The following is a 72,089-nucleotide window of genomic DNA, read 5'->3' on the forward strand; positions in this document are numbered from 1 at the left end:
TAACATAACGTTGCTGTCATGAGCCTGCGCTATGGTAGCCTACAAGTGATAAAATAAATAAAACGTCCAACTCTCGCGCCGCAAAATATCATCCCGCGGGCCGCAATTGGCCCGCGGGCCGCGAGTTTGAGACCCCTGACGTAGGGTCAATGTTGACTGCAGCTTCTGCAGATGGCCGCTAGATGGCGGCATGACCCTGGGACATTGATTCTCCCAGACCTGAGCTGGTCTGGGGGTGTAACAGTAAGCAGTAGTAAGTAAGTAAAGATCAGCAGTCTCACCTTCGAAAGTACAAGTAAGCTACTGAATTTACTTCCATTCATTTTGAGGACCATGTCTAAATATATTTTTGAACAATACCAACTTTTCCTAAAGAGCGATACAATGATGTTAATTTAGTCAGAAAAAGCTTATTGTGGAATGTTAATCTCAGGAGTGTAATTTTTGCAGCTTCAGGTGTATCATTTGATTAGTTATAATTGTTTTATATAATGTTTTATACCTCTCTGAGCAGAGCAAACTCTAGTATGGTGAGGGGGCGTGGCTCTCTGTTCTTTGAATGGAGATATCAAGTATCATAAATCATAATACATGAAGCTTTCAAACTAATTCACAAGCCCAGTATGACCGGTTACTATGGGAGATTAACATGGGCTAACTGTGCTAGCAGGTGATAAATAAATTGTCACAGTTTCTGTGGATATTTTTGTAACACAAAAACGAAGTAAATTGAAGCAAACGCAAACTAGTTTCATTACTTATCTGATATCCCTTACAGCTACTGACAGACTGACTGATGGGCCAATCAAGGTAATCTGAGTAGATTATGTTTTGGGGAAAGCAGATTGGTTTTCTGTAAGGTTTGATTGTATTGATCAAAGGGTTTTAGTCAGAATTATTACAATAACTGTTGTAACATTTTACGTAATTTTCATACCAAATCAACATAAAATCCATCAAGTTTGAACAAGACGATTTTCATTGTAGTCCCCTCCAAGCTCGTCCTGAGCTTGAACTGAGACCTGAGCTTGAACAGAGACCTGAGCTTGAACTACGACCTCTGCCAGTGGGTCTTGGACTTCCTGACAGGAAGACCCCGAGTGGTGAGAGCAGGTAACTGCACCTCCTCATCAATCACTCTCAACACAGGTGCCTCCCAGGGTTGTGTTCTGAGCACCCTCCTCTACTCGCTTTACATGCATGACTGTGTGGCAAAGCACCACAGCATAATTTTTTAAAGTTAATTACAGTACACCTGTAGTGTTGTTAAAAATGATATATTTAAATAAATATGTAAATGTAATATTCTAGAACGTTGTCATTTGTCGGCCTATTTATGAATCGTTTTCAAATAAACGCTAGATAATCGATAGTATATGTGTACGTGTGCACGCTAGTGCCGCACGCTGAAAATCGATTCTCTCAGTTCCTGATCGCTCTTAGAGTCAAACAGCCATATCACAAAAAAAAGAAAAAGCTTATATCTCAGTGAAAACGGGTCTGATTATCCTAATACTGGTCAAATAGATTCCTTACCTGAGATCAGATGGTATCCAAATGGATTATTCTAATTCCTGATCGCCATTAGAAAAAATCTATCCTTTTATTGATCCCACGAGTATACTGTAAAAACACATAATCCCCGCTGCTCTGAGGGTCCAGCATGAAGCTGATCGACCCCGGTTACATGAGTGAGAAGTCAAATGTGGAGTCCGGGTCTTTTTTTCACATTCATTTTCATTGAGTCCAATCCAAAAGGGTGAATTACCATCTGGGAGACGATAGGGGGCGCTTTTTTCACATCTGAGCGCCTGGGGTGGCTGATTTTCCAACGGTAGACTCGGTTGATGAAATATGAATTCAGATCGCTAATAAATTTTAAAAAACGAGAAAAAACGAATATTCTCGTTATGGGCATTCAACCCGCGGGGGGTAAACCCGAGAAAACTCGGGTTGGGCATCCAAAGGTTTAAAAAAAAGGAATTATAAACAAAAAGTCAAGTGATATCATTTTCAAATTTTCCTAATTGCAATTCAGACAGGTTCAGTCTGGATGTTGTCTCACCTGTAATGGCAGGAAGACACTGTATATCAGGTCTGAGAGACACAGATTAATTGCCAGGATACTGGTGGTGGTGTGATGTTTATAGTCTATACTCAGCAGCGCCCCCATGGATAGCAGGTTACAGGGGGTACTGCAGACAAACACCAGCAGGTAGATGGTCGGCACGACGACCACCATCACTGGGGAGATTAGCATCGCCAAATCGACATTGGTAAGGTTTGTAGCCACGGTTGTGGTAGCCATGGTGGTTGGCAGGGGGGCTAGGGAGAGAGAGAGAGAGAGAGAGAGAGAGAGAGAGAGAGAGAGAGAGAGAGAGAGAGAGAGAGAGAGAGAGGCAGTGAAACAGAGAAAGTAAGGGAGAAGAAAGGAGAACAAGCAAAACACTGAGATATAGACAAACTAGATCTGATGTTGAATTACAGTTGCATCACCATGCAATTTCTCGCTCACTCGCACTAGTGCCACCAAGTCAAATATGAACATGCACCCCCCAAAATTCTTGCATATGCAACCATTTTACTCGCAGTCTAAAGTCATGAATTAAGGTCCTGAATAAGCTACTGCACAGAAAATAAAAAAGCAATCAAATCTTGTGTTAGTGCCACCTACTGAGAAAGTTGGATGCACCGCTAATGGAAAGGTTGGTTCAGAGCTCTGCTCAAAATGCAGTAAATTATAATGTTAATCAACATAAAAGCACATCACATTTAAATACTAATAACTGTATTTAGTGTGTTAAGGAAAAGCCCCAGATTGTTTTCTGTTAGAGGTAGAAACACAAGATTTGCTGTGGGAACTGTCAAGAAATTTTATTTTATTTCAAATATTTATCATCCCTTAATTGGTAGACAAAAGTGTGTGTGAAAAGAATAATTTTAAATATCAGATTTCTTTTTTGAGATACATAATAAATGTTATTCATAAAAAAGTGTATATACAAATAAACTTTGTCTACCAATTAACCAGTCCAATCTTGTTTAAAATATGTAAATAAAGTACTATTTGGAAAGTGACCACAGGAAAGAAGGGAATATATTTACGAATTACCCTAACCCTAACTGTTCTGAAGGATCAGATTAAACCGAATATATATATTTATTTATATATATATATATTTAATTGTATTTGTATATCCCCTGATATCCCTTGTATATTCCTTGTACAATATGCATTGAATATCCCTTCTAGTCTACTGAACATCCCATAATAGTCTCCATTCTACCATTGGACGAGACCTTGGTGCCAGGTCGCCATACCCCTCAGACCAGGTTCAATCGTACCGCTCAACATGTATGGACAAGTCCTAGTTCCGCGTAGGAATATGTCTACCGCACCACTAATGGTACTATTTGTTCATAGTGCGTATATATACTGCGCTATTAAAGTAGAGCTTTTTTTTAGTCCAGTTCCTTACCCTCCAACAGAGTGACAGACGCAAAAGCCTCCCCGCGAACCACGTGTGGGCAGTAAGGCCAATTCGGCCCAGTATCGGCATTGAGACATCGTGTATATTAATATTTGAATAGTCATATTTGGCACTATATCGTCGAGTTGGACGTATTCTATTAAGCTAATAATAGTCTATTCATATGTAGTGCCTCGTGCGGTAAGAGTTCTATAGTAATCAGCACCCCCATCGTTTCGGGCATCAGCTGGACGCTTATCCAGGGTGGTTGACCCCACGTGAAGCTGCACCCGAGGAGCTCCAGGCCAAAGAGCGAGTGGACCTGTATATTGGATTATTCTACCGACGACGGCTAGCCTTCCCCGGCTTGGATTATGCTTTGAGTACTTTGATTATTCTATGGATAAAGGCCAACACTGCGGTGTGTTGGAAATACCCCCCCCCGGAGAGGACGACAGGTGAGAAGACGCTCTACACGACGAGGTCGCCTCACGTCTCTCCATCGTGGACCGGAGGACGCCGGCCACTGAGAGTCCAACTGCTTTCATCTGTGGATCGAGGATCGCTGGGCACCGGGTCGCACGACTGTGGGCTCTCCCAGGATACCCTCGGCCAGACGGGATACAGCCAGACTCTACCCCCCCCCCTCCAGCTGTCCTACAAGCAGTCGGAACCTTCCCCTAGTGTATCCAGCTATATAATCATTCAAGTATCATTGCTATTGTTCCCTAACTATTCCAGGTTGTATATTTGCTTCCTGCGCAATCAGAGATTGGACATTCGATATTGATCTACCTACGAATACTCATTTGCCATAAAAGTGCATACTATTTCAAATCATAAATGTAATTAAGTGATCGTTGTACATACCTTTTGCTATGTATTATTATTAAACGCAGACTTTCGACTTGGTACATTTGTGTTGGATCCGTTTCATCAGGTGGGAGTGTTTATCATAATTATTTATACCTAGTACTGGGTGGCCAGAGTCTAAAGTACAAGAGGTAGTGGTAGTAAGTATCATATCTAACAATACAGTCAGGGAATTGTACCCCTCAGTTACACTAACCTTAAACTAATCATAACTGTTGAACCTTAACCTTAACCTAAACCCTAACCCTAACTTCATGTCTTAACCATAACCATAACTTTTTTTTCCTTTTTCTTTTTTTTTTCCTTTTTTCTTTTCATGTCAACGTTCACACGCACAATATATGCTTACCTAGGATTTGACTTGATTCAACAACAAAGCTGTCGGAGCAATGGCAAGCCGAAAACTGTCGAAATTGTAGTTATTTGAAGTTTGGATTTTTTTTTTGACTGAGGTAGGTAAATTAAATTTCTTGAGACTAAAGTACTGAAAAAAGTTACCGTTGGGTACCGGTATCGATTCACAGGTACCGGTACCGGTATCGGTTCAAATGTGAAAGGTACCCATCCCTACCTGTGACCACAGGTCACATTGTTTGTTCGACTCCTGGTTACAGTGTTTGTTTTGGACTTTTGCCGATACAAATGTAAATATTATTTATACAACACGTAATTACTCATGGCTATAACGTAACATACATTATGTACCTTTTTTCCTGTGGTCGATTACGTTTTCTGATGAGACCTTGGACACATGATAAATATGTGAAATACAATTACATTTTGTCTCGTGTAGCCACATGTCTTGACAGTTTAATCTTGTGTTTATACCTCTAAAATATTATGTGGGGATTTTCCTTCACTTTTTCTTAACATACTAATTATGGTAATTAGTCAATAATGTATGAAACCAATAGAAAACCCATACAAAAAAGGATGTTGGACGTTGACTTTATGTCAACTCAGATCTCAATGTTTTTAGAGATAAATGCTACACCAGATGTATCACGTGTCATCATACTCTGACACATTTAAAACGTACATGGGAGGAGTCATTATCTCACATGTTTCACATAACAGGAAACAGGAAAGTGTTGCACTGTGTAAGATTCAATACCCAATATACCTTAGCACCTTGTCCTCAACTGTACAACAGACGTCTCCAGCTTCAAATGGAATTTGATCTTCTCTCTCCAAAAAAGGTGGAATCTCTGCTACTTAAAGGGTAAGGCCGGTGTCACAGAGCTGTATGAACCAGAACTAGCTCAGAGGAGATCGCAGTCACCCATAAAATGATATAAGAGAACTGTCACCTTGTAGAATAATATAGCAACCCTAATGGGTTATATGTGGGTACTGAGTGGGGGGTTTAATCGTCAATCATTCATGGCTCACTAAGCTATTTATTTTGTATTGGGTGCGGAACAGCACAGGTGACATCGAGCAGCCTGGACTTGTGTCCAGTGAGACATATTCAGTCCTGCCTAAGAGGTAGGACTGGAACCATTGCAGTGCATGATCCGACAGTCCAACAGTGTTGTGACATAAGTCTAAAGTCAGCCTGAATAATCTCAAGCCTGACGTTAATTTCCCACAAGCAACCCTTTACACATTCTTCATTCAAGTGGGCAGTATTCAGAATGCATATTATTGGTTTCTACTGAAGCCTGAGGGGACGAGTACAATAATTGGACCCACAAGACAAAATTATCACAGAAAACACTTTTTTTTGTGTAGAAAATAAATATCACCACTCCACACTGGAAAACACCTTTTCCACATCTAGCGATGAGAGTAACTGAGTGGAGAGTATAATATATCAAGGAGTCTGCATACATTATAAAATGAATGGCTATTCTGAATTAATTAACTGGCAAACGGTTGGCCACTATTCTTTTAAAGAATTTTAAAGTCAACATTTAACAAACTGATTGGTCTCCTTGAACCACAGAGGAAAGCACCTTTATCCTTCTTACGCAATAACGTGATAGGCGCCTGGTTGAGAGTGGGACTGGGGAGCAGTCAACCTGCTTTGAAAGATTTGTTAAAAACACTGCAAAATTGGGGGAACCAAATAATAAGATTTCTTAGCTAGAATTTACAAATTCAATGGTATATCCATCAGGGCCTGGTGACTTCCTAAATTGCATTGCTTTGTTGGCATCTTTTATTTGTGTCATAGGTGGCCCTAGATCAATAGGTTATAGTTATATACTGTTTTATTAATGTTTTATTAATGTCTTTTGAGCAGGGGCGTCGTTCTGGTATGGCAAGGTATGGCACTTGGCAAAAAATTTAAATAATTTTTTTTTAATTTATTATTACAATTTTTTATGTTGCTTTAGAATTCGAATGTCAACATTATGACCAAAGCTTCGAACTATTCGGTACAGCCCTAGCATGTTTTGATATTGTCAATTATCTCACTTTTACTAGGTGACTTTTACTGTGACTAAAGGCCCTCCCATAGTCGAGCAGACTGTACACAGAGCAGACTCCGCGGAGGTCCGTGCGGACTCTTTGAGCTTTTGATCTCAGCGGACGTCCACGCGTCAGAAAATAGGAGCTTCGCACTTTGCACTCTGCTGTGGGTCTGCTTTGACTCCCTTTGAGTCCGCGCGGACCTCCACGGAGTCTGCTCTGTGTACAGTCTGCTCGACTATGGGAGGGCCTTAACGTTAGGTTATGACTATAACCAAGTTCTGTTAATTAGGGGTGACGCTCGGCATCACTCATGCACTGTCCTCGCACGTGCACGCGCACTGAATAAAATTCCACAAATGTACCTTTAATACCAGTATTCGTCTGACCACACCCCTCGTTAGCTTACCTTCATAAGCAGGTGTGTGGTCACCTGCTCTCCTCCTTCCCAAGCTTTCACCACAAGGTGAGGTCAAGGGCTGCAGCGGCGTCGGATGCCGAGCGTCACCCCTAATTAACAGAACTTGGTTATAGTCATAACCTAACGTTCTGTATCATTAGGGGATCCGCTCGGCATCACTCATGCACATAGGGAGGCCGAGCGGAGCCACCGGCCGACAAATACACCCCGCTGAAAGCCCCCCACGACCATCAGAACAGGGAGGGCCGAGCCCCCCCGACCCCCCCTAATGGAGGGCACCCCCCCTATTAGAGGTTTCCCGGAAGGGCGATGGACCCGACCGTGCGAAGAGGCACTCAAGCAACTCAACGCACAGGGTGAGCAGCCGTGGCCTGACCCCACGACTACACACACGCACAACCCGCATGCCACCCGGGAACGAACGGAGGGAACAACCTCGTTACTGCCCCCAGAAACACGGGGTCAAGGGCAAACCCAACCCTGTGGCAAGGCCGTAGCAGCGGAGCGCGAAGGAAGGCCCAGACCCACCAAAGGGACTGGACCCCCTGGAACGGGGGCCCGGAGAAGTCCATGATGCCAGCATCAAGACCCCACCAGGTGGGCACTTAGTGACCCCGCCCCCCACATCGCCAGCGTATTCGGACAAAGGCCCCTCAGCCGAGCGGGCCCTGTCCCCCCAATAGTACACCGCCTGGCACACTGACCCTGCAGAACAGGCAGACAGTATGGCCGTAAGCACACAAAAAAGGTTAACCAACGGAAGCAGGCAGCGCACCGGGGAAAACCAGGCAACAGGCTGTTAACCCGAGCCTGGAGACTGCGGACGAGACAGGCGCCAGAAGGGACAGCTGAACACAGCCGCCCCGGCGGAAGGGGCGCATGCTGGCGTTGTTGCATGACCAAGCCTCCATTTAAAAACCCCCACCCAGAGGGGTTGAGGCAGAGAAGGCTGACACGATTGGCAGACGTCATGAACGTGCAGGGGCACCCTCAACCGGTTAACCCGGGAGTTGACACTGCTCCAACACACCAGAGAACCAACCACCTAGTCGTTACCCTATGCGGTGGTTGGTCCCATAACCCCTCAGGAAAAAAACTCCAAAACATACCTGCGGCACTGCCGCAGTACCCGTGTTCCAGTTTCCAACAGGGTTATCCCGGGCCTACGGGTCAACGAAAACATTACTTCGGACCGGGCCCGGTGATACGGGGAGCACAGGGTCCCCTGAGGAGGTCAAAGACCACTCCAACAGGCCCCTCTTCGCCATGCGTAAGAGAAGAGCGCAAGAATGGAAAACCAGCCCCAACACCCCATACTTGGTATTCCCAGGAGGTCACCCAACCAAGTACTAACCAAGACCAACCTGCGTGGCGGCCGAGATCCGACAAGATCAGGCGTGTACAGGCTGGCACGGCCGTAAGCCATTACGACAGTGTAGAATACAATGCACCCAACAAGGGCTCCATAGCGCTTAACCCTGTGACACCCGGACCGACCTAGCATTTTTCCCCCTGAAAAAAGCCCAAGTCCCTCAGGGTACCAGAACAGCAGATCTGCATCCCCGGCGGACAACGGGTTTAACTGATCCGGACCAGCGTGACCAGAACCAGTCCCGTGCCCTAACTACGCCGACATGCCAACTCCAGGAGAAGGGGCAGATATGCGTGTTGATCTTAAACATGAAAAGAAGGCGCCACCCAGATGTTCGGTGCGAACCGTGCCCGGTGGCCCACCCCCAGGGCGTGAGACCCTTCTACATATGTCCAGATCCATTCCGTTATCATCCCCTGATATGAACGAGAACCCGTCGACAACCACACAGGTCGTCGGAAGAGGAAAACCCCCATCCCAATTGCTTTATAAAAACGCTGTTTTAACCCCAAGCAACCAAGGCGCACCAGTCAGTTGCTTAATGTCCAGCAGAACATCCCGAGCTAGCACTATGTGTGCGTCGGGCATATCCACATCAATAATAGGCTATGTAGACCATCTTATTGAATCCCCAAGGCGCCCAGGGGAACGACAAGAGGGGCGGGATGCAACCAACTCCATGAATGAATGAATGAAAACTTTATTTAACAGATTGCAGAATGGGTACAATACAGTACGGCTCAATACATACAATTGTTAAGGGGATGCAGACCTGAGAAAGACGTTAGTCTTGTTTCCATCAGGGTCCCCCATTTCCAATTCATATAGATTCATCCAACTCTTTATAATAATAAAGAAGAAGCATCAACCGTATGAACCCAACTGCACAGCTGGGAGTAAAAAACTGCCTTCCCACATGAGTCGTAGTTATGAACAAGACATGCCAACTGTGAGTCACGTGACCAACTGACTCAAGTTTACACATAAATCGAGCGTAGCAGACCCGCAAGCCCTACGCTCTAACTCGACACCTTAACACCACAACCTTACGTAAAGGTCTTAACTCACGGAAGCCGTCGCCATAGCAACATTGCTATGACGGGGGGAAACCCTGTACACGGCTCCTGTTTGTAATAGGAGTCACGTCAGGACAAGCCCCCCCCCCCCCCTCCCTGCCAAGACGTTCGAACGACTCGGCCCTGACTGGCTCAGCAGAATGAGAAAAAATCTCCTAAACCAACCAAGTGGAAAGGAGGGGTTTATTCGACACCCCCTCACAAAAAAACCTTTTTCCCTACACACAATAACAACTGTAGCATTTTGAAACCTTTGGTAGAATGCCAATGTATAGCGTAAGCTAATACAATGCCCGCTACCCACAAATGTGAACATGATTTATAACAAAACAAGTCGTATGTGTGTGAATCCTACACCCGCTTTCTATGTCATACATAGCAACGCTGACAGAGAGTAACGGCCAGGCCGTGGAACGTGTGTGTACGAGTATTACTGCAACTAACACAACAGCGTTGTGGGACACATTTACTTTGTTCAAGCAATGGAAATACCACCAGTTTCTACCTGCATGTGGAGCGTCAGGCTAATAGAACCTCCTACGACTGAGTGTATGCTTGCAGACCTTGCCTAATCTCGTAACACAACATGACTCATCCCTCAATGTAATAGTGCAGATTCACATTTACGCAACCCCATCATATGATTTGTTGAAGAAACACACAGTTTGTTTGGCCAATAATACAGTTCCCATTATATCGGGGAACTCTTTATTTCCACGGCACAAAAACATAATCATGAGGGGCCGGGGAGGGTGTAGAGGAGAGGGGACACAGAGGGAAAAGTCACTTTTAGCAGCGTCTGCCACCTCGCGCCGCTCGAGTCTTGCCACCCCGAGGAGCCCCGGAGGGACGGTAGGTAACTGTCTGCTGGTCTCGACGTTCCCTACCGTCTCCTCCGGTCGTGGATGGGCCGGCGGTAGCAGAAGCGCCGTCTCTTCTCCTGGCCTTCTTGGAGGGGCCAGCAGCGGTGGCGGAGGCAGTGGTAGGCTAGGCGGAGGGAGCTCGACGTCGTGGAAGCCTTCTGACTCCACCGGCAAGGACGGGAGGCGGAAAATGGGGTTGGAGAACGGATCTCTCCTCTGCCATCTCTCTGCACGTTGAGGTCATCAGCTGCAGGGCCTTCCCGAACAGTCCAGCATCGGAGAGGCTGGCCGTCAGCAGAGGGGTTCTCTTCTTCTCCGGCACTCGAGCCTGCTCCAGCCAAAGGTGGCGCTGGGTCAGGGTGGCCAGGGTGCGCGTCTTCCCCGAGGCTATGGCCAGCACCTGGGTAAGGTGCAGGACAGCTCCTGCCGCCTGGGTGATCTGATCGCATTTTACCTCGGTCAGATCCATGCCGCCCGTCAATATCCCCGATACAAATCTAGCCAGGTGGGCGATGTTAGAAGCCGCAGCCAGCGATTGTGTACCAGCGATAAATGACTGGTCACCCCAATATGCCAATCGCCTAGCCGATCTTCCATGGAGAACCGGCTTGCATAATGGTTCCCACACCACATCCGGACAGAGGAGAGAGGCCATCGGCCTATCAAGCCGTGGCACGCCCTTTCTCATACCTTTGACCAACCCCGACACCCGCGTAACTGGTACGTAGGCGGGGGCAAGTCCCATGATGTTAGAAACCGCCTGACCCTGATGAACATAGGCCCCCATTGAGGGGAAAAATGGGTAGACAACATCCACCCCTCTCACCGGGCGACGCTGCCAGAGATGACCTATGAGATCGTTGGGGACAGGAGCAGGCAATGGCAGCGGCACGCCGTTTGCAGCGGCAGCTACCGCCATGAGCTCGAGAAACAAAGCCTGCAGTTCCCCCTGCTGACCTTCCTCCACCGAACCCGCATCCCTCACATGCAGCAGGCTTCGACCCATTGAGGAGCCACAGTCTGATGTGGCTGATAGCAGGGCATCCTGCTGATGAGGCCGAGGTGGTTCCTCGACATCTTCGAACAAGGCGTCCCAAGGAGCCATTTCTCCCCCCTCCGGTGTTTCCTGGATAGGAGGGATACTCGCCTCCACAGGACCTTCAAACAAGAATCCGTCCGACTCTTCCATGAAATCCTCAGTTTCCATCGGACATGTAGAGCCCGACGCATCCTCGCTGGTCTCCAGCAATTCCCCAAACCCAGGCCGTTCGCGCCTGCATGCCACCATCTTGCGACGTGAACGGGCAGACGCGAAAAGTTTGCGTCGCAAATCCTCCGGACCCAAAACAACCGACCGTTCAACAACAGACGATTCCCTGGAACCAGAGTCGAGATCATGCCATCGCCGGAGCGACGGCACCGATGTCTTGGCTCCTCGGAGAGGCAAACTACCCATCGGCTGCCTCCTGGGCTGGGTCGGCAACCACGAAAGTGGCAGCAGCCCCGCACCAAAACGCACGACGGAGGCGGGAATGGAGAACCGCTGGTGAAGAGTGGGTCTACTCTCCGAAGAAGACATTATGACTTAGCTTTTTCCTTTGAACAGTTATGAGAGAAGAAAAAACTAAGCACAATGTAAACTCGTCACAACTCTTTTCAACTAACAACACGTCAAGTGGGGTACTACCGAGGCACTTCCTTGTGGTGAAAGCGAGAAGGAGGAGAGCAGGTGACCACACACCTGCTTATGAAGGTAAGCTAACGAGGGGTGTGGTCAGACGAATACTGGTATTAAAGGTACATTTGTGGAATTTTATTCAGTGCGCGTGCACGTGCGAGGACAGTGCATGAGTGATGCCGAGCGGATCCCCTAATGATACAGAACTGAAATATGCCCAAAAAAAAGGAAAATGGACATAGGGACGTTTTTTAATCAAAGGGCAGCAGAGACAAGTGATACAGGGACACAGGTAAGGTCTTACAATGGCTTAGTGATTATAACAGTGCAGTTCAGCATTCAGTAACCCATACTTTTTGTGAATGTGTTTTTGATACTACATTCTGTTAAACACACACCTCAAAACCGTACCTAAGGAAAATTGGCTCAATTGCAAGAAAAGTAATAGACAGTTATGATATTACATTCTGCATAATTCGTATGCAAAATATTGTGGTTCCCTGCTTTAGTCTGTTGACACATTTCTATAAAAAAAAATTTGTGTAGTCCTGTGTCATACCTAAATGTCATATAACTGAATTGTATAGAAACAACTCACCAAAAGTGACTATTGCACAACTGATTTGACAAAAAAAAATCCACCAAAAACTCCCCCCCCCCCTCGCCACAACTTGCCTTTTACTGAAAGGACGCCACTGCTTTTGAGTCTGTGAGTATGTCGCCAGAGGGAAATTTAATTGTTATAATTAATCTATAGGCTGCCACAGAGCATGCTTGTTGTGCCGGCAGCCTACTCACTTTATCGCCCAATTCGAATGCTCTCTGTCTGGATTTAATGGGTTAATTTTAATAAAATAAAAAAGATATCTAACCCTAACTAACCTTACTGTCATGCACTTGTCCTAATAAACTAACCTACACTGTAGCACTCAACACTTGATGAACATTGTTACTCAGCTGATAGAGTTGTGCCCTTCCTGATGACTTGTCGTACAGAACTTGTAAGTCGCTTTGGATAAAAGCGTCAGCTAAATGACTAAATGTAAATGTAAATAAATACTAGCTACGAATGTTAAATGACTTACATTTCGCTAAATGATAAATCCTCGATTAAGAACCTTTACGTTATATTAGGCAAGTCCTCTTCAAATACAAAGCCCAAACTGGCTGGCTGTTGTATAGAGCCAGCTGCTTCCTCTTTGCGGAAGTGTAAAGATAAACAGAGAAAGTTTCAGCCGACTGAGGGCTGTGCCTATCAACACACATTGATTGATTGATTGAAAATGCTATTAACAGATTGCAGAATGGGTACAATACAGTACGGCTCAATACACACAATTGTTAAGGGGATGCATTGCAGACCAGAGAAAGACTTTCATTGGAGGTGGTTGGGTGGGGGGGGGGGGGGGGGGGGTTGGGTAGGGTAGGCGGGTGGGTGGGGGAAACTGTACAACTGTACAAGCAAAACTGTACATTGGAATATCAACGAAACCATACTTGGTTCCAAGAGGAGGGTCTTGTGTATTCTTGGGTTAGGTCATTTACTGTACATTGGAGGGGGTTGGGTTAGGACATTTACAGGGGCCAGTTTCGAATTGCAGTCTTCTTTGAGAGTGGTTTTGAAAGTGGGTAGTGATTCACATTCCTTTACAGCTTTGGGTAGGGTGTTCCACATTGATGTGGCATAATTGCAAAACATGTTTAGTCCATATATGATCTGTTTGCCTATCATAATACTAGTCTGAATCCAATCAGCTAGGGGCTTTGCGATATGGCTAAGACTGCAGGGATCCCCCAGGATATATAAACCAGAGCAGAACGCATACTCCTTCCCTGTGACCTCTGTGATGTAGTCATGGATGTTACTCCAGAAGTCTCTGATTTTCGGACATGACCAAAGTGCATGGACTAGGTCCCCCTCCCCTGCCTGGCATTTCCAGCAATCTGTGTTCTCTTTCAGGCCCAGTCTATACATTCTAGAGGGGGTCCAATAAATGCGGTGGAAGATCTTGAATTGTATTAGCCTTGTTCTAATATCCCTGGACACCTGTTTGGGGATCCCCGAGATTATATCCCAGTCCTCTTGCTCAAATATGACCCCTAGGTCCTTTTCCCAGACTATTTTGAGAGCAGAGGAAATCCCACTGCCCTCCCTGTCGATAAACATGGAATAGTAAACAGAGGCCTCATGTCCCAACCCAGAAATAGCCAAAATCTTTTTAAGCAGATCTGTACCCTGGGGGAGGGTCTGTGGAGAGCCAAATGTGCTTATGAGAAGATGCCTCAATTGTAAATATCTCCATTTTAATGCATCGTCTTCATAGAGGTCCCCCAGACATTTTAATCTTAATTTCCCATTCCCTTTATGTCTTATCATAAATAGTAGATACTCAAGTTGTAGAAATATATATAAGCTGAGCTCCCACACATATTTTCAGATAATTATGGGCATATATTATTCAGAGAATAAACCATGAGTTATGTCCACCCTGTCATGGACATAATACATTACTGTTAAATATGTTTTCATTGCAATATTAAGATGAAAATAACTTTATAAATAAAAGATTTTATGTAAACCATCTGTTTTTAAAGAAACATACAATTCGCACATATATATTTTATAATTGGGAGAAAACTGTGATATTTGGATGCAGTTTTTTATTTGCATATTATTGCCCCCCACTTAGCTATTGAACACACTAGATTATTTAAACAGATATCTCACAGTATGATTGAATTATTATTAAAAGAAAAATCAAGATGACAGGGTGGACCAGTGCATGACAGGGTGGACACATAAAGCAGAACACACAAAGCATCAAATTTTTTTAAAATGAAACATTTATTCAACTTTGAAAATGGGTACATTCTCAATCTATTTGAAATAAATAATTTACCATAGAACATACCACACACCATAGAACATACCACATACCATAGAACATACCACACACCATAGAACATACCACATACCATAGAACATACCACATAACATACCACACACCATAGAACATACCACACACCATAGAACATACCACATACCATAGAACATACCACACACCATAGAACATACCATATACCATAGAACATACCACACACCATAGAACATACCACACACCATATAACATACCACATACCATAGAACATACCATAGAACACCATAGAACATACCACACACCATAGAACATACCATATACCATAGAACATACCACATACCATAGAACATACCACACACCATAGAACATACCACACACCATAGAACATACCACATACCATAGAACATACCATAGAACACCATAGAACAAACCACACACCATAGAACATACCATAGAACATACCACATACCATAGAACATACCATAGAACACACCATAGAACATACCACATACCATATAACATACCACACACCATAGAACATACCATAGAACACACCATAGAACATACCACACACCATAGAACATACCATAGAACATACCACATACCACATACCATAGAACATACCACATACCATAGAATATACCATAGAACATACCACATACCATAGAACATACCACACACCATATAACATACCATAGAACATACCACATACCACACACCATAGAACATACCACACACCATAGAACATACCATAGAACATACCATGGAACATACCACATACCATAGAACATACCACACACCATAGAACATACCACACACCATAGAACATACCATAGAACATACCATAGAACATACCACATACCATAGAACATACCACACACCATAGAACATACCACATAGATACCATAGAACATACCACATATCATAGAACATACCACACACCATACCACATACCATGGAACATACCACATACCATAGAACATACCACATACCATAGAACATACCACACACCATAGAACATACCATAGAACATACCACATACCATAGAACATACCACACACCATAGAACATACCATAGAACATACCACACACCATAGAACATACCATAGAACATACCACATACCATAGAACATACCACATACCATACCATACCATAGAACATACCACACACCATAGAACATACCACATACCATAGAACATACCACATACCATATAACATACCACACACCATAGAACATACCATAGAACATACCACATACCATAGAACATACCACATACCATACCATACCATAGAACATACCACATACCATAGAACATACTATAGAATATAACACTCTCTGAAGGATCTCTCCTCTCATCTGTCTCGGCATGACAACCTGTTCCCTCTTAGGACAAGTCCATTTAGCTCTGACAGCTCTGATTTCACTGGGACATACGGTCTCGCCTCGATAGGCACCTCGGCTAGGTGTTTAGGCCATCCTTTTTTGATGGGTCTGGTGACCGACAGCAGTCAGCTGCTGACAGCAGTTCGGCGTCAGCTGCTGTGGCCGCTCTGATCTCGTCCATCTTGCTTGCGGACACTGGGATCCCCTCCATTACACTAGCCACATAGCATGCCACCTCACGCCGTGTGTCCAAGTCTGCACCTGTGTTGGCCATTGGGCTGCGTGACCAGAGTATCTGCGACGACCAGAGTCTTTCCAGGAGCATACTCTGCCACCGCGTTGAACCTCATGAGCCTCATGAGGAGTCGCTGGCATCGGAGAGGCACATTGTCCAGGCTGCGAGTGTTAATGAGAGGTACAAGGGGCTTGTGGTCAGTTATTAGCTTGAACTGGCCCATGCTACTGAGGTACCGGTCGAACCTCTTGCACGCCCACACGCCCGCCAGACCTTCTTTTTCTATCTGGGCGTAGCGCGTTTCTGCTTCAGTGAGGCATCTTGAGCAGTACGCCACAGGTTTCCACTGCTCACCATGAAGTTGAAGTAGCACGCCCCCTAACCCATAACTGCTTGCAAAGGCAGACACGGCGGTGGGCTTGCTCACGTCGTAGCAGGCGAGTACTGGTGCTGTGGTCAACAGCTCTTTGATCCTCTGAAAAGCTGTTTGCTGGGCATGATTCCATGTCCATGCATTCTTGTGCTTCAGGAGCTCATACAGCGGCTGTCCTGTTGAGAGGTCTGGGACGTACCTGCCGAGATAATTCACCATTCCCAGCACCCTCCTCAGCTCCTGCACATCTGTTGGCGGCGCCAGCTGCCGGATAGCCTCCACTTTCGCTGGGTCAGGCCGGATCCCGGACTGGTCGATGATGTGCCCGAGAAACCGTAGCTGACTTTGCTTGATGGAGCACTTTTCTCGATTCAGCTTCAGGCCAGCCGTCTCTATGCGCTGCATCACCTTCTCCAGGAGACTGTCATGCTCCTTTTCTGTGGCCCCATAGACGAGAATGTCGACCATGAAGATCTCGACGCCCTCTAACCTGTCCTCTGGAAGATTTCAGGCGCGCTTGTGATCCCGAATGGCAGTCGCTTGAAGTTGAACCGGCCAAACGGCGTGATGAAGGTGGTGATTTTAAAGATGTCTGGGTGCAACAGGATTTGGACGAATCCACTGGCGGCATCGAGTGACGTGAAGACTGTGGCCCCGCTTAGCTTTGCTGTGATCTCGTCTGTAGTGGGCAGGGTGTTTAACAGCCTCGTTCAGCCTCTTGAGATCCACACAGATGGAGGCTTTGCCTGTGCTCTTCAGGACCGGCACCATGGGTGCACACCAATCGGTAGGCTGTGTCACCCTCTCGATGATGCCGTTCCCCTCCATCCTCTGGAGCTCCTCCTTGACCTTCTGCAGCATAGGGAGAGGTACACGTCACGCTGTGTATACAGCGTACGGCTGGGCGCCATCTTTCCGCAGTATTCTTACTGGTTCAGTTTGTAATGTTCCATGCTCCCCGTATGCCTGCAAATGTTCATTTCTCCCGCTGCTGCTCACCGTTTCCTCCACTCTTCTCACTAGATTCATTTTCACTGACATTGGCCTGCTGAGTAGGTTGTTTACTGTAGGCCCCCGGATGACATAAGCTGTGAGTGGGTGTGTCTTACCCTTGTAGGTCACAGTGCTCTGGATCTGTCCTATATGCACTGCAGCTCGCCACCTGGGCTGTCCAGTGGTATTTTCGCAGGCTCCAGCAGTCTGTTTGGCATGAGTGAGTGGTAGGTCTCCTCGGGAATGATGCTCACAAGTGTCGATTTTGACCTTGACCGGTGTGGAACCCATCAACACCTTGACGGCCCACTTCTTTAGCGACCCACCTGCTTTACTCACTTCCCCCATGTAGTACCCATCTTCTGACTGGAGTGCTGCTGTTGTTGCTGCACTTCTTTTTGTTCTCTGACCTCACGTACTGATTTCCTATTCCTACACGCTTTGCTCCAGTGCCCTACTTTGTCGCAGGTATTACATGTGGACTTTTTAGCTGGACAGTTCTCATCTCTACTGTGCCACGCTCTCCCACATTGTCTACATTGTCCTCTGTCGCTCCCCCTTGTGGCTTACCCTGGCGGCCATTGCCTTTGTAGCGCTTGTTGTGAGTGACCTCGTGTATCGCCCGCCTCCGGCTGTCTCTCCTTGCATGCTGATCTGCGAAGCAACCTCTTCAGACTGCCTGACCGTCTCTATGGTCAGCGCGAGTGTCAAGTCCCTCGTCAGCTGCAACTTACGGGAGACTTCTTTGTCGAGGATTCCAACGACGATTCTGTCACGGTTGTTCTCATCCTTGCTCGCGCCGAAATCACAATGTACAGTCAGTTCATACAAAGCCCTAATAAAAGTCTCTGCTTTTTCTCCTGCTCTCTGCACTCGTTGATGGACACATGCCCGTTCGTGTATGACATTCTGTCGCTGTACAAAGTAGTCCTTTGCTAGCACTCTTGTAAAGTCATCTCCATGTGCTACTTCTTCAAATACAAATGAACAGAATATATTCTCCGACTTGCTTCCCATAGCATATATCAGACTGCTAACCTGCACGGCACCATCTTCCTTATCCAACTTGGTAGCCGTTCTGAATCTCACAAAACGTTGCTTCCAATCGCGTTAGAGAGACAGGGAAGAAGAAAATAGTTATTTCATGTTTATTAAGGCTTTATTAATGTGTAATGACGCTACACTTAATATACAACTTGACCCAACAAGGAATAAGCAATAATATAGACTAATATGACCTAGTGTGTGTGTGTGTGTGTGTGGTTGAGTCCATTATCAAAGGGATGATAAATTAACATCCATCTACAAATTACAAATGAATGATATGTCCACCCTGTCATGTGTATGTCCACCCTGTCGGGTCTAAGTGGCCGACAGGGTGGACATTTTGGGACAACGATAGGGTGGACATTTTGAGCTTAAGTTAGCATATTAGCTTACAACAAACTGTGACTAGCTAACTAGCTAGTCTGGTTGTTGAAGAGAATTTGGTATAGTTAAACTTACATATTTTGAAAATATTGTATTCTAATCACTTCCAGCATATTTTATGCTGACAGGGTGGACATGTTAAGCTTGGTCAGAGCAAGTAAGCAAACTTATACAAAGAAAATGTGTCAATAGGAAAGTCAGCTACTCACTCACCTCAGCCGTTGAATTTCCCGCCACTGAAGAGAGGAAAAAACTGTCTTGAACGCTGTTAGGCCATGCCTCCCACAAGCCGGCTGCAATGTGGACCAAGCCTTGCATCACGTGTCCCCTCCGGTACACGAGGAGGCAGCTGTCGCATCTTTTCACCTGCACAGCGCGATCTCTCAGCGGCGAGGGTCTGGGTGGGAGGGACACGCCGCCCTTGTCGCTTCCTGATTCTGCTGCGCAGGCGCACCAACCGACCTGTAGGAGTCGGTTGGACGTCCGATCCCCATCACTTCCCACCCCCTAATACTGCCAATTGTATTAGTATGAATAGGGGCGGACCTTCCTACAGGCGATATAGGCGGTCGCCTAGAGCGCCACCCAGAGGGGGGCGCAAAAAAAAATAAAATTATTATTTCATTTTTTTTATTTTTTTATTTTTTTTTGTGCAGTTTTGGCGCCCCCCTCTATATCTGCAACCATTATTTTTACATAAAAAAAATTCTAACATAAGGGAAAATGAGCCAAAAATCTAAAACGGTCAGTCGGTCTGAGCCTCAGCTTCAGGTGTTCACAGTCAGAACATGCTAGAGTGCTGTGCATTGATGGGTCAAGTGTTTATAGAATTGAGCGTTGAGGAAAGAAAGACTAACGTTAGAGAACTATGAAGAGGCAAAAGCCATAAAAAAAAATTACAAAAAATAAAAATTACAAAAAAAAGAAAAAAGAAATAGTTTCTTTTTTTTGGGGGGGGGGGGTGCGGCGCAGTGGTGAATCTCGCCTAGGGCGCCAAATGTGCTAGGTCCGCCCCTGATGTATGAACGACCAGCCAAGCTGGTAGCAATGCCGAGAGCTGGGCTCGAACCCAGCATCTCCTGCATTAGTGGCGAGCGCCTTGCCCACTGCGCCACTTAGCCGCCCTGGATGGCCTTTTCTTAAAGGGGCGGATTCACTGATTCACTGATATCACTGATTCTTGAGAGTTGGGACAAAACATGTCCTACATAGAAAAGTCTAATTTATATAAAAAATAAAGAAATTCATAATGAGTGATATACTCACAAAGTTACATCTAAAGGTATTGTGTATACTGATGTTATGTTTTAGCACATATATTTGTTTTTTGGGGGATATTTGTTTAAATGTATAATCTGTGGTTAGAAGCTCCCATGTTAATTATCTTGTCCTCAGCAAGGGGTTACATTATTGACCAGCCCAAAAAAGCTTGAAAGACCTCTCCACTTGTGAAAACATACACATCAAATCAAAGATAAGGGTTATACATGTATAAAACAATGCATGCCATGAAACTCAAATAATATTGCCCATAGAAATCTACCTATCAAAGTTGTGTCCTCAGTTTATGTCAACTCTGTCAGACCTTTTCATAAACCTAATTAAATCAGGCAATAGCATGGCTATCTCTATCCCTGAGGACCCCTTGTCCTTCCCCTGAATGTGGTGAATGCAACACTACCACACATGATCTGGTAAGTTTTACACTTTTTGATATTTTAGACAAACAATGTCAATATTCCGATGGTCACAGCTGGAACATGTCAACACCGTCTCTCCGTTATTATACTTTTAAAAAAACAATAGTGGATTGAATTCAAGTGTTTCAGTGAGATTATTAAGACAGCTAGCAACTGCCAAAAAAACTAGCTAGCTGCAGTGCACAATACAGGCTTGGAGGGAAAATGTGTGCCCTTTTGTCAACTCCGTCAGACGTCAACTCCATCAGATTGTGTGTCTGACGGAGTTGACGTGTAAACTGATGGAGTTGACAAATCCATCAATAACCTCATAATATGCTATTATTATACTATTTTTGAACATGGTAAAGGATTTAAATGTTATTTCAGAGTTTTATCTGCACAGAAGTGTGCATATAATAGCATGCATCAGAGCATGGGCAGGCTGTGGTCTGCTTATTGAATAATTGTCTTACTTTCCCAGCACATGTGTTAATAAATAAATATAAATATATCACTTGTCTACGTTGATTGATTGATTGATGTAAAATATGGTGCAGTGTGTAGTTTTCACTACCAAACATCTACACTCTTGCCTCTTATAGAGCGGGGAAGGAGTTCCATGTTGCCCTTTCATATCCCAGAAGAGATACAAGACAGAAGAAAACAGTTATTCTTGTTATTATACTGTTTACTTAGATCATCAGAGCAGAGGGGCACGGTGGTAAACTGTGGATATTTGTTAGGTTTTAGTGAGTTGTTCCTTACCTTCGCGTGGGGTATGTCTGGGAGTGCTTGCATTCTTTCATTTATTTGCATTTCTTTTAAATTTGTTGGACCTTATGGTGTTCTTGTTCTGTTCTTGACTTATTGTTATGTTTCTTCTTGACTTGTTTAAAGAAGACGTGTACGGCCCATGGGGACATTAACGTGTGTTGTCGGGCCTTACAAATACATTTGATTTGATTTGATTTCATCTTAATATCTTTATAATATTATAGGACTGGTCCATGCGTGTCTAGATTGCTGCATCATCCTTTCTCTGACTTTCCATCCATAGTGTAATACATTATGGTATGGAGTGATCAACAGGATAATTCTTTGCTAGTCAGTTGTCACAATCTTATCAGTTGTAATTAAGGCTGTCAAAGTTAACACGGTATTAACGCGTTATCGCCCGATTCTATTAACGCCACTATTTTTTTTAACTCACGATTAACTTTTAAGATTATTATTATTTTTGTATTACTAGACTTCACTCAGGTGTATTATTGATGCTCTCATTGATACTATGTTTGTTTCTGAAGTGTGTGTGTGTGTGTGTGTGTGTGTGTGTGTGTGTGTGTGTGTGTGTGTGTGAGATATATATAGAGAGAGAGGGGGGTGAGAGAGATGAGGAAGGGGCAAGAGAGAAAGAGAGCCGGGAGAGTGTGAGTGTGAGAGAGAGAGAGGGGGGGTGTGTGATTACTCAGCCCTTGTGTGGGTGAATGTAACAAGTTCCTAACGTTTTCTTTCCCCTATTATTTCATGCACACTTTATTAAATGGCTGCATAAAGCAAGCATTTGTTGACTCATGTTGATAAGATTATTAAAACTTGGAACTTGAAAAATATCTGTTTAAGGTAGATAAAAAAAGATATGTTAAAAAAAATGCGATTAATTCATGATTAATCGCGAGTTAACTATGGACAATCATGCGATTAATCACGATTATATATTTTAATCCATTGACAGCACTAGTTGTAATATACCCTAGGATTATTGGAATGAATGTCTTTGAATTTTCTCCCACTGCTTCCACTGAACATGGATTTTGTCTGCACAAGCCAGTGTGAAGATGTTTGCAACATCTAGTTGTAGAAACTACGCACTGCAGCTTTAACGTCAATCAATCAATCATGTTTAGTAAATAGACACCTGATTTTATAGTCTTATTCTAATACATTTTCATGACTTTTGTATTATAGGAAAGCATGGCTAGACAGAAATTGTCAGTTGAGGAGCGAAGGAGAAGAAATAGAGAGTACCAATGAAAGAGAAGAGAAGAATTACACAGTGACGAAGAGAGCAAACATGTCATGCAAGAGCAGGAAAGACAAAGGTGGAAAAAGAGGGTTCAAGACAAAAAAGTAATAGAAATAGACAAGATGGGAGACAGGGCACAGAGGTATCGGAGAAAATATTGGAGAGAGGTCCAGAAAAGGTGCAGATAGAAAAGGTCCTGTGAAGGTGCGGTGCTGGAGGCAGACACCCCCCCAGATCAGGATATTCTAGATAACAATGCCAGACAGCGCAGAGAGTCTCTCAGACAGGAACAGAAACAAAGTAAAACACGAAAAAGGCATTCAAGATAAATACAAACTTTAAAAGAGAAGATTACAAATGTAACAAAGCAACAAAACAACCTGAGAAAAACAATAATGTGCTGAAAAAAGGCTACAAATACTGTACATCACCACTGGACTCTCCAGGCATGGAAACAAAGAATATGCTATCAGGAAGCAACGTAAGGAATCAGAAAATCCAAAAGGCCCTGCTATTCCACCACATCCTCAGAAGAGAGCTGAAGACAAACAAACAAACTCCTGGCCCACGGCGCCAAAAACCAGCACTGAGTTCATCAGGCACGATTCTTAAAAAGTATCGTCTTCTTCAACAAATGAAAGACTTTGGGTTAACCTATAAGTTAATGAGAGAAAGGGAGCATCCTCAGAAAAAGCCAACATTCATACAGGGTGTAACACAGAATGTCCAGGATTTCTTCCTGAACTCTGCACGTGTGACGATGTGTGATGATGGATAGTGCTAATGATGGCTTTGTCATTATAAATTATTTCCCATATCTTTTAAAATCTTCGAAATTTTGCAATACAAAATTATGTAGGTTAGAGTTATCCTATCCCAAAAATGTACTCATATTTAAATTCCCCATTAAGAAATGCATCATTTAGACACCTTGCATGTTAGGATTTCCTTCAGATTCATGTTGGCATCCATGTATGGCGAAGGCCCGGACTGGCCATCGGGAGCTCTGTCTGTCTGTCACACACACACAAAGGGAGCCGCATGTGATTGGTGGAGGCGGTACCAGGCCATACAACTGATTGACAGTTGAGATGAATGAATGAATGAATGAATGACTTTATTTGACAATATAAAAAATAAACATGTGACAGAAGAGCACAGTCGGGATATACTGCCAAGGATGAAACACAAAAAAGCTCAGAGCTTATTTCCATTGTGGTCCTTGTAGGGGGGTGGGGGAATGTGATGCTTAAAACATGCATCATACAAAACGTGACATCACAACACATCACATATACCATTTAACATTTATATACATACAGACTCATACAACATGCAAGGGTGCCTTAAGCTAAGTGTCTAGGTATAGTCCCTTTTGAGCCATGTCTTCAGATGGCGAATGGAATGGCAGATGGCACTTCTGCAAAATGACAGGGAGAGACAGCGAAAGACAACAAATTTCAAGCATAACCTGCGCTTGAAGATGGACAGTGGAAAAAGAGGAAGGGTCGAGCAGAGAGGGAAAGAGAGAAAAATACATACTGCTTACTGCTTGTATTTCACAGAACAGTCAGATGGAAATGACTGGAAATGAAATGTTTCAACACTTCAACAGTGAAAAAAAGAGGAAGCATGGAGCAGAGACGGGACGCCCTAAATGTTGCCGCTAAATGTGGCAACATTGACCAAATGTTTTCTTGCACCACGGGACCACCAGGTTAGTCAGTGATAAAAATAAACATGCTAGCTAGCTAACATAGCTAATGTTACCATGCATCATCATCATCCCCTGTCATTTTTTCCCAGCATAAATCTTTTATTCAACTTCAGTCCTGATCATAACCATTTATATTTTTCTTGTAATGTCAGATTAAAAATGAAATACTCTAACTTTTCTGATTTCTGAGTTGTTAAGTCTGACATTACAAAAACTAAAAATCCATCAAAATCAGTGTTGTTGCTAATCATTGACACATGATGATTATAACAATTATTAGCCTGTAATAATCCCCCCCAGAAAAATCCACTTTGCATTTGATATATTGAAAATATTTGAATGTGTGTGTTTTTTTAACAATAATTTGTGATGCCATCACAAACAATGGCATTTAAAGGGTAAACATTTTAAAAGTCCTGCACCAGCATGTAGGGAATTAAGTCATTGTAACAAAAATCTTCCTGGTGGGGGACCCCCAGACCCCCTGCTTAAAAATTTGCCTGACTTGGGCTATATTTCGCACTATATTTCCTGGCCTGAATAATTCCCCCAGTCCGGCCCTGCAAAGGGGTGAAAAATGGTCAAATCTGCCAGTTTGAAATACAAAATGATGTAAGTTAGAGTTATCATATCCGAAAATGTTTCCTATATTTTAATTCCCCACAAGAAACACATATTTTAGACACCCCTCATGTTAAGATTTCTTTAAAATTCATGTTTGCACAAAAGTATGGCCCGCCCTAATATGATGACCACTGGTGGCTAGCCAAGATCATCGATGTGGATACTGATCAACAAGATGTAAAAGTGGAATTTCTGCATCCCCATGGTCCAACAGAAAAGGTTCTGTTTCTGCCCAGTTCAAGACATCATAGTGAAACTAATCGGAAATGCAGAAGGAAACGAAGAGGAGAAGTGCAGGGTGAGAACGTGGAGATCAGGAAGTTGGGTAGATGAAAACAGGGACGAGAAGAAGGGGTCCTGGTCTCCATGACTGTTTTTGTTGTTGGAAACAGTGCATTTTGTAATAGTTGGAAACAGTGTATGTAAAGTTTGTTGTTATTACAATTGAGTTAACAAAATGTTCAGTATTAACATTAACAAGGAATTATAGTTCTTATCATTGTCACTTCCATCTGTTTAAAAAATGCATGTGTTCATTTATCAGAGATGCATATACAATTTAGTCAACTGTCAGTTTCTCGTCAACTCCGTCAGATGTTTGTTTTTGTTAATTCTGTGGAAAATACAAATTCCTTCTTCAGTTCATGTTGTTTAAGTAATAAAGGAGCATCAGATCTTCATCCTCTTGTCTTATTTACTTAATGATCTTTTTTTTATCATATCAAAATTAAAAACAAAGTTTGAAAATGCAAATATTTCTAAATCTGTGTTTTCAGAATAGTGTGAAATTACACCTGAGGTTTATATATTATATTTGATTGCATACCAGAGTAACTAAACACTATTACAACATACTTCAGAACCTTAGATTCTTGTTGGACTGGAATAATTAGAATTATATACTTTTTTGTGTGTCTGACGGAGTTAACCCAAATCAAGTTTCAAAGGGAAACATGTGAATTTGTTCAAAATGTTTTTCTATGTAGAGCCCGCACCTTTACATGGTTAAATAGCTCAGACCTTTCTCTACATGAATATACAACTCTAATCAATATAGTGTGCATTCTCAAAATATAATATTAAAAAGTGTTTTGTCCCGACTCTCAAGAATCAGTGATATATATATTTTTTGCAGTCAGGTCACTTCACTTAGAAGCAGGCCAGGCCAGTGTTTCTAGTTGCTGCGGCGCGATAGTTAGATAACCTAAGTGGGGAACAACCAGGAGATCACTGTGACAGAGAGTAATGCATCTACCCCACCTACCCAACCTCCTCCAATGTACAGTTTCTACGTCAAATCATTCAAATGTATATACTCTCTTTTCTGGACACTTTTTGTACCACAAACAGTACTGTATTTGCAAATCTGGTATGTCATAAATGTATAGATGTAGCAGTACTGTCTATCTGTATGTCGTGTATGTCATATATGTTATGATGAATTGAAAATGGGTGACCCTGATGTAAACAAGACGAAAGTTTTTCTCTGGTCTGCATCCCCTTAACAATTGTATGTATTGAGCTGTACTGTACTGTACCCATTCTGCAATCTGTTCATACAGTTTTCAATCAATCAATCAATCAATCAATCAATCAATGCAGTCTAAACAGTCATAAATCTTTTATTCAACTTTCATCAAAATCTGTGTTGTTGTTAATCATTGACACATAGCCTGTAATAATCCGCCCCAGAAAAATGTACTTTGCATTTGATATATTGAAAATATTTAACTTTTTGTGTTTTTTTAACAATAATTTGTGATGCCATCACACAAACTGGCATTTAAAGGGTTACAATTTCAAAAATCCCTGCACCAGAATGCAGGAAATTAAAGTCTTTGTAACTAAATAATTCCTGGTGGGGGACCCCCACTTAGAGAGAGAGAATGAAGGACAATCTGGGACTGTCTGTGATGAGAGTCTGGTCATTCAACATAAATCAAATACATTTGTTTTTCTTTCACCCCCATTTCAATATTCTATAGTGATTTCATGAGAAATTGACCATTTGAGAGGATTTCTGGATGGATCTTCCCTGAAAGTGGCCCAGCAGGGCCCCTGGCAGGGCGTGAAAGTGACGTCCCTCCCTCCTCCAGGTGTCGCCCTGAGAGACGCGCACGCATGCGCGCCGCATCATCAAGCTAGTGTGTGTATACTGTATATTGAAAAGAAAACCATGGCTGTGACTGCAAAGATGGGGACGTGGAACTGGCCGACGACCAGAGTACTACTTTTTCACCCATGTCTCCTTCGTCTCTTCATAGGGATTTTACTAAGCAATACGGATAGTGTCACGGCGGCACCGGAGACGGGACAATGGAGCATTACAGTTGTCAACGTGAGTGACTCTGTCGCGACTTACTTGAAAAAAAACACTGCATTTGAGCTAACCTAGTGTTAGCCAGCAAGCTAGCAACTGTATTGGACTGTATGTATGCAGGTTAGCTCAGGCTCCTAGTCGTTTCTGACAACAGTTCCACACACAACATATCTTCTTGCCTGTATATACTGTAATAGTGACGCAGTAAGATAATGCAGGCGTAGCAATATTACGCTGATAGTTTAGTCAGGGTTAGCTGCTAGCAAGCTAAAGCTACCTAGCAGTCTTGATTGATTGATTGAAAACTTTATTAACAGATTGCAGAATGGGTACAATACAGTGCAGCTCAATACACACAATTGTTAAGGGGATGCAGACCAGAGAAAGACTTTCGTCTTGTTTACATCAGGTCCCCCATTTCAATTCATGAGTCCTGACATATATGACATACATGAGACATACAGATAGACAGTACTGCTACATCTATACATTTATGACATACCAGATTTGCAAATACAGTACTGTTTGTGATACAAAAAGAGTCCAGAAAAGAGTGTATATACATTTGACGTAAAAACTGTACATTGGGGGAGGTTGGGTAGGTGGGGTGGGGGGGGAACACTGTACAACTGTACAAGCAAAACTGTACATTGGAATATTGACAACCTTACTTGGTCATTTACTGTACATTTGAGGGGGTTGGGTTAGGACATTTACATGGGCCAGTTTCGAATTGCAGTCTCCCGTAGGTGTTCTTTGAAAGGGTTTTTGAAAGTGGGTAGTGATTCACATTCCTTTACAGCTTTGGGTAGGGCGTTCCACATTGATGTGGCATAATTGCGAAACGTGTTTAGTCCCTTGTTTGAGCCCAATCTGGGTTTAACATTGTGTCAGGTGACGTTAGCTACCTAGCTGTTGTGTAGTAGCTAGTTAGTAGCTATCTGCAGAAACAAGACACACAATTGATTGATTGATTGAAAACTTTATTAACAGATTGCAGAATGGGTACAGTACAGTACAGCTCAATACATACAATTGTTAAGGGGATGTAGACCAGAGAGAGACTTTCGTCTTGTTTACATCAGGGTCCCCCATTTTCAATTCATCATAACATAATATGACGCATACACGACATACAGATAGACAGTACTGCTACATCTATACATTTATGACATACCAGATTTGCAAATACAGTACTGTTTGTGATACAAAAAGAGTCCAGAAAAGAGAGTATATACATTTGATGTAGAAACTGTACATTGTACACAATTGTTTCATAAAGGGAGCGCATGATCTTGATTTGGGTTGGCTAACTTTATTATGTGGCTCAAATCTACATATAAACGTCAAAACTGCTTAGGCCTAACAAAATTAATAGTTTGTTTCCGGTTGCCGACCGACCCTGCCGATTTAGGTGCGACCCAATATATTTTATGAGTTTTTAAAAGAAATTATAATTTTATTTTATTTTTTTTTTTAATAAAGTTTCATAGAAATCGTAGTCAAACATTTAGTATTATGGATATTAAACATGCTGGCAGAGTACATGCATCCATGTTGTTGTGAACATTTTAATTAAATAAAGAAATTCCCTATCCATAGTCGCCGTGGGAAAGAATAAAATAAAATAAATTCCCTACCTACCCATGGCCAAACTGACAACCAACAGGAAACCAACAATATATTTTACTTTTTGCCTTAGAAGCTTCACACCATCAGCACGTTAAGTTGCACCGCAGTGGAGATGGAGAGACACACTTGTGTTGCTGTTGTTCCTTAATATTAGACATAGAGCCAGTGGACACCAAACCGATCTAGCCAGCCTGTATCAATAATTGAGGTAGTCACTGTGATTGTGTCCTCCATATCCCGTTGCGATGTGTAAGGTGAGCTGCTTTGGTTTCTCTCCCTGTCTCTCTCTCTCTGTGCCTCACTCCCACACACTCTGAATGAATGAATGAAAACTTTATTTAACAGATTGCAGAATGGGTACAATACAGTATGGCTCAATACACACAATTGTTAAGGGGATGCAGACCTGAGAAAGACGTTTGTCTTGTTTACATCAGGGTCCCCCATTTTCAATTCATAGTGACATTTATGACATACACAACATAATGAGATTTATGGCATAGGGACATGCATGACATACAGGTATATAGTGCTGTTACATTTGTGACATATACGATATGCAACTTTATACAACGGCATGCAAATTTCTCTATTCTGATTGGCTGAAACAGTCCATTTACACGTATGTATCCTTCATAATCCACGCTCCTGGTCCCAGGACCCGCCCACCACCGAATCACATCACTCCGCCGGATCACTCCGTCGGAAAAAACAAGATGGCGGACAATAATCTTTAACAAATGGATATGTTGATAGCGTCATAACGACTAAATATAAAGCGATTCTGTCAAGGGGAACGTGTTAGTATTTTAAACAATGTTGGATGATGTAATTGATGGGTCTTGACTCAATCTAGAACAAAAGAAAAATCGCGGATTGATTGATAGATTAATTGATTGATTTAAATTTCTTCCTTCCTACTTTCCGACTGCAGCGTTCTCTCTCACACTGTCCGACGCTGGCGGATTGATTGATAGATTAATTGATTGATTTAAATTTCTTCCTTCCTACTTTCTTGCAGCGTTCTCTCTCACACTGTCCGACGCTGGCGTACCCACAAACACACACACACACATACACACACACACACACACACACACACACACACACACACACACACACACATACACACACGCACACACACACTGTGACACACACACACACACACACGCACACCCACACACACACACTCCTGTCTGCAACAGCGGGGGAGTCAGACTGAGAGAGAAGCAGCGCTGTTTTAAGTGAGCATGGTCTATTGAATTGATTGATTGATTGATTGCTAATTTTATTACTGTACCCCTGGTTTCCAACTGGTTAAGTTTAGGCTAAAAGAAATAAATAAAAAAATAGGGCGAAGAAAACGTTTTTTTCCTATAGGGCAAAGAAAACGTTTTAATAAATTTTCAATCAATCATTCCAATAATACACAGTTGGATGTGTTAGTTGGTTGGATGCACTTCAAGCTGCTTCCACATGAGGCAACTTCTCTCAATCATTCCAATAATACACAGTTGGATGTGTTAGTTTGGTTGGATGCACTTCAAGCTGCTTCCACATGGAGTTGTGGGAACTACTTTTTCTGGCGGATGGTTTTTTCAATAAATCTTCGATTAATGTGTGTTTATTGTATAGAAATAAGGTTGGATGAATCTGGCAGTTGTATAAAAGCTTTACACCACGTGCAGTCGTGATTTGTGACCAATAAACCATGCCTAGGGGGGTCTAACGACCCTCGGCTGCGCCTCGGGCCTAACAACCACCCCTAGGCATGGTTTATTGGTCACAAACCACTCCTGCGTGTGATGTAATGCTTAAATACAGTACTGTTACCCATAGATCCTAACAGAGATTATATACATATGATGGGGAGGAGACTGTACATTTGGGGTGGGTGGGTGGGAGAGAAATATACATACGGTGGGGAGAAAATATATACATACGGTGGGGAGGAGACTGTCTATTTGGGGGGGTTTGGACCTTTACGGTGGCCAGTTTAGAATTGCAGCCTCCCGTAGGTGCTCTTTGAGAGCGGTTTTGAATGTGGGTAGGGATTCACATATTTTTACGGCTGTGGTAAGGGCTCACATTATGGTTATTTACCTTCACAGACTTCAAGACCATTGCTGCTGAGGAAGTCAATGTATAAGGACACTGACGTCAAACTGAAAGGTAGGACAGTATCCAGGATTCTAGCCTAAAGGAGACGTATCTGGTGAAATGTTTCTCGTTTCTGATTCCTCATACTTCTCTCATACCGGCCTTCGTCTTTCAGTCGTGTCTTTTGGCTGTCCGGAGGAGGTGACGTTCACCATTCAGTGGTATTTAAAATACTACCCTTGTCACAACGAATTCAATAACCTTGAGGTGAGTGATGATGGCCTACTTCACTTATTAAAGTGAAACTAATTAAATGTCGGTCGCCCATTGTTTTTTAAGAATTCACAAATGTTATTTCTGTAGCCCTGAAATAGTTGAGTCGACTTCCAGAACCGGAAGTTGGGAACTGGTTCCTATTAGAACCGGTTTTCTGTGGTTTTCGGTGCCCAACCCTACTTATCACCCCCTCTCACGAGAGCCGGCCTTGGGTTATTTCCCATAACTTGTATTTTTTCTGGTTCCTACATTTCTACACAACCTCTTGTCTCCTAGATTAATTCCCTCTGCGAGGTAATGAATTTAGTTTAGCTAACTAAAATGTTGACACTTTGGCGTGATATACAGCTAAGAAGTAAGAATGGACTGTTCTTTCATATAAACATTCCGCTGATCCCAAGTGGGAAAAGTAAAATGAGGAAACTGGACCCCCCCCCCCCCCCCCATCAGTCTAATCCAATGGGGTGCAGTTACACAGGGAGAGACGATAGGGGGCGGTATTTTCCCAATGGAGCTCAGAGAGAGGTTGCTGCACTAGCGTGAGGCTCGATTGATGAAATATGAATTCAAATCGCTAATAATAATAAAAAAAACCGCTATATAGCGTTGCTGGCATTCAACGGGCGGCATGAACTAACGACATAAAGCGTCGCTGGCACTCAAAGTGTTAAGATGGCCACCGCCAGCTTCTGACAACTCCGGAACTACTTGAGGTTAACACAATATTTGACTACCGTAACCGTAACATGTCTAGCGATAAGTTAGAATTACATACACATGTCCTAAATGAGCGAGTGGCTGAGCCCTTTCTCTCTCTCTCTCTCTGTCTCCTCCAAATACTTAGCTAACGTAGTTACGGTATAAACACGGCCTGCAATGTCATTAAAACGTAATGGTGTTCAACCTAATGTAATGTTTTCATACCATGGTCTTGAGATGGCTCTGGGTAACCTGTGTCAACGTTGTGTGGAAGTGTTATTGACGTTGATGTCAAACTAATGCTTGTGGGACACCACTAGGGGTAGAGCGGCTGTGAGTGACAGAATGAATGAACAAGTGAGTTAGTGACATTGCCAGTCACAGAGGTTCTTCACATCTAAAAAGGCCAAACAATCAAGTCACTTTGCTTCAGTTTCTGAGACCAATACTCTATTTCAGCCTGGTAGCAAGCAGACAATACCAGTACTGGTACAGGACAGGTGCATCCCCACTTTGTACTTTACTGTATCCTTTGAGCAGGTGGAGAGTAGGGCTGTGCGATATGTACAAAGTATTCTATCACGATATGGGTCATTTCATATCTCGATAACGATATATACCACGATATAGTACGATATATAACCACATGCCTCATTGCTTTTTGATAATCCTGTGAACTAATACAAATTAAAGGCACTCTCTTTTATCCTTTTATTTGGAAATGTTTGTTATCCAAGCCCCCGTGCAGAGAACGTAAAGCAGGGTCTAAATTACTTTAAAAATACTGCTGTAAAGCAGTTATGTGGCTTCCCCCCCCCCCCCCCCGACAGTGGCGATAGAAACGATAGTAGGAAAATCTTGTATCGATAGAAATCATCATCTATCATCCCACGATATATATTATTGTCATATCACATTATTATTGTCATATCACACGACACAGCCCTAATGGAGAGATTGTCGGTCTGAATGACTGCTGCTGCTGTTGTCGTCTTTAGGAGATGTACGAGGTGACGCCACTGAGCCGCGGGGAGAGCCTGGATCCCAACCCCCTCGGACCAGGGGAGTACATCGAACATAAACACAAGCCCTTGACCTGTAACAGTGGCCTACGCTCCTTCACCATGCTCAGTGTAAGAGTGACTCCTCTGCATCAAGCCGCTTAATTCCTCTAACCACTCTTTTCTTCTTCCTCCCTGTCTACTACACTATGCTTTCATAGACTCGTTCAATATTGTGGTGGTTCCCTATCTAGTTTTTTCTCTCTCCTTTCATTCTCTATTCTCTAGTAGCATTTATGTCATATTGTCTTAAATCTGTGGGATCTGGGCAGCTGAGTAGTGTGTAGAGGCCTAAGTACTCTTCACCTACCTATCAATTCCCGCCAACGATACCTCCGGCTCGTCCCTGCGAACACATTTGGCCAGTGTTTGTGCGTGGGAAGCCAGTGGGGGTATGTGACTATGTGTCCAGGTCGTTGCAACAGCGACTCCTACTGGTCGTGTGTTAGGCCGACAGTAAGGTAGCGCAACAACAAAATTGTGGGATCTTCTGTACTGTGTGACTGTAAAGTTACATACACTTAATTTGCAATGGGGATCTATTTGGACTTTTTTCTCCCATCTCCCCAATTGAGTTGTTATGCTAAACTCCAAACAGCCACTTCCATAATTTTTTTTAGCAGCCAAAGGGATGTTTAGAATGATGTTTGGTTTCCAGGCAACGTGGCTGCTAGAGTAGACAAATCTACCAGCCATAGATACAGATTCACCAGCGTTTTATTGGTGGGTGATGTTTCATTTCTCACCCTGTTTTAAAGGTGCTGTAAGTGGTATTTTTCTCGTTAGATTAGATTAAAATGTTTTTGTCATTATACAGCACAAGTACAGTACAACGGAAATAAATTTGGCATCCAACCAGAGTGCAAATGTAACGGTAAAGTGCAATAGTAAATGCGTTTAAATAAATGGTCTTCTTCCGACCAGACATTTACCATTTACCATTTTGTGTTTCAGAAAACAAAGGCGGAGCCGCGTCCAGTCGTTCCACCTGTCGAGGCCCTCGAGGGAGCTGTGCCGGTAAGGACGGACACTTTCTCTTTGACATCCTGCTAGAAGCCGATCACAAATGTTTTTACTTAAAGGTGCTGTAAGGCAGGGGTATTCCTTTTGTTAAAATATGTGTTAAATAGCTGTACATTCCAACACCTATCACTGATATACGTAGATTGATTGGTCAGTAACATGGGTCTCCCAGTGTGGCGTTCTCTCTCCTGATTGGATAAAGTGGGAAGGGATACCAGAAAATGCATTTTCTGTTTACTGCAGGGCAGAGGGACTGGGAGACCCATGTTACTGTTGGAGACAATCTGTATCGGTGATGGCAGTCGGAGTGTAGAGCTATTACTTTTAACATGTAGACTTATTTTAACAAACAAAGAGATTCCACTTACAGCACCGTTTAACGACTGTTTGCCTACTGTTCCATTAGTATTTGGAAATTATTCAAAATTATTCAAAAGTACAAAAGTATTTTGTTTTTGACCAAGGTCTGTGGGTAACTTCAAGTGATTAATGGGGGATTAATTAAATGTCATTTAAGAAGCAGTAGAGGACAGGAATCATATTAAGCTTCTGTACCTTTTAATAATGTCAACCTGTGTTATTGTCCTACTCTTGAGAGCACCCGTGTCCTGATGTGGATGGGCTAAAGCTTGCGGAACTCGTACTTAGTTTAGCTGCTTTTGGGTTGGAGAGTGTACATGGAGAATTTTCCCAATTATTCATTCAAACCTTTATTTATTCTCAAAGACAATTGAGTTCACCCTCATTTTCAATGGCGTCGAGACTTTACAGACATTTCAATGCATACATTTTTACAATATAATAATACATATTAATAACTATCTATATAGCACTTTTCACACAGCAATTTTTATAAATGAACATAGGCATAAAATCAGCACACAATTGACAGAATAAAAAACAATGCATAAATAGCAGACATAAGAATTGGTATAAAAGATAATAAAAGTAGTGCAACGTAAACGTGCAGACATAAGAATGCAGTAGGCATAAAATAAGTACAATAGTACAATGTTGCTCGAAGGCATGTGAACCCCCCCGGAACAGCCAGTCCCCCAAACACAAATCCCTACCACATCCCCATCCAAGATCCCCCCCCCAGATAAAGCATGCCATGACCGAAGGAAAACACAAACAGCCCGCGCGCCACTCACACCGCCATGCACGCCGTCGGGAATGCCAACCCCTGCGGGCCGCCCCATCTCCCTCGGTCCCGGCGCCCCCGCTATTATGAGAATCTACAAGAGGATCCACAATAGCTGGGACATGCCAATATTAGAGTAGCTGTGATAATGAGTCATGTATATGTTATACGTAGACCACATACTAACAGTTAATGGGATCAGGTCGGTGTATATGTTATGGTGAATGTAGGAAAGCGGCGATTATACTGATCGACCTCTACTGTGAATGTGCATATTAATAGTTATTAGTTAATACAGTTATTGTGCATCCAAACGTGGATGTCTCACATGGGTGCGGCACAAATGGATCATTGACCTTATGCGGTTACTGTATGCTACGATGCATTCTTTAAAATCACAGGCATAATTGCTTTGGTCACCCACTGTAAGATGAACTTATAAAACTGACTATCATTTATGTAACAAAATAAACACGTTTAATATGTATCAAAACATAGCCACGTCTCATCTGCCCACTGTCCGTAAAACACAGCATGTTTCCCGACAACCTGCCAGACAATCATAGCTCACAATATTCCCCGTAAGATCTGCCAACCTTCCGTTCCCTTCTTATTAAGACATAAATTAAATAATGCTTACTGAATAATGCTTACTGAATATTTTAGGGTATGAGGGCCCAAGATCATTGCAAGATGAATGTGGTTATTAGCAATGTGACAGACGGATCCATTGCAAATGACTCAAAAGAATAACACAACTGAATGTTTTTGAAAGTTGAGCATTTTGTTGATGAATCAGATTAGGATACCAGCCAGTCTGTGTTAGCTAGAGCCTTATTAACAGATTACTGCATGGCCCATTTACCCCTTTTTACTCAAGCTCATAATGATGTGATTCTGCATCCACTGTAGGGAGGGAGGGAGAGAGAGAGACCCTGAAATAATAAATTATTTTCATTTTAAGACTATTTTATGCCTCTCATATAATGTGAGCATCTCACTTTATTTTGCCACAACCAATGTTAGCATCCCAGGGCTCTAGATTGCAAGCAAAATGGTAGCATATGCAATTATTATTATTATTATATATATTTTTTTTCACAAAGTGCAGTTCATTATTTGATTTAAGTGGCACTCGTGGGGGTGAAATTGAATGGTTCATTAAAACAAAGATAGTCATCTATTTTAATTATTAATTATAAAATGTTGACATATTGCACTGGTATTGCTTATCTTGCTATTTGTTGAGCATATCGGTCTAACTACAGCCTGTAAGAATGCTACGTGCCTCCCTGACTGTAAACTAGCCGTTTGGCTACAATTGGGTACATTTACATTCTATTTTATAAAATGTTCCTTGTTAATGTACGTTGTCCCCCTCTAACAAATAAACTGAAACTGGACTGAATAGGCAACTGGTAACTTTGCATAGTCTAAAAGCTCTCGACAGCTGATTCTTCTAAGGCAAAATAAGGGAAGAGAATGATGAGGGAGAGATGCGCAGTCACTGAAGGGTGTGGATGATTGAGGGAGAGCAAGCAAGTTCTGGCACATGTGAGCTTTTACTCCCGTCTCATCCCCTCCCGACTCGTTGAGCCTGATGCGTGACCCAAAAGGAGAATGAAAATGGTCAGCCAGTTGATATACAGGCACGTTCGTTCACGTTAATGGGCTCTCTTCTCTCATTCGGCTTAAACACAAAACTGTTCCCACACCAGAGCTGTGGAATGCAGCTTTGAAACCAAGTCCATTTATTCTTCCAAACTCTGGCTGGAATTATGCAGTTGTCGGGGGAAAAACAGCCTCCCTCGAGTAACGCACGTTATCTTCACTTCAGAGTGTGTGTGTGTGTGTGTGTGTGTGTGTGTGTGTGTGTGTGTGTGTAGGGGGGGCTCTGTGGAGCTGCTTGAGCCTCTTGACACTCAACTGTTTAATACTCCTGTTATCCTCAAATTTACTGTACACCCTTTATCCTTGGGGTCAGCAGTTTAAACTAGGGATGTCTGATATTATCGGCCTACCGATATTATCGTCCGATATCGGCATTAAAATGTGATATCGGAAAATATCGGTATCGGTTTTACTGTTAATGCTTGTGTGTCTAGTTTTATGTCATGTCTAAAAAAAATTGTTCACAAAAAAAACTATGAAAACCCGACTATACTCGGGTTTGGCGCCCAAGTGTCGGCGAGTTAACCCGACTATCATCGGGTCTGGCGTCCAAAGTGTTAAGGGAAAGAATGTTATGCAATGGCCAAGTCAATCACCTGACCTGAATCCAACTGAGCATGTATTTCACTTACTGAAGACAAAACTGAAGGGAAAATGCCCCAAGAACGAGCAGGAACTCGTGGTAGCTACTAACGTTAGCTCACGGAACGATGGAGCCAACACTAGGTAGCAATCGTCCCGGGAGCTAACGTCGGTACCTGGCTGGTTGCTGGCTAACTAACGTGGCTAATCGTCCCGGGAGCTAACGTCTCTGCCTGGCTGGTTGCTGGCTAACTAACGTGGCTAATCGTCCCGGGAGCTAACGTCTGGCTGGTTGCTGGCTATGCACTCGACTGTGAGGGGGAGGAGGAGGGCTCGACTGTGAGGGGGAGGAGGAGGGGCAAGGCGTGCACTGCTGCAGCAGATTTACGAGTCTGATCTGACGGTCACAGAGCTGAGGGAGCGAGCCCAGTTAGCTGTAAAAATCCATAGATTAGCCGCACCGTTATATAAGCCGCAGGGTCGAAAAATGGGGGAAAAAGCCGCGGCTTATAGTCCGAAAAGTACGGTAATTGTAATCTTGGCAACAATGAAAACGAGGGCACACCCTTAACACTTTGGCTGCCTAAGGTTAAATTCATGATATACCATAGATTGCCAGCGCTATTTGTCTATGGAGAAAGTCCCCTTCTTTGCAGGGCTATAACTTTAAATTCTATTGCTACATTGCCATTATTAGGGCCCATTCAAAGTCCTATATGTATTGTTCATTGTGTAGCAACGTTAAACTTTTTCATTCACATATTCATAGTAAAGTATGGTCTAATGTATAAGTATGTTTTCATCTCTTTCTGCAGCTTTCTCCAGAACGTGATATATAGCCCCAAATGCATTATATTGATGATGAAATACAGTTTGATGGCAATCAGCGCGATATAAAAAATTCCAACTAGACGTACTTCTAGAAGTTACTACACGTCATCTGATGTTGACCGGATGGGCGAGGGGGCGTTTATAATTCCGTGGGCAGCGTTATACCAATCATCTAATGTGGGTCAAATGTTGATAATAGCAGTTAGTATCGAAGACGGTAACGTTACACGCTCAAACTCACCCCAGTCTCCGCGCGCCGTTGGGCGATCATCGTAGAGTAGAAATCTTATCATTATGGGATATATTTTTACCCGGTCCATCTCCAGCTTGTATAATGGTATATACGTCCAAATCATGTTGTTTATCGAGTTATTGCCAATCGATCACTGTGTAGTGTGACGAGCCAGAGTCCCATGACCTATAGCGAGCGCCCGGAAGTACTACGGACGTCTAGCACAACCTCTATGGCACATCCTGTTTGGCGATTGCGCCGATCGGCCACCAGATGGCGCTCCTGAACCGCCAGAGAGCTCAGTGGGTCCTGCTGGTGGATCTCAGGCCAGCGGAGGGGACATATGAATCCGATCGCAGATTTTTGAAATATTGATATAAGGACGACGTAACGCGTCCTCCGGCAACTTTAGCATGGCTAGCAAAGACGTCTAAAGACGGTTCCCGGCACCCAAAGTGTTAATTGTACTTTCAAGAATTAAATAAAGGTTGTTGATGACACACACATCCCCTAGCCATGCTAACAACAGATAGTAACAGTACAACTGTAGTCGGCATTTACTAGCCAGTTCTTGCAACTACTGTATTACGGTAATTCTATTTTCATTTTATAAAATGTTTTTAAACTGAAATAATTTTAATTTAAATTCTTTTTACATTGCAGGATGAGAACTATACCAGATGGATTACAGAGGAGTTTGAGCGTGTCAGCAGTGGTGTACCGAACAGCAGTTTGAGGGACAGAGATGACATCATAGCCACCACCTGGAAGGACGGTCCTTATCTGCTGGTCGTCAACATAACATCAAACAAACAAGAGGCCAACTGGAATTTAACATGTGAGATCATCTTGGTGTTTTTCCCCAGGTTATTTGTGGTAGTGACAACACCAGTGTAACCTGACCCACCAGATGGTCTGCTCAGGGATGCAGACCGCTTGCTTTTCGCGGTCTGCATAGAAAGCAAAATAGAATGGGCGGCTAGGTGGTGTAGTGGGCAAGGCGCTCACCACCAATGCAGGAGACGCTGGGTTCGAGCCCAGCTCTCTCCGCATTGCTATCAGCTTGGCTGGTCGTTCATACTAACACAATTGGCAGTGTTAGGGGGTGGGAAAGCTGGTGGGATGGGGATCGGACGTTGTGGACAGCAACTCCTACAGGTCGGTTGGTGCGCCTGCGCAGCAGAATCGGGAGGCGACGGGGGCGGCGTGTCCCTCCCACGCAGACCCCCGCCGCTGAGAGATTGCGCTGTGCTGGTGAAAAGATGCGACGGCTGCTTCCTCGAGTACCGGAGGGGACACGTGATGCAAGGCTTCGTCCACATTGCAGCCGGCTTGTGGGAGGCATGGCCTAACAACGTTCGAGACAGGGGAGGGTAGAATTGGACGATACGAAATTGGGATGGGAGAAAAATAGAAAATGGGAGAGAAAAAAAAGTAGATAAAAAAAAATAAAGCTGAATAGAAAGCAAGCACATGTAGAAATCGTCGGAATACAGAAATGCACAATTTCTAACCGTTGACAACACAAAGCCGTGTGTCATTTATTACGCAGTAGAACAAGTGACAGCTGTCAGAGCTATTCGAATCTGACGGCTCGTAGTAACCAAACATTTATTAATGAAACCCCAAACAGGGCGTCTCCTCTCAGCCCAACCCCAAAACCAACCTCCTTAACACTTTGAATGCCCATCACGACATTACTCGTGTTATCAGCCCGACCCCTGAATGCCCATCACGAGAATTCTCGTGATTTTTTTTTTATTAGCTATCTGAATTCATATTTCATCAACCGAGTCTACCGTTGGGAAACCAGCTCCACCAGGAGCTCAGATGTGAAAAAAGCGCCCTCTATCGTCTCCCAGATGGTAATGCACCCTTTTGGAATGGACTCAATGAAAATGGATGAGAGAAAAAAACTCCGGAATCCACATTTTACTTCTCACGCATGTAACCGGCGATGATCCCAGTCATTGTGGAGCCTCAGCACAGCGTGTAATATGTGTTTTACAGTATACACGTTGGATCAATAAAATTATCGATTTTTGGAATGGCGATCATGAATTGGAATAATCCATTTGGATACCATCTGATCTCAGGTAAGGAATCTATTTTACCAGTCTTAGGATAATCAGACCTGTTTTCACGGAGATATAAGCTTTTCCCCATATATGATATGGCTGTTTGACTGTGCGAGCGATCAGGAACTAAGATAATCGATTTTCAGCTCGCGGCACCAGCGTGCATACGTACACATATACTATCGATAATCTAGCGTTTATTTGAAAACTATTCATAAATAGGCCGAAAAATGACAACGTTCTAGAATATTACAGTACAGGGCGTTTATCATGGATTATTTTTTTTCCCCTTGAAAACGAGGGCTTTTCAAAATGCTATAAAACGGAAATGAACCGATAAAAAAACAATCCGCTTCGACAATGTTGACTGGAAAATGAGTCATTGATAAGCGACGGGCAGATTAGACACATAGCCATAATTTAAAACATAGATTAGGCGATATTAATGCTAACATTGAAGTGGATGGTGGGCATTTGCTTAGATTTTTCAGGTCTGGTCAATTTGAGCAGTGTGTTATTCACAGTCAAAGATAAAAAAAAAAATATTGATATTCTCATTTGGTTCATTAGCCTACAATTTACTCAAAATAAAATGTCCATTCAATCAATCGGTATATAGGTCATTCACACAATAGGTCACTCGCACACATGCATGTTGGTTAAATAAAAACCCCTATGAATGAAAACGGATGAACCTAAACTATTCTGAAATCGTGGTCATTTTCATGAATTTAAACTTTACATGGAAATAACCAACCAAAAATGTTGCGTTACCCCGCTGCCTCGAGCAGCTCTCTCCTTTCTCACCCTACATGTGTTTGCATCCCCGTCTGTTACACCGAACCATCTGGGAAGTCGTCCTTTTGAAACTGTTTTGGAATCGGGATGGCACTTTAAAAGATACTTGGCACAGCGGCCACTACTTCCTCAAAGGACGGCGATTGGTCCGAATCACTGTGGTTGGCACAACAGTGCATAACTTGAAGCCTGTCGAGGTGGATTTTTGCTCGATCTCGTGTTCTCACAAAGTCAGCTGCCGTGCAGGGTTAACACACCGGAGAACACAACGCGAGAAAGCACAATGTCACATGTAACGCACGAGTCACAAGTTGGTTTGTCACTGCATTAGCTTGGGAAATCCATTTGCGTTTGGCGTATCTGATATTGTGGTTGGCTGTCGCAAATAATATGTATGTCACAAAGAAAACGATTCAAAAGCTTTGGATTGTGTAACTTCATATCAATATTGATGTGTAATTATAATTAATGCAATTTATAGGCTAATTGTAAATTATTATAAGATGATGATTATAATCATTATGCTCTGTTTGCATTATAATGTACTTAATATTCTATCTTCAGTATTCAATATTAATTCCTGTTTTTGTTTTGTCCAGTTGATGTCGTAATGAAAGGCACCCATGGCTACATTTCTGTGACTGAATGGCCCCTCATGATTGTGAGTATATGTTGGAAATTGTAGATGAATTAAATGTCATGTCAGTAAGATATATGGTATTTTGGAATGGGAACCATATGAACAAAAAGTTTTTTTGGAGGTAGAACCTGCCCACCAACGTATAGTCTTTTAGACTTGTGTATTAATTAGGGATGTCCGATATTAAAATGTGATATCGGAAAATATCGGTATCGGTTTAAAAAAAACAAAAAAAATACCCAGGCAAGCAAGTAAGAACAAATTCTGATTTTATTTATTGTCAAAAGTATGCATAATGTTGTGTTAATTCCACAACAAGAGATATGTAATGTTAATTACCTGAACTAACGGTATTGGGGGGGAATTTCGGTATCGGAAATTAAGAGTTGAACAATATCGGTGTATCGGTAAAAAAGTCAATATCGAGCATCCCTAGTATTAATCGGACAACGTTTCGATCCATGATGTATGGGTTCTACCATCAAATCATGTTCTGCACTTAACCCAGCACCCACTGTCTCGATGTGTGTATAGGTAATGCTTCACTATAAACCATGTGAACTCAAACCATGTTCAATTTTGTGGAATAAGCACATCATTTAATGGTCGATTCTAAATGGTTGTCACATTTAACTTCAATTTCAGTCTACATGGTTCTCATTCAAAACAAATCAAATATCTTTTTGATATCATTAATCTATAGCGCTTCGGAGGGAACACAATTTCATGTTATTATTTCATGGTACTGAAACAAAATAAATTTTTGCCTAAAGTGTCTTTGTTTGCTATGCCATGGTACACAATAAGATGCAAGGAATTTGCCACAACAATATGGTGTGCCGGCACCAATTGGCCAGATGGTGCCACTATAATCAAAGGTCAAAATCTAGCAGTCCTTGGTCTGCAACTTTGCCACTAGATAATTGTATAAAAAAGAATGGCCACAGTGTTTTGTTTTGAAGCGCATATCAAGCCAGCAAGAAACGGTAGCAATGGGTGGGTTTCCTGTGTTTAAACACCATACCATCCCTGTAGTTCTACATGGTGATGTGCGTGGTGTACATCCTGTACGCCATGCTGTGGTTCATCTGGGCGGCCTGCTACTGGAAGGACCTGCTGCGGATCCAGTTCTGGATAGCTGGGGTCATCTTTCTGGGCATGGTGGAGAAAGCCGTCTTCTGCGCCGAGTACGAGAACACCAATACCGTTGGCTCGGCCTGTAAGTAACTGTCTAAACAGGCTTTTTCTTTATAAACAAACATGAAAATGATGATGATGATGATGATGTTTCTTGTTTCTGTCGTTTTTTAAGCTCCGGGCTTGCTGATCTTTGCAGAGTTGGTCTCTGCCCTCAAAAGGACATTGGCTCGATTGCTTGTCATCATTGTCAGTCTGGGCTATGGGATTGTGAAGTACGTAATCTTGGAAAGTGTCTCTACACATTTGACGCCTTCAGACAATGAAATTGTATTTACAGTGTTTTGAAAAGTCATTACTCTTAAAGGGGCACGCCAATGTTATGGGAAATGTGCTCACCGTCTTCTCCAGAGTCAGACAAGAAGATGGATACCAATTTCCTGTACGTTCAGTAGAAAGCCATCTGGCTGCAAGCTTGCCTAGCTTAGCACCAATTAATGGAAGCAGATACAGAGCATTTCCCATAATGTCGGCATGCCCCTTTAACAATGTCAAATAAAAACATTTTGATTGCGATTGTTAACCTCAAATTACACAACCGCCACTGAATGTAGCTACTGTACCGTACTGTACAGTCCAACTTAAATGGGCACTTCACTGAAAAACAATGCTGATTTTATTTTGCAAATGAGCCCAGAGAAGGTTTTTCATGTAGTCATTTAGTTTGAATATGTCCTCCAGACACTGTATCCTTGTGTTGTGTTAATTCCAGCTCAATGAAATGATGTAGAAGAAAAAATATTTGCAATAATATTATATTTCCTATTGCCCTCATTTTCCTTCTACAACATTTTATTGAGCTGTAATTAACGCAACGCCAGTGCGTTATCACTGGAGAGCATATTAAAACTATTTATTACATGGCGTTTTAACATTCGCCGAAATGCTTGATTGTGATTGGTCAATAGCCCCTGACAGCGGTGAATTATTTTTCAATAACCACCGGTGATTATTGTTTTTCGCAGCTGGAGCAATCAAGCCCCACTGACGCACACTGTTTCAGTGCAATCAGACACACCTGCCGGCTGCCGGCGATAATAATAATCACTTTACACTATACAGAACAACTGCGTCTGCATTTGATCTCGTCTTGTCGATGGTGTAAAATGAATTAGGTATATTGTTAGTAAGTTAGCCATGTAATAAGCGGGATAATGTATAGCTATACTCGGTCATTGTCGCAAAATAATTGACCTTCACTGACGTTTAAAACACCTCGGCGAGGCGCCTCGGTATTTTAAACTCTGTGTCGGTCAATTATTTTGCGACAATGACCTCGTAGCTATACATTATCCCTTACTTAACTTTCAGTAACTAACCGACTAAATGAATGTGTGTCATATGTATGAGATTATGTGGCGATGGAAATCAAATCGGCATTGTTTTTTCGGCAAAGTGCACCTTTTTAAGGTAACGTGATTTTAAAACATCGATCTTGTGGGTTTTTCTTGGGGTTTAATTTGTTATGATATAATTATATATATTACGTAATATATCTTCAACATAATTTAGCTGTACCCTGTACTTGTGCAGTGACAATACATTGAATCTAATCTAATCTTCTGGTCCTCGCCAGGCCCCGGCTAGGGACGGTCATGCACAGAGTGGTGGGCCTGGGCGTCCTTTACTTCGGCTTCGCTAGCATCGAAGGAGTTCTGAGGATCACAGGGGTGAGTTGTTTTCACACGGAAAACTAAGCTGTTCTGTTGCGTTTGACACTTTCCATTTGTTGGATGTCTTGTAAAAACCTTTTTAAACTTTCATTCATCTTGACGTATATTTAGCGAGTTTTGATTGAAGTACAAAAACGCAAGCAATGCACAAATTAATGCAAGTGTGAACAGGAACAGACGCACGGGACAACACTGCAATAATACACCAACATCAAGGATAATACCACAGAAACATCAGAGGCTCATTTCCCCTGTGTTATTATCAAGATGGAAAAGTCCTGTGGTTTTGTAGCACGCTTATGGTTTTAATTGTTGGGGTCTATAGTACTTCCAGATCACAGATGTGTATTTTCTTTTGACGTGTTCTTTTAACTGAAGGGTCGGGACAATGGCCCAGCCCTCATTACAGCTATTGGTCTGGCTGTGTGCGACACCTGCTTCGTCTGGTTCATATCCTTACAGTGGACAACCCCCCGGAACATCACACCAGCAGCCAAACCAGTCATCTGTTATGATCCCACAATAACATAATCAAGCTCAAAATGACGCTTGGGTCAGTCTTGATTCTGTGTGTTTTTTCACTTCAGATGATCCCTTTTTTTCTGGTGGAAGTCTTCCTGTCTTTGTCTCTCTCCCCCTCTCTCTCTCTCTCCCCCTCTCTCTCTCCCCTCTCTCTCTCTCTCTCTCTCTCTCTCTCTCTCTCTGTCTCTCTGTCTCTCTCTCTCTCTGTCTGTGGTACTTCTAGTTCTCTCTCTGTGGTACTTTTCGAACGTCACGTTTGTGTTTCCTCGTGTCTTCTGGTCCCTCTCTTGGTCTCAGGCGAAAGACTCTGACCTGGCCCTGCTGGCCAACATTCCCCTGGCTCTGCTTGACTCCTCACTCTGCTGGTGGATATCCTTTCCTTCAGTGTACCTGTCCTGGGGCTCCTCTGTACTGTACCTCACCTTCTTACAATAAGGGGTCCTGCCGATAACCACGTCCACTGCCGATACCTGATCCTGAGTGCTGAACTTTTATGTGTCACCCGATGCCGAGTTCCGAACCATTAGTTTTACAGAACAGTGTAGACTTGGGCCGTTAGTTTTGGGGTCATTGGACACAAATGGAGATACAGTACATTCCATTTTACATACAGGTGCAGCTCAATAAATTAGAATATCGTGGAAAAGTCAATATATTTCGCTGTATTGATGCAGTAAAATGTGCAAAAGGAGCCCCAACCAAGTACTGAGTGAACAAACCTGAACATGATTTTCAGAAGGCCGACATTTCTATATTAAAAATATTTTTCTTTGATTGGTCTTACATGTAATATTCAAACTGTCTGAGATACAGAATTTTGGGCTGTAAGCCATAATCATCCAAATTAAAACAAATAAAGGCTTGAAATAGTTCACTTTGTGTGTAATGAATCTATAATGCATGAGAGTTTCGCTTTTTGAATTGAATTAAATAAATTTTCCACGATATTCTAATTTATTGAGCTGCACCTGTATATGGCTCTCTCTTGGTATCAGGTCCCTATTTTAGCCCTGTATTGGCACAATATCCAATCCATTATCACTATCGGTGCATCCCTGGCTGATACTGATGGTCTAGGTCCAATCCATTACATTTAATGAATTGTAGGGACCGATGTCATTTGTTTTGGAATTGTCTGTGTGGGGGGGGGGGGGGGGGGGGGGGGGGGGGGGGGGCAGAAAATCCAGTTGCCTTACCTTGATTTATGATATAATTCACATGAATCTTGGTATCGGACTGGGGAATTTCTCAAAATTCGGACACTACTACTCTATCTCAGGCTTAGTATGGGCCTCATATCAAAAAGCAGCTTGGGTATCGGAGCTCGGCATACCCTCTCTGCATGCTTCCCCACCACATCCTACAACAAGTGCCCCTGCCGAAAGCTTAAAGTAGAGGGCAGATGATTCCACTGTGCATGACGCCTCAGATCCGTATCCCTAATGATTTTTATAGCCATAGTTGTTTGTTGGTTATACGTGGGCCGGTCACTGCCTGGTTTACCTTGACTGCTACCAACATATTCGTCAGCCTGGCACAGACCATTAAGACGCTGAAGCTGAGGAGAAACCCAGTCAAGTTGTCTCTCTACCGACACTTCACCAACACTCTCATCTTTGCCGTCATAGGTGAGTTAAGACGCCTCCTGTTGTTGTAATTGGATTCAAATGTGTCTAGTTTTGTTAACGATACAGTATTGTGATGTTTTAATTCAGTCGTAAGTAGATTTTTATTTTTATTTTATTCTTTACTTTTAATGTCTTGATTATCATGTTTCAGCTTCAGATGTATCATTTGATTTGTAAGGAGCCGTGTCCACAGATAGCGTTTTTTTTTCAAGGCGGACCGCTTTGAAAATCAAAAATATGCATGCCCATAGCGTTTCCATAGCTCTGTCTCGTGACTCCCGCGGCTCCGCCACTTGCTCGATTTTGATTGGTCGGTCGGTCGAAAAAAGTGACCTTGATGAGCGGCGCTCCTCTCCAAAAGTTGAACTATTTTCAACTTTATGCGCTGGGAGCGCTCCGCCCAAAAACACTAGCCGCCGAGAGCGCTAAAACGCCAGGCGCGGCGCTGGGAAAAGGAGCGCGCCTGTCGCGTCTTTAGCATAGAAATGAATGACCGAAAGGAGCTGGCAACTCATAAAAAGCTGGCTGTGGACGTGGCCCACTTATAAGTGTTTTAGGTCACCCTCTCTGAGCACAGCCAACTCTCAGTAGGCTGAGGGGGTGTGGCCTTCTGTTCACTAGACCAGGGGTTCCCAAACTTTTCAGGCCGGGACCCAGAAAATAAGGCGTCAGAGAGCCGCGGCCCAATGCACATCGTCAGGCTTTTTTTTTTTTTTTTTTTTGTCATGCGACCGATTTTTCAAGCCAAATATCACTTCAATCCTATTAAGTTAGTTCAAGTTAGTTATTCATTTATATGTGCTATTTATGAGAGGGCTAACTTGTTGCAAAATAATAATGATAATAATAATAGCCTCATTAACACTTTGGCTGCCATGGGTTAAATTCATTATCAACCGTAGGTTGCCGGCTCTATTTGTCTATAGAGAAAGTCCCCTTCTTTGCATGGCTATAACTTTTTAAATTCTATTGCTACATTGCCATTATTAGGGCCCATTCAAAGTCCTATATGTATTGTTCATTGTGTAGCAACGTTAAACTTTTTCATTCACATATTCATAGTAAAGTATGGTCTAATGTATAAGTATGTTTTCATCTCTTTCTGCAGCTTTCTCCAGAACGTGATATATAGCCCCAAATGCATTATATTGATGATGAAATACAGTTTGATGGCAATCAGCGCGATATAAAAAATTCCAACTAGACGTACTTCTAGAAGTTACTACACGTCATCTGATGTTGACCGGATGGGCGAGGGGGCGTTTATAATTCCGTGGGCAGCGTTATACCAATCATCTAATGTGGGTCAAATGTTGATAATAGCAGCTAGTATCGAAGACGGTAATTTTACACGCTAAAACTCACCCCAGTCTCCGCGCGCCGTTGGGCGATCATCGTAGAGTAGAAATTGTATCATTATGGGATGGCGATTTACCCGGTCCATCTCCAGCTTGTATAATGGTATATACGTCCAGATCATGTTGTTTATCGAGTTATTGGCAATCGATCGCTATGTAGTGTGACGAGCTAGAGTGCCGGAACCTATACCGAGTGCCCGGAAGTAATACGGCCGACCAGCAAAACCTCTACTGCGCTTCCTGTTAAGCGATTGCGCCGATCGGCCACCAGATGGCGCTCCTGAACCGCCAGAGAGCTCAGTGGGTCCTCCTGGTGGATCTCAGGCCAGCGGAGGGGAAATATGAATCCGATTCCAGATTTTTGAAATATTGATATTAAAGACGCTGTAAAGCGTCCTCGGCAACTTGAGCATGGCCGGGAATGACGCTGTAAAGCATTTTTAGGCAGTCAAAGTGTTAAAATACTATTGTTGCTTCGGTTGTTTTCAGCGTTTTATGTGCATAATCTGTTATTTAGTTTGAAATGTTCGTTGAAATAAGTAGATTTTTCGTTTAAGTTAATATAAAACCATATAGTCACATTTTAGAATACAATAGAATAGAATTTTAGAATACAACTAGAAACACTGTCCTGGCCTGCTTCTAAGTTCAGTGGCCTAACATTTTCTTTTTTTTTTTCTTTTTTTTTGGAAATCATCTCGCGGCCCTCCCGTGGCTGCTCGCGGCCCACCTTTGGGTCGCGACCCCGACTTTGGGAACCACTGCACTAGACACTATAGATGCTTGATAAGGACTCTTTTGTCTCATCCTGTGAGTCATTTCACTCAGCTAGATGTGACTAATCAGCCAATCGGAGTAACCCGTGTGCATTATGCAATATTTCAGCGGAACCAGATTGGATATTTGAAATGGGTTGATTTAGTTGATGGACATCAAAGGACTTTAGTCATTGTTTTCATAACAACTGTTCTGACATTTTGGCTAATGTTACATCAACATACCTTCTGTAAAATGAAAAAAGTGCAATGAGATTGAAAAACAAGATTGTCATTGTGCCGTATCTTTACAGATTTTACCCAGATTTATTTGTATATTCCTGTAATTTTTCTCCACCAGGCCCTTGTTACAATTTTGCATGTTAGCATTTGTGGCATTCTTACTTCTATCCTCAAAGCTAGCGCCCCAAATAGTACCCACTATACTAACAAGTGGTTTTCCAGGGCACTCAAGGACCAACGGTCTGACATTTTAAATTATTCAATTAATAATTGTGATTAGGTTAGGTTAGGTTTACTTTATTTGTTCAAGGGGGACAGTGTACATTAATAAAACATTTTACAAATGTAAATGCACCCAATTTGAGCCAAAAGGCTAATTTCCATTGGTAGTCCCCCTGCCAGAAGGTACAGGCTAAAATCCTGTGTAAAAAAAGGGTTAGCAATAAAAACAGAATAAAATCAAGATAAATACATTAGAATAAAAACACAACAAAAGCACATAGACATAGTAGGGATACAGGTCACAATACAGTCATGGACACAAGGACAGAGCACATCATGACATATTAAGAGACCCAGACATAGACAGACGCACCATATCCATATCCACACACACATATACACATACAGACACCTCAGTGTTGACAGTTCTGGTTATCAATGAGCCATTCCCTAACCCTGCACTTGAATGAATGGTATGATGTGGACACTCTAATTGTTTGAGGAATTGAGTTCCATTGGTGGGATGCTCTGTATGAGAAGACGGCCTGGCCAAATACACTTTTTTTGAAAGGGATTGTACAGTCCCCCCTTGCCCTTGATTGTTCTCGATTCTTCATGTTTTCTGTTTACCCTTTTCATAAAGCTTATGGGTAGAGAAGATCCTGTTTAAGGTACTTTTAGATGGCGTTCAGCACAGCAGACAGAGGAGAAAGCATTCAAGAGCTCATGAGAAGCCTTGTGATTCAGACCTTTTTTGTGTTTGTCTTTCAGCTTCCATTATCTTCATGGTGTGGACCACGAAAAAATTCCGGCTAGCAGACTGTCAGTCAGTGAGTATACTGTACATTGGCCCATGTTTTAAAGGCCCAGTCTGGAAGATTGACACCCCCTGTTAAGCTACTGTCCCCTCACAATGGCTTTGTTTACATTTCAATTTATTAAACTGAAGACGTTTTTTTTTTATATACCCGGTATACTATGAAACGATTGTAAGTACATGACACCTAAGCACAAGTTTTACATGTATTTTCAAGTTGCAGAATGTTTACAATTTGTGTTATTGGTAGCCATTGGAGCAAAGTGAACCTATGTTTTGAGTTATGATGGGATTAATGCACTGTTATTCTGTATAGAAAGTACGGACACAGAATGTAGTTGTGTTGGTGTTCCGGCATTAAGCCGCCAGCAGAGGTAGTCACATTGCTGGGATGGGGTCACCCCGGTATCATATAACCACAACTATTTCAAAGTGGAGAGCTGCCCCATGCCACTATCACCTGCACCACCAACCCGCAGGAACATTGCTCTGTCCAGGTGTTCTTGTGTTTGACGTACATGAGCCAGATGCGGCCATCAAACAGACCGGGGAGGTCTTGCACCGTGTAATTCCTAGTTGTGACGCATGAAACATGGGATAGAACAAAGGCTGACCACGTGACAACAATAATAATAATAATAATAATAATAATAATAATAATAATAATAATAATAATAATAATAATAATAATAATAATAATAATAATAATAATAATAATAATAATAATTAATAATAATAATAATAATAATAATAATAGGCTATGTGTTTTTATGTCTAATTAAAAGTATATGCAACGTGAGAAGACGCAACTTTTATCTTAACAAGTTTTGGTAAGCTCACGGTACATAATCAACCAGCTGCCCTGGACTCACAGAGCAGTGACTGACCGGTAACTGCTACACCAGCCTGGACTCGCAGAGCAGTGACTGACCGGTAACTCCTACACCAGCCTGGACTCGCAGAGCAGTGACTGACCGGTAACTCCTACACCAGCCTGGACTCACAGAGCAGTGACTGACCGGTAACTCCTACACCAGCCTGGACTCACAGAGCAGTGACTGACCGGTAACTCCTACACCAGCCTGGACTCACAGAGCAGTGACTGACCGGTAACTCCTACACCAGCCTGGACTCACAGAGCAGTGACTGACCGGTAACTCCTACACCAGCCTGGACTCACAGAGCAGTGACTGACCGGTAACTCCTACACCAACCTCCTGGACTCGCAGAGCAGTGACTGACCGGTAACTCCTACACCGGTTGAGACAAAGCGGCATCACTGCATCATCTACTTTTAGGATAAAGCCATTTTTGGGACATGAAAACGTAGGCTATGTGACATAACATTTAATGACTATTAAGATGGAGCCTACCTGCAATTAGTAGCCTACTGACATATCTACACTGAGGGTAGGCTGTGGCTATCGGAACTGGATTGCAGAACTTTGGAGAGATATTCCACCTCTTCAATTTGACTCCCTGCTTGTGATTTTCTAACCCAGAGAGTTCAAATTTCACCTCTAATTGTGCCCATTTCAAAAGCTAGTTAGCGTGTCTTAACTCATCATCCTTATTATATTTACCTCAGCTATTGTGACTCCTGGCCCAGTAGCCTGCTTGCACATTCAGCCAAATTCAAAGTACTCTGGATATTTTCATGTTCATGTGATTTGGATTAGTGTAAAAAAAAGAAGGACCTGCATAATGAGGGGTCTTCTTTATGGCCATATTTTGCGTTTATATATTAAAAAAATTAACTAATTAATCTCACAATTTTCTGTAATTAATCTAGATTAAAAATAGCATTTTTCTACTTAAGACCGAAGCTTGTAACAGATATTTACTTGAGTAAAATCATGGAATTAATGTACAATCGACACAAAGAAAGTACATTTAGATTCAAAGACTATTTTAATAGCTTTCTTTGAATACAGTTTCTCTCCTGTGAAATACAAATGTTCAACAAAACCATCAACATTGACTCAGCTAGACCTTTCTTATATCCACGGCGCTAAGACTGAAGATTTTTCACTCCATAGATGAATCTAGATTCATTTATTTTAATGCTTTAAATAATTTAAATGAATCTCCAAAGTTAAAGCATTAATTTTGACAGCCCTAATATATATATATATTAAGGCTGTCCCCGAAGCCTGTTTTTGGGATTCGAACTTCGTCAGGGTTTTACGAACGAACGTTCGAACCTTCGTTTTTAATAAAAACAATTGCATTTTTTTTTTTTTTTTTTTTTATATCCTCAAACTAAATCCTCAATTTGAATAAAGTGATTAATCTGATTAAATTAGTATTTTTTATTAAATCAACTTTATTTAATGAATATAACGTTTTTTTTAATACTATAATATTAGTGTAGCCTAATCTTTGTCTGCAACTGTGAAGAAAAACCACATTGGTTCAAACAGAATGAATAGACACATAATTTAGAATTTTGATTTAGAATTCGAATGTTAACATAACGATCGAACATTCGGACTCAGCCTTAATATATATATATAAACAAAAAATAAAAAATGTAGGTGAGTGTTCCTAATGTGTTCATCATCATTGATTCTTTATGGTTCTTTATACTTTTTTATTTAATTTAAAGGATTGGATAGAGCTGTGGGTAGACGACGCCTTCTGGAGGTTCCTGTTCTCCATCATACTGCTGGTCATCATGTTTTTATGGAGACCGTCGGCAAACAACCAAAGGCAGGTTTTGAGCCGGCACTGTTGATATTTCAAGTAGGGTTGCAACTAATGATTATTTTGGTAGTCGACTAATCTGTCGATATTTTTTCCGATTAGTCGACTAATCGGAAAAGAATTATATTAAAAAAAAAGTATATATATATATATATATTTTTTTTTTTGCACTACCTATCTTTGTGAAAGTGGCTTCTCAGCTCTGGTCCAGCTGAAGACAGAGCAGAGGAACAGATTGGACATTGAGCATGACCTCAGAGTTGCTTTGTCTACCATCACCCCAGACTTTGAGACTCTTGTCAGGAGCAAACAACATCCCCAGTTATCCCATTAGTTCCCCCAAACTTACTGTCGGTCTGTTATGTTAAGCTAAGAAGTTTTCAGCTGGCTGGACCAGAGCTGAGAAGCCACTTTCACAAAGATAGGTAGTGCAAAAAAATAAATAATAATAATAATATATATATATTTTTTTAACTACTAATCGACGCAAGAAGTCTGCGTCGATGAGTTTTTATGATCGACGTCGTCGACTAATCGTTGCAGCCCTAATTTCAAGCAACCACTCTAGTGCTCTTGGTAGTCCTTGCTTTGATTAGTTGTGACTCGTGACATGTGACTCGTTGGCCCGTTGATATCCCTAGGTACGCCTTCACTCCATTGATGGATGACTCAGACGACGAGGAGGTTGAGGAATTCCTCGCCAATTCAAATTTCGGTATGGCAACGTTGAAGGAAAATGTTAGGTTAGCCCAAACTGAACACATTGCTTTGGAGTAGTGGGACTGAAAGTATTTGTTATGTTTACCGTCTCGTTCTGTTTTCACAGCTGATGGCATCAAATTGAGGGCAAAGAGTGAGTCGAATGGCACAATGAGGCCCATGGCTGCCAACCCGGTCAGTGTTATAATGTTTATACCTAATAGGTTCGCCTCTCGGCACTAGAATACTAACTTGGCATCCTAACATTGTAAGCATTCATGAAATCTGAACACAAGGCTAGATTCAATTCATTTGCAATTCAGTCAATTCGGGATGTGGATTTTCTTTTAAAATTCCAATATTGAAAAACATTTGGCATGAGAAGGTTGCCATAACCAGCTGCCTAACAAATAATACTTGAGGGATCTATCATTAGCAAAATGGTTTCCTGTTTCTATGTACATTTTGTATTGATTGAATTGAAACTGAACTGACGCTAAACTGGCCTGAACACGCCACAATAACATAACTCAAAACGTGCCTTTTTGTTTGTCTCTTGATCTTGCTCTAGAAGTTCTATTTCATCGTGAGTGTATCCTAACCCTGCCAAGCAGATACAATGCAGTTTCTTTGACAGAAGTTGGAATATGCTTCAACAGATGGCAGTGTTAAGTCATTTTTCCCCTTGTCCTACCTGTCCAGGATGAAGACTTGAAATGGGTGGAGGACAACATTCCAAGTTCTCTATCAGACATGTAAGAAACGCATCACATTTAATGATTTAAAGTCATTAAAAGTGTTAACTTACGCAGCATAACAAAATATTCTAACGCTGTCATGTCTCCTTTCCCCTTCGTTGCTGTCTCACTGCAGAGCTCTACCGGTCCTGCTTGACTCTGATGAGGTAGAAATTGTATTCCTATGACATTTTAACATTGTGTTATACATGCTGTTGAAGAGGAAATTCATAGTCAAACACTATCCACATTACTCTTATGAACATGGACAGTTCAGTTTACTATTCACATTACTCTTATGATCATGGACAGTTCAGTATACTATCCACATTACTCCTATAAACATGGACAGTTCAGTATACTATCCACATTACTCTTATGAACACGGACAGTTCAGTATACTATCCACATTACTCTTATGAACACGGACAGTTCAGTATAGAGTATCTCCCAGTCCCTATGAACACGGACAGTTCAGTATAGAAGAGTATCTCTGCCCAACACCCTTTCTTACATGAGCAAAGCTTCTGCCAAAGCTAGAAACGAGAGTCAAGATATTATTGTCGATGTCATCAAAAGACAAATACAGAAGCAGCTCCAGGGAGACAAACTTTGCGGACACAGTGATGGGGTGTTTTTATTGGAACGTGGGTACATTTTCACAAACTAGCACCATAGTTAAATAAAGCAAATTTTGGATGTGAAACGTTCTGAGACTTAAAAACATCCAGTCTCCAATTCAATGTTAATGGAGCGGCTCCAGGCTTTGTCTCTCAATTACATCACAGATATGGAGTCTTGGTGCTCTGGTTTTCAGCCTTTGGAAGAGTCTTGATTAAACTGTCCAAAATGTATTGAGATTTATCTGTGCTGTCCTGTTTTTGGGGTTCTGTGTAACAAACCATCTGGCACATCGGGTGACTTTTTGGGTGGATGTCCCCTTTTTTTAATAAAATAAAAAGTGTAAAAATGGTTTAAGATGGTTTATAATAGTTTAACATTTTTATTGTTGTATATTATCTTACAGGAAATCATGACCACGAAGTATGAGATGTCAAAGATGGAGTGATGGAAAGGTTTCCTACCCACGGTGGTTCTCTGAGGGACATTCCAGCCAAGGAAGAGATTGCCGTAGCAATATCTGCCCCTAACTCTGTTACACTCAGTAGGGTAAACTCCAAGGGCTGGGGGTTGCAGCAAGGTGGTCCTGTGGCGCCATTGATTTTCTTTTTTTGTATAAAGTGATACTCCTATTTAAATGATCGATGGTAGACGGGGCCGACTGGGACATTTTACAGGGTGGTGCTTCATGCCACAGTTATTGCACCGCTTGGGGAGACTTCTCCTCATTCCCTAGATGCCTTGACAGTAATGGTCTCTACTCTGCTTTTCTGACCTGACAGTAGTTGGTGTCTCTGTTCAAGCAAAGTCAACTAGCCTCATAACCTTATTTTCCACAAAGAGTAAATAAGGATCTGTCTAATCGGCAACCAAACAAAACTCTGATATACTAAGTTTTTTTTTTAGCCTTCTTTTCCAAAGACAACACGACATTTTGTGTTCAGTGCAGTATTTATTTGTTTTTCCAACAATAGGAATTAAGAATGTTGGGCCTCATGCGCGATCCTTTTTCTGTAATGTATCTAAATATATTTCTTGCTAAATGGTTTATATTCTAGGGATTTTGCAATACGCCACTGTATGAACAGTTGGTGAGACGCTACTCGGCAGCAACAGTTGCAAATTGCACACTTTGCCTGGTAGGTGATAGATAATAATATGAATGAAAATAAATACTAGGGACAAGATGGAGATATAGGTGCAATAATCACATCTTGTACAGTACTACATTGTTTTTTGGTTTTTTTCTGAGACAAATCAACACTGCAAATGAATCATTAGCTAACGTATCAAAACTGATTTTGTGGAGCCAGTGTAGCACTACTGACAAGAGATTGCATTAAGTTATCTTTGTAGATTGTAGACCCCCCCCCCCCCTCCCCCTTATGCACGTTTTATGACCAAACCTGTGCCTAAACACATGGTTCTTGCATGAGGCCCTAATTTTTTCTGGTTTTAAGCTGATAATTGGATACAGTGTTTGAAAGTGTTATTTAGCCTCTTTTTGGAGGTAAATTAGGGTTATTTAAATCTGAGTGACACTACTCGGCTTCCTAATTAAAGTACAGTCCTGTCTGTTTGTCTTCATGTGTCTGTGTTTGACTATGCAGGGCGACATGATTCATACAGTTTTGTGTGAATTATAACTCTGTTCACCTCAGAGTAGAATAAGATTGCAGTTGGTTTGCGCAGTGATGCTCGTGTTGTGAAGGGGAATGGTCTGTATCGAGGTTTAACCCCCTAGCAGTTTTTCATTTCCATTATTTATTTGTGTTTAAAGTGTACTTACAGATTGTAAAAGCCTTGGTTCAGTCATGTTTACTCCTGATATTAATGTGTGCTTCCTTTTTCTCCTTTTATTAGAATTCCAAATAGATATTTTATACCAATGTGTATAAAGTAAATGTAGCACATTCCGGCTTGTTACTGATTTCCATGCATGCTTTATATATATTTTTTTTGCTACCGAAATCACTGATGATTTCACAACACTGATGTTTGTCTTAATATAGCTGTTGTGGGTTTTTATTATCTGTGAAGATATCTGGCCTGGCGCTAATGCCAGTCAGTAGGACGTGGAGTTGGAACACTGTTATTGTCCTCAAGGGGGTGTTAGTAGGAAGCAGAATTAAAATCGGATACATTTTAGAAGAAAAAAAAGTTGACGCTATGAATAGTTTTAATTTTTTTTATCCACTTTTTCTCCCCATTTTCTATTTTTCTCCCATCCCAATTTCGTATTATCCAATTCTTCCCTCCCCTGTCTTGAACGTTGCTAGACTATGCCGCCCACTGGTCGGTTGTAGTGAGGACCGAAGCCTTGCATCACTTGTCCCCTCCGGTACACGAGGAGGCAGCCTGTCGCATCTTTTCACCGCAGCAGCTCGAACTCTCAGTGGTGAGGAGTACCGCGTGGAAGGCTCACGCTGCCCCCGCTACTTCCTGCTTCTGCCGCACCGGCGTCACCAAACCGACCTGTAGGAGTCGCTGTCCACAACGTCCAATCCCCACCCACCGGCTTTCCCACCCTCTAACACTTGCCAATTGTGTTAGTATGAACGACCGGCCAGCCGGTAGCAACGGCGAGAGCTGGGCTCGAACCCAGCGTCTCCTGCATTAGTGGCGAGCGCCTTGCCCACTGCGCCAATCAGCCGCCCACACTATGAATAGTTTTTAAATTACATTTGGATATCCGTTCTTATGGATGACGATGACTACAAGATGAAAATGAGATTTTTTTTTATTAAATTTCTTTTCGTATTTAGGGTAGAGTAATCCTGCATCTGGACATGATCCCCTGCATTTGTAGTCTTCCGAGTACAGAAGGTGGAATTGTTGTTTTAATGTCTCTCCAACCATTACTGCACTGTGGAGGATCAAAACTATTGAGTTACAGCACAAGCTCGTCACCTGGACGCTTTTATAATGTGATTATTATCGTTTCCCTCCGTTTTGTATAAATATAGATACTCTTATGTGTCAGAGAAACCTGGAATAATTTTGCTTGGGATGGCAAGTATTTTCCTCTTGTTATGTAACACCATAGCCACCTGCCTTGGGCCTTGTTTATTTTTACAGATGGGGTTTGGCTGATTCCTGTTATTTCCTCATTCCACAGGTGGTGAGGTGTCTACTCTCCTTTTTCGGGGGGGGGGGGGGGGGTTGTCGTCTTCAGATCTAGGCTTGAGCTTTTCATACCAGAACAATTTGCCTGGCTCCCCCCCTCCTCCTCTCGATGAAGAGGATAAAACTTCAATTGAAATGTTTCTTGGACAAAGAGTTCTCAAATCTATGATTTCAATGTTTAAATTAATTGTAAATAAAAACCTTTATTTTACCAAGATGTTTTTGTGCCTTTTGCTACATCATTATTTGCCATCGAACGGCAAGAAACGGCATGTCGTATGGAGAACGAGCTACCACGAAATATTTTTCATACAATATGAAAAAGAAGGAAAACAAAGATATTTAGCTGACATGTTTGGAAGAAAGCTTGTTTTCAGCCAAGTGTGACTCACTACATGGTTTCACTCAGACCATTAGCCATTAATAGGCTTTCAAGGAAAGAATGTTGAAACAAAACAACTCTGCCATATATTTCTATCACGATTAACCATAGTATATTCATACTCCAGTCCTACAACTATATTCAATAATACTGTGCATACATTAGCTTAGCATATTTACTCTAGCTTTTTCATATATACAATGCACTTTACTGCTCCTGTGCACTCCCGATTACATGCAAACTTAATTTTGTTGTGCTTGTGCAACAACAATAAACAATCTAATCTCATGTCATTATTACTTAATGTTTTACATGGACTAGAAACAGTTTAAAAGATCCTTTCCAGGCTCTGTCCCTCACAGCCACATAAGCCAAATTGCCTCGTCAGCCCTTTAAAGGGAAAATCCACCCTAAGCTACAGTACAATTCACATATATAGTATTTCTATAATACTGTACAGATGTGTTTTGTTTTTAGCTGTGACCAGCAGCTCTAATAGGTCACTGTTGGTTGGTCCACAAAAGATTATCCACTCTAGCTGCCACATATTTTGACCTAGGAGGCTGAAATTTGAGGTCAAGTGTGTAAGGTTAAGTTGTGTATTTGACAAATAAAGAACTTGAACTTGTGTGTGAAGGTATGTGTGTGTTCGTACCAATTGGCTAAAAGGGCGTGGCAATGGGAGTCGCTTATTACAAAAAGGTCACAGTTGTTGCAAATTCATGTTTGTTGATTTGTGAATATATATGAACAGTTTCAGCATGTATGTACATCTACTAATAAGCTAGTAGATATGACAGCTGTGTCTCATGATTCACTTCCATTCATTTTGGGGACCTGATCTAAATATCATACTTTTGAAGTTGGTTAAATTAGGTTGGTTATTGTTCTTCACTAAACGCTGACGTATTTCATTCAGTCTGTATCTGTTGACTCTCGTAGGCTGGTGCCCGGGTCTAGCGGAAGGTTTTGAAAACATGAACTCCATCAGCAAGCCCATGGGAGTCGAGGCCAACTGATCTGTTGTCACAACTTGCTAAATGGTCAATGGTCTCTAACTACACACCCTCAAGACCCCTACGCTCTGCATCTTCTGGCCGCCTCAGACCTACTCCTATCCAAGCTCCGGGAGGGTCATCAAAGAGAAGTCGCCTATTCTCAGTCCTTGCCCCACAATGGTGGAATGGTGGTGGAACTACCCACCCCAGTTAGGACAGCCGAAACACGTCCAATCTTTCGCCGTCGACTAAAGACGCACTTCTTCAACCATTATCTGAATAAAAAAAGAAAAAAAAATATCTAACCCTAACTAACCATACTGTCATGCACTTGTCCTAATAAACTAACCTACACTAGTAGCACTCAACACTTTGATGAACATTGTTACTCAGCTGATAGAGTTGTGCTCTTCCTGATGGCTTGTCGTACAGAACTTGTAAGTCGCTTTGGATAAAAGCGTCAGCTAAATGACTAAATGTAAATGTAAATGCTAGCCTTTCGTTCAACCCAAATTACATAAGAACACTTTAAAGATGCTGTTAGGAATGTTTTTGAAACCGTTGAGATACTTAAGATTCATCACCTGCATTTTAAATCATAATTCCATCTCAATACTGCAGTCTAAACAACGTGGGTCTAAAGACCAATGTCAGGAAAACTTTGATTTGTATACCTTTTTGGGCTGATTGATTGATTGAAAACTTTATTAACAGATTGCAGAATGGGTACAGTACAGTACAGCTCAATACATACAATTGTTAAGGGGATGCAGACCAGAGAAAGACTTTCGTCTTGTTTACATCAGGGTCCCCCATTTTCAATTCATCATAACATATATGACATACATGACATACAGATAGACAGTACTGCTACATCTATACATTTATGACATACCAGATTTGCAAATACAGTACTGTTTGTGATACAAAAAGAGTCCAGAAAAGAGAGTATATACATTTGACGTAGAAACTGTACATTGGAGGGGGGGGGGTACTGTACATTGGAGGTGGTTGGGGGGGGGGGGGGGGGACACTGTAAACTGTACAAGCAAAACTGTACATTGGAATATTGACAAAACCATACTTGGTCATTTACTGTACATTGGAGGGGGTTGGGTTAGGACATTTGCTTGTTGCTTGGACGCCGTGGCCAGTGGATAGATAATAAAACATTCACAGTAGTTTTCTGGGCATATACTATAAGAAAGTATACTTAGTTTTCTGCTAAATTAGGTTGATTACACTGTTTACTGTTGTTAATCAAAGTTATTAACATTAAGATTACACAGAAGCAGGTGAGTTCCTCGACAATGAGCGCGTCCACAGATCACGACCGGTCAAACTATCACGCCTGTGATCAAATATGAATTTTAAGACTATATACTTGAGTTGTTTGGCAGTGATGGTCTTCCAGATGAACAGTAGGCCTCTTGTTTTTAAGGTCCCTCTTGATCCCTCACGTAACGCCTGGGTTCTTAGCTTCTTAGTGGAGTTGTTTCATGAGTGGTCACAGGAATGTGTTTCAACCATGAGGTTTTATTATTTGGGAGGTGGTGGGGGGTTCTGCCAGACTGTAGCCTACTGTAAGAATCAAAGACACCAAGCACACAGATCTTCATTCTCCTCTCCTCTCTTACTCACACACACACACACACACACACCACACACTTTTGGGATTCTTTCCAAACATTTATCCCCACATGAAAAACGATCCATGAGCGACCTCTCCCCTTTTCCTGCATAATAAAACTAGAATAAAAAAAGAATGCCCCTGCTACGTCTAATTCTGAACTAAGCCACTGACAGAAAGTCATTTCTGTTTTCCTAGACTCATAAGATGGGAAAGAAAAGAAAATTCTTACCGTTTCACTCGTGCATGACTTATGGTTTTATATAGGACATTTCTTAATGGGTCCAAAAAAGTGAAGGGGAGATGTTGTTTCAGAGGGGGGATATAGTGTGTAGCACATGGCTGAACGGTGCCTTTGGAATCTTGAGAATTTGGAATGTGGAGGGTATTGTTTTTCTTTCCTTATTTCGTGAAAGGAAGAGTGTATGAATTTCACAGGTGTGACTAGGAATCTTTCTCCAGCGTCCATGTCTGAGGGATAGACTGGGATTCAGAAAGTCTATGAATTCTGCTTATTTAAAGGGGAAATCTGCTCTTAAACAGAATATACACTGTGCTATTCCAAGGATCTGTGAAAGTTAAAACTGTCTCTCTTAAGTTGGAAATCAGAGCCTCAAGACTTGTCACGGTCTTGTCACTTGTCACCATCATTGACAGTGAATTAGATTCACTTTGTGTGCTAAAATATTTTTACACCCAAATTAGTTTGACTTAAAAATAGACATTAGAAATTAGGGGTGTAAGGGTACACAAAAACCACGGTACGGTACGTACCTCGGTTTTGAAGTCAAGGTTCGGTACAGGTTTTCGGTAGTGGGGGGAAAGTTTGGCTTTCCATGTTCCACTCAGGGGTGATGTAGTGTGCAGTAACTAATTGTACTTGTAGGGCTGTCAACGAATATTCTATATTGAAATTAATAATCGACTTATAAACAAATAAAAAAATTATAATAATTATATTAGATTGTGAAAAAAACAGCCCCCGGTGGGCGGTCGTTAGTGGTTAACATACCGTTGTATTCGTTCGGTACACTACACAGCCGTTCGGTACGGTACACACTGAAGCGGTACGGTTCAGTACGGATATGTGTACCTTTACACCCCTATTAGAAATGTACCCATATCCCAGTAAAATCACCTTGGATACAGTCATAGTGTCCTATTAGTTGTTCCATTATTCACTGCCTAGGGATCCGCTCCAGGATTTGTCTCTTGATGAAATAACTAGAGACTCTCAAATGTTAAACTTAAAGGAACACTCCAACATTTTGGGAAATTAGCTTATTTGCCTTCTTCCCCAGAGTCAGATAGATATCAATGTCATCTCTGTGTATCGGTTTCAGAGTTGTTAGAAGTTGTTTTTCGATCACTTTTGACAGAGCTAGGCTAGCTGCTCCCTACTGCTTCCAGTCCTTGTGCTAAGCTAGGCTAGCATGCACCTGGACCTCTCTCTGTGGTATACTACTGGACACACAGAGATGGAATTGATACCAATCTTCTTGTCTGAATCTGGTGAAGATGGCAAATGTGTGTATTTCTCAAAATGTTGGAGTGTTCCTTTAATAAGAGTCTTGTTCACGTTCACAAATCCAAAGTGATATATATTATAGAAATAATGTTAATTCTATTTTCCCTTTTGTCCACTTGCAATGTTGAGGATACATGAATTGAAGCTTATTCAACCATCGTACTCATTGTGAGTCACTATAGAAGCATCAGCTAAATGCCTATAAAATGTCAAATGTAAGCCGCCCCCATGTCTGAGATCTTGTCACAAAATGGTTGCAAAACCGCATAACGTACGTCAGCGCTGTGTGCTCCGGTTTTTCCTCTAGGCCTTTCATCCTCAGGAATGTCTTTTCATCATTCTTCTCAGGCAAGTGGCTTGCGTTATGTGGCCCAGTACTCTCCCAACTGTCCCCTACAATACCCCCCCCCGTCTCTGAGCCTCTAGACTACAACATGTGTGCATCAAGCAGCCTGCTGAGCGAGCAGCTTCAGACCAAGGCTGTGGAGACCTGAGGACCAGGCAACGATGACATGAGGGAAGTTAGTGCTTGTCATTAGAGCACATTGTCATTTTCAAACTTGTGTGTGCGTGCGTGCGTGCGTGTGTGTGTGTAGGATCGTGGCATGTGTTTCACTCTCCTCCAGCAGCCGACGTTCCTTCCTAGAAGTTCTTTTGATCTGCATTATTACAGTCTAAACCCCGGGATGGAGATAGGAGAGGATCAGGAGCGCAGAGAGAACCATGTAAAGACAGAGCACATGTGGTGAACATTACCCCCCTCTTCTCTCTTGCTCTCTGACAAATGGATAATTGAAAAACACGTTGAGGTATATTTTCAATATCCTGCTGGTTGTTGTTCCTGTCCAAATGGGAGGGGGGGGGGGGGGGGGGAGGTCTAAAATTCCTTTAGTTTCTGAGACAGACGACCATAACCAGCAGCTTTGACTTTGTATTGTTTAACTGTAAAATGTCCATTTTTACAAAGGTTTATAAAACAAGCATCTTTCCTCACCAGCCTTTTGCCATTTGTGTGGACGTGCCTTTGACATGCACGGTATCTCAGCGGCTAGCGTTTGTTTACAATGTTGGATTGGGGTTGTGCATTGATTTTTCCAATCATTAAAATCCATAGCTTTTAGATGAATGCAAGATTAAATCAGCTACATGCATTTAATGTATTTTATGGCCCTCTTTAACATCAAGCAAGACAGATCTAACAAACGTTAAAATGTAAGACTGACTTTATTTCGGTTAAGGAGAAACAGTTGTGTAGCGACTAATCAAAATGCCAGATAATATTGTACAGTGCATTGGCAACCCTCGCCAAATCACCATTGATTACAGTGTAATAGCACAATATCTCGATAACATATGGAATGAGTAATGAAAGTAAAGAAATATGACCCAGTACAGTACTGCATCTATTGTAAAAAAAAATCTCCCTTAGTTATATAAACTGAAGCCTGTCAACCGAGAACCACCTAAGTCAATTTAGACTTTTTTTTGTATAGCCAACATGCTGTACAACATGCTTACATTATATAGTCAATCCACATGACTCCTCACCTCTTCTTCATACATCTCTTGAAGGTACACAGTAGGGCTGGGCGATTAATACAATTGTTTATTATTTACGTTTATTTCTATAGTTTTGTTTTTTCGTTTATTTTTTAAGTTCAATAAATGCGTCAATGAGTAATCATGTTAAATAATCGCGATCTCAATATTGGACCGAAAGCAATCGAACAGCCCCAGTACACAGCCTCCAGTGCCTCATGCACGGAACAGTCTTGAGATCATGTCTAGTCTTTAGATAATGGGATTTAGTCATCCAAAAATGCTAAATATTGACTTATATCGTTCTGGAGGCTTCCAAAGTTATTTTTTAACAAAGCAAGCCAGTAAAAAAACAAACAACAACAGCAACAAGAACAACAACAATGACAACAACAGATATACAGTATATGATGGAAGATAAAACACACTGCATATATTACAATGTAAAAACCAGCAACAATATTTCCAATAAATTAGAGCCATGGGGGGGCGATAACGTCTCCCAGGGATCCATGCCTCTCACCGGAGGAAGCTACAGGGCAGTGCATCGTCTCCTCCCCTGAGCTACACAGACAACCTACTGTAAAGCTATGTTCAAACACCACCCGGGGCGGTCTCGTTCAGGCGGGTGGGGGGGGGGGGATTCTGTTGAGCCTAGTTTGCGTTGTATTTTCCAATTTCTAAATTGAAAGATGGGGAATTCACAGTCCTATTTGGGAAGGCGTCGTTAGTGAGGATGATCATAAAAAAAAACATCCTGCAAATGACATTATGTCAGCAAACACTCTAGTTCAGGAGAAAAAGGAGACAGGCTCAACATCTGGTTTAAGAATATGGGAAAAAGTTTAGTTCAACTTTTACCCGGCTGGGCATTCTGGCATTTCTGCCGATGTTTGTCATTTTTTACCGTTGTCTCTCATTCAAAAACGGTGCTATCTGGTTCGCTGTCAACCGTGTTACTGCTTCAGTTTGAATGCAGGGGAAGAGGGTTGGGGATCAATTGGATTTTGAATTAAATAAATTAATACTCTTAATGGAAGCTACATTTCCTTTACTAATGAAAAGCATTGATTCCCAATAATTCCGTTAGAATCTGGATATAAAGAGGCTTTATACGGAAAAACAATACATTCTATTAAAATTATTTTGAAGAAAATCCACTTCCTGAATTGATTGAAATGACATGTAAATCGATCCCTTCCCTGTATGGAACAACTGACGAAAAAAACCGAAAATAGACATAGGCAAGCGACAGCGAAAAAACAGTAAGCTGTCAATCCCGCCATTTTGCTTTTCGCTTCGCTAGCAACAACGCTCGTTCGTTCGCTCGCTCTGTTACTCGCTCGTTCTCTCGGTCAAGCCGTGTACCACGCCAGCGTCAGCAACCATGTGTGAGCGCCGGCCTCGTATATTACTATGATATCTTGATCCTTCTGTTCATAATATAACTGTTACAGTCATACGTTTTCCCTCTCTCTCACTCACGATTCTCAGACCTCAGTATTGTTTGGCCGCTGAAGTCGAAGCAGCAGGCCAGCAGCCTGCCTGCCCGCCCACCAGACAGACGGATTTGTGATGGGGAGGGGGGGTGTGGGAGGGGTGGGGGTGATGTTACAGTATCAATAAACTCAGTGCCTGTTATACACTCTATTCCTCTTCTGCCCTTCTCTCTTTACGCCCCCCCCCCCCCCCCCCCCTTCCCCCACACACCCCTCCGCGGGGAGGGAGGGAGGGAGGGAGGGAGGGAGGGAGGGAGGGAGGGAGGCAGGGAGGGAGGGAGGGAGGGAGGGAGGCAGGGAGGGAGGCCTGATTGCTTTTACCAAACGGTTCGTGTTTCCGCGTTCCCGTTTTGCGCTCCGATTGGCCACTGACGTTTCTGGTCATGTGGACATGTGCGCCCAATCGTGTGACGGCAAGTTCTTTGGACGGTTAAGCTTAGGTGCTCTTTCGAAGTTGGTTAAGGTTAGAGTTTGTCTTAGAGCAGGGGGCGATATCGTGTGACGGCAAGTTCTTTCGCCGGTTAAGCTTATAGGCACTCTTTCGAAGTTGGTTAAGGTTAGAGAGTGTGGATCGTAGAGGCGTTAGGTAGTTTGCTGCCGGTCGAGGCGGAAATGGGCGCGCCGTCACGCGATTGGGGGCGCACATGTCACATGACCAGAAACGTCAGTGCGTGGCGGCCAATCAGAGCGCAAAACTACCTAACGCCTACGATCCACACTCTAACCTTAACCAACTTCGAAAGAGTGCCTATAAGCTTAACCGTCCAAAGTACTTGCCGTCACACGATTGGGCGCGCATGTCACATGACCAGAAACGTGCGTGGCCAATCAGAGCGCAAAAAACGGGAACGCGGAAAAACACGAACCGTTTGGTACTAAAAGCATAGACGCGGGAGGGAGGGAGGGAGGGAGGGAGGGAGGGAGGGAGGGAGGGAGGGAGGGAGGGAGGGAGGGAGGGAGGGAGGGATGTCCTCAGAAGCCGTAGGGCGACACCAGGATGTGCACCTTGGCCACATGCTTGGCCTGGAAGGCGCGGTCGCTGTACTCGGACATGTCCACGTCCACGTGGATGTCCTGCGGCCCGCGCAGCGGCTGCACCAGGATGAGCTCGCCCGTCTGCCGGTCGGAGCGCTGCATGACGAACATGCCGCGGGAGTTCCCGCCGACGATGCCGAAGCGCAGGCTGTCGGGCCCCGAGCGGCCGGGCGCGGCGGCCGTGGCCATGCGGAACAGCGTGGCAGGCGTCTGCAGGCCGGAGGGCAGGGACAGGTAGTGGAAGGACACGGTCTTGGGCGCCAGGTGGCAGGAGCGGCTGTCCATGGGGCAGGGGTTCCTCTCGCACTGTCTGTGTGGGGGACGGAAGAGGGGGATTGGTGTGGGGATTAGTTGTTTCACTCGCGCGCCCCTTGGAACACGCCGCCTACCCCCCTCTGGAGCAGTTTGGAGTTCAGTGGCTTGCTCAAGGGCACTTCAGCAGTGATGATGGGCACAGTGGATCTGTATGATGGCGTGTACAATAATCCTGTATATACCGCATATATATATATATATATTAGGGATGTCCGATATTATCGGCCGATATTGGCATTAAAATGTGATATCGGAAAATATCGGTATCGGTTTTCAAATTTTTATTTTTTATTTTATTTTATTTTTTACATTTCTATAACCTTTATTTACCCAGGCAAGCAAGTAAGAACAAATTCTGATTTTATTTATGTCAAAAGTATGCATAATGTTATGTTAATTCCACAACAAGACATTATGTAATGTTAATTACCTGAAATTATTCAGTTTTTTGGGGGGGGGGGGAAACCCTGCATATATCGGTATCGGTTGATATCGGTATCGAAAATTAAGAGTTGGACAATATCGGCATATCGGTATGGGTAAAAAAGCCAATATCGAGCATCCCTAATATATATATATATATATATACCCTATATATACTTATCCACATCTGTATATACCGCATATATATATAATATACCTGCATATAATCCTTTCTACATGCCTGTATATACTATATATCTATATCTGTATATATCCCTTACCTACTCTTACTAGTTATAACGCTGGACAGTATGACTTACTACCAGTGTCTTTGTACCTGTATCACTGTACATAATAATACTATAACACTGTACCTACATCTGATTAGCATCATTACTCAGTTGTACTCATTTATATATATACTGTTTAATCACTTGTACATTGTATATTGCTATTGCACTTTACTGTCACATTTGCACTGTGCAATATGATGACAATACATTTTAATCTAATCGAATGTAATCTAATCTCCAGCCGCAAGCTCACAGCTCGACGACCCCGTCTGACAACCTTTGGCACCCTTTCAGTTACTACCTGTCTAGGCTAACCTCCCGACAGCATACATACTGAGGGTGAGGTTGGTATAGAGACCAAAAGTCCTTCTTGCTCACTTCATATTCTTAGCCCTGATTTGCTTAGCCACGGGTTAAAGGGTCAATTCTGAATTAATAATAATAATAATAATAATAACTGGACTTTGGAGAAGTCTTTATTCGGCATGCAGGCAGACACACACAAGCGATGGGCTGCACGCACACACACACAGGAACACACACACACATGCAATTAGTTGGGTCGCCGATGCGATTGAGTCTCTGCACTTGACCCATCCCGTCGTCCTTCCCCCCCAAGGGAGCAGATAGGGGCGTTGGCGTGAGGCCGCGCCCCGGGAACCAATCCAAGTGCTCCTGTCCATCTTCGTCAGGGACGTGACAGCGTTAGCGATCTGTTGTGCATGTTTTTCCATTTGGTTTCTCTTATCGGGGGGAAACCCTTGCGAGCACGGGGAGAACATGCAAACTCCACACATAAAGGCCTGGGAGATACCCCACTTGGGTACCTGGCAACGCGGAAACCTGGTCCCCAAGCGGGAATCGAACCCTGGACCTTCTAGCTGTGAGGCGACAGTGTTAACCACTACACCACCGTGCCGAATTTAGGACCCCTAGCCCTATTTTCTACTGACCAATGATGTTGTTGATCGATATAGTCCTTTCTCAGCACAATCAATGCTGTTCTTCATACACAGCCCCGGCTAGTTAGCCACAATACAAAGTAAACAGGGCCACGCCTCAGTCTATACCAGCTCAGAAACAGGTTGAAACCCACTCCTCAGTCTATACCAGCTCAGAAACATGTTGAAACCCACTCCTCAGTCTATACCAGCTCAGAAACATGTTGAAACCCACTCCTCAGTCTATACCAGCTCAGAAACATGTTGAAACCCACTCCTCAGTCTATACCAGCTCAGAAACATGTTGAAACCCACTCCTCAGTCTATACCAGCTCAGAAACATGTTTGTTGAAACCCACTCCTCAGTCTATACCAGCTCAGAAACATGCTGAAACCCACTCCTCGGTCTATACCAGCTCAGAAACATGTTGAAACCCACTCCTCGGTCTATACCAGCTCAGAAACATGCTGAAACCCACTCCTCAGTCTATACCAGCTCAAAAACATGTTGAAACCCACTCCTCAGTCTATACCAGCTCAGAAACATGCTGAAACCCACTCCTCGGTCTATACCAGCTCAGAAACATGTTGAAACCCACTCCTCGGTCTATACCAGCTCAGAAACATGTTGAAACCCACTCCTCAGTCTATACCAGCTCAGAAACATGTTGAAACCCACTCCTCGGTCTATACCAGCTCAGAAACATGTTGAAACCCACTCCTCAGTCTATACCAGCTCAGAAACATGTTGAAACCCACTCCTCAGTCTATACCAGCTCAGAAACATGTTGAAACCCACTCCTCTGTCTATACCAGCTCAGAAACATGTTGAAACCCACTCCTCGGTCTATACCAGCTCAGAAACATGTTGAAACCCACTCCTCAGTCTATACCAGCTCAGAACATGTTGAAACCCACTCCTCAGTCTATACCAGCTCAGAAACATGTTGAAACCCACTCCTCGGTCTATCCAGCTCAGAAACATGTTGAAACCCACTCCTCAGTCTATACCAGCTCAGAAACATGTTGAAACCCACTCCTCAGTCTATAGGGTGCGGACAGTTCTCGATTCTAAGATGCATCGCGATGCGGACGTTGGCGATTCAGCATCGATGCAGTGACAGAACATAATCGCTTGTAAAAAAAATAAAAAAAAATCTTTTTTTACCTTTTTTTACCTGGACAGCTTTTATGTTCTTTTACAATGTAGTGCTTTGGGATTTGCTCCACAACTATAAAGCGCCCTACAAATCAATATTTATTATTATTTTATTATTATTATTGTATTATTAAAGCTAGTGCTCTGGTCATGCATCCACTCAACTCATAGAACATACAGCATCAGGCTATTCTAAAAGTATTGATACTAATATACTGATACTAATAACAAAGAGTATTGAACCCTTTTTTAACAGCTGGGTATCGAGATACCTTTTAGGCCGTAAGGTGAAGCTGTATCGTTTCATCCCGTTCCCACCTCGGAGTACTACTACAATTTTCACTCTGGGTGAAAGATATATTGGTGTAGATTTAGGAATAAAGAGTTCTCCATTTACAATCCTGCCCGTTTTGCGCAATCATAATTTAAAAAAGTCGGGACTAGATCTTTCCTCGCGAGCGGATACTTGGTCAACGCGTAGTTTTATTTGACGTAATTGGTGCGAGTTCGTTACGTATCTGCGCTCGACCAATAGCGCAGCTCTCTTTGTCGCGAGGTTTGTCGCGAGGATAGGGCCGTCGGGCGACAACAAATGACATCCACAGAGTAACGGTAAAAAGCACTAAATATTCAGAACATACTCTATTATACCCGCACACATGGTGCCAGTGGGTATTGGCATCATTGGATAAAAGCGTCAGCTAAATGTATTCCCAAAACTTCCCCAAGAAACAAACCTGGCAACCAATGGTCTGGGACTCTGGGTGATAGAAGACAAGCTATTTAAATATCTCTGGTGCCACGCCCCAACTACACGCACCTGTTTAGCAAAGGTCTGAATACAAACAATACAATGTTCTCCCACTTATCTTTTGTATTAAGTCTGAAGATTTACGCACCGTGATCAAGCCCTCAACTCCGAATGGGTCCCCTAGTGATCTATGCATTAAAACAATACTTTTGTTGTATTTACAGGTGAAGTATTTCCAATGTTTGTTAGTTGGCGAAAAACCAGAGAGCTGGTCTGGCCAACACAACACTTTCTCACTACACTATAATAATAATAATAATAATAATAATAATAATAATAATAATAATAATAATAATAATATAATAATAATAATAATAATAAAAATAATAATAATAATAATAATAATAATAATAATAATAATAATAATAATATAATAATAATAATAATAATAATAAAATAATAATAATAATAATAATAATAATAATAATGACTTGGATTTATATAGCGCTCTTCATGACACCCAGAGCGCTTCACAGAGTCCATTATTCGTTCATACACAGTCATACCGGTGGTGGTAAGCTACAATTGCAGCCAGAGCTGCCCTGAGGCAGACTCACGGAAGCGTGGCGAATAATCATCGCCTACGGCCCCTCCGACCACCACCAACATTCATTCACATGCATACACATTCA

General features: G+C 42.5%; 3 protein-coding genes across 4 annotated transcripts in view; 1 reads left to right on the plus strand and 2 right to left on the minus strand.

The window, feature by feature from the left end:
• Positions 1-2,260, minus strand: part of LOC311234777 (S-geranylgeranyl-glutathione receptor P2RY8-like) — a gene marked incomplete at both ends in the record, with an annotated part of 8,501 nt that extends 6,241 nt beyond the window's left edge. Inside the window, one exon of the mRNA XM_084322021.1 lies at positions 2,066-2,260. Coding sequence (XP_084178147.1) covers positions 2,066-2,260 — 195 coding nt within the window. The remainder of the gene's footprint in view (positions 1-2,065) is intronic.
• Positions 2,261-27,716: 25,456 nt separating this feature from the next.
• Positions 27,717-57,353, plus strand: tmem87b (transmembrane protein 87B). Of its 2 annotated transcripts, XM_084321544.1 has the most exons (20): positions 27,717-27,851; positions 31,577-31,637; positions 31,741-31,832; positions 33,539-33,673; positions 34,556-34,618; positions 39,748-39,922; positions 42,560-42,621; positions 43,636-43,819; positions 43,913-44,012; positions 45,374-45,467; positions 46,290-46,361; positions 47,512-47,620; positions 50,970-51,028; positions 53,624-53,727; positions 54,363-54,436; positions 54,548-54,615; positions 54,992-55,006; positions 55,123-55,175; positions 55,294-55,324; positions 56,185-57,353. In XM_084321544.1, the coding sequence occupies exons 2-20, from the start codon at positions 31,607-31,609 to the stop codon at positions 56,224-56,226; spliced, it is 1,563 nt and encodes a 520-aa protein (XP_084177670.1). In that variant the 5' UTR covers positions 27,717-27,851; positions 31,577-31,606; the 3' UTR covers positions 56,227-57,353. The 2 variants fall into 2 exon arrangements, with proteins under 2 accessions (XP_084177670.1, XP_084177671.1); XM_084321545.1 differs by lacking the exon at positions 54,992-55,006.
• Positions 57,354-67,402: 10,049 nt separating this feature from the next.
• The window catches only part of fbln7 (fibulin 7), a 43,146-nt gene continuing 38,459 nt past the window's right edge, over positions 67,403-72,089 (minus strand). Inside the window, 1 exon segment of the mRNA XM_084321172.1 lies at positions 67,403-67,825. Within this exon segment, the coding sequence (XP_084177298.1) occupies positions 67,453-67,825 (373 nt within the window). The 3' untranslated portion in view covers positions 67,403-67,452.

The sequence above is a fragment of the Notolepis coatsorum genome, assembly GCF_963971535.1.
Source record: "Notolepis coatsorum genome assembly, chromosome: 9".
Classification (NCBI taxonomy): domain Eukaryota; kingdom Metazoa; phylum Chordata; class Actinopteri; order Aulopiformes; family Paralepididae; genus Notolepis; species Notolepis coatsorum.

Excerpts from the sequence above, each read along its gene's own strand:
- tmem87b (XM_084321544.1), top strand. The coding sequence starts at position 31,607 with ATGTATAAGGACACTGACGTCAAACTGAAAG. Across the intron at positions 31,638-31,740 it reads CACTGACGTCAAACTGAAAG|TCGTGTCTTTTGGCTGTCCG; the intron begins GTAGGACAGTAT and ends TTCGTCTTTCAG. Across the intron at positions 54,437-54,547 it reads CCTCGCCAATTCAAATTTCG|CTGATGGCATCAAATTGAGG; the intron begins GTATGGCAACGT and ends CTGTTTTCACAG.